The sequence below is a fragment of the Zea mays genome, chromosome 5 (assembly GCF_902167145.1).
Source record: "Zea mays cultivar B73 chromosome 5, Zm-B73-REFERENCE-NAM-5.0, whole genome shotgun sequence".
NCBI lineage: Eukaryota > Viridiplantae > Streptophyta > Magnoliopsida > Poales > Poaceae > Zea > Zea mays.
In genome coordinates this window covers 49,507,899-49,579,422 of record NC_050100.1, presented here as the reverse complement: position 1 = coordinate 49,579,422, position 71,524 = coordinate 49,507,899, and the positions used below count along the sequence as shown (strand labels likewise).

Here is a 71,524-nt window from a genome sequence, read left to right as displayed (position 1 = left end):
GTGCATTAATCGAAGTCTTTTATTTAAAAGACACTCCGCGCAAAAGTCGCCTAAGGGTGCAGCCGGAATAGCACAACAAGTGCATTAATCGAAGTCTTTTATTTAAAAGACACTCCGCGCAAAAGTCGCCTAAGGGTGCAGCCGGAATAGCACAACAAGTGCATTTATCAAAGTCTTTCATTTAAAAGACACTCCACGCAAAAGTCGCCTAAGGGTGCAGCCAGAACAACACAACAAGTGTGTTAATCGAAGTCTCTCATTAAAAAGACACTCCGCACAAAAGTCGCCTAAGGGTGTAGCCGGAATAGCACACCAAATGCGTTAAGCGAAGTCTCTCATTAAAAAGACACTTCGCGCAAAATCGCCCGCGGGCGCAGCCGGAACCAACACAGGAGTGCGAATACGGCCAACATGCCACATTACCATACAAATTACAGTTACATACACACGGCGAAGGCACCACATATTACATCGGCTCAATCTTCGGGATGATACCCATCTCCCTGTAATTGAACAACATTATCCTCAATTCCTCACCCTCAAAAAGCTTCCGAAGATCCCCCTCGCCTATGCTCGCCCTATCGGCGAGGACAACAATTCCCGTTTACCAACCCAGTCTACTCAGAGACGGCCACGCTCCATCCCCATACGACGACGCCTACCACTTCGCGAGAATTCACCCACACTATGCTTTCCCACCACCCTTCGACGCCTATACCCAGTACTCGCACTAGGAAGATCCCCTGCACCCTCCAAACGCGGCGAAGTCTCCGCCGCAGCCACATCCAACGCAACAAAATAATCCAAGCCTTCATCCGAGAACTCCTTCGTCCAAGGAAACGAACTCCCAGATTCACCATCAGACTCAAAACACTCAGACACAGAACCAAACAAACTATCATCGGCAGGCACTATGGTTCAGGCCGCCACAAAATCAGTATTGTCAGCAGCGGTTGCTTGCGCAGGCCCAAACGTCGGAACCTGCGCAGCAACCGAGGTTCAGTATCACAGAAACAAAAGTTTACACTTAAATCCCTAACCCCTATTCCGCCACCTGCGAAGGCCCGGTCGCCGCCGCTGGGTCTTCGGTAGGTGGCTCACCCAACGCCTTCGAGGCATCCTCGCCCATCAGCACAGTGGCTGGCGCGGGGTCTTCGCCAGCTACAGTCGGCGCGGGGGTCACCGAAGGGCCCTCGTCGGCATCGGATGGCGGCGCCAGCCCCACCCCCGATGCCTCGGGCAGCATGCTGTCGGGCAGCGTGCTGTCTAGATCACCAAGGTCCTCAACCTCTTCAGCATGCGCCATCTACAGCAATAGCACACTCATTCAGCAAAACCACACATACCCACGCATACCCACACATATAACCACACAAATGAGCCTTTATCTGATCCATTGCCCGGTCGGACCTCTCCCGGACCATCTCTCGGATGTGAGGGCCCCACATCCTGTCAAAGAGCGCCCCCGCCGACCGCTTCAGCACTGGGTCCTCGACCCAGAATATTTCGCGTTTGAAGCCTTCGTCCGATTGGTCGAAGACCTCGAAATGCCTGCAGCCCTCATGGGACAAAGCATTCACGGCCCCCTCGCAAGTGACGAGGGAGGCAAACGACATGAGGCCCATCACGATTGTCGGGAGCACCCCCAGATCCTCCTTCAACCACTCAAAGAAGCGGAGGCCCACCTCTTGGTCGGGCGCTTCGAAGGCGGCAGTCCGCGCACCCAGCTCCCGGTACGCGTCCACGAACTACGCATGCGTCCGCTCGACCTCCGCGCGCGTCGAGACCTCGGCTTTGTCCACGCGGTTGCGCAGGCTGTTGAGCCTCGCCTCTAGCTCCTCGGCGCGTTGGCGGGTGAGACTGGCCTCTGCCCGTGCAAGTTTGGCCTCGGCTTGTGCAGCCTACGCATCAGCAATGACTCTGTTCGCATCCCTCCTCTCCTCCACCAACTGGCGCCGGAGATTCCCCTTCTCGGCCTCCACAACGGCCAACCTCTCCGCCAGCCTGCGACTTTTGTTTTCCGCAGCCGACTTCTCCCAAACAGCCTCTGTATGCTGCGCTCGGAGACGCTCGACTTCGGCAGCAAACTCCGCAGTCAGAGCACCCGACGCGACATGGTCGGCGAAGTCGTCCGCCTGCCACAAACACCCATGAGACTCGCAACCACATAAAAACAATGAACCATCGAAGTCCAACACAACTTACATGCTTCAGCTGCTGCGACGCATGCCTCAGCTGCTAGGACACGGAGCCCGCCACATCTTTAGCGACGACGGCCGATGAAATCTCGCCGCTCGCGTAGAAGGTGGACCACGGGTCCTGCGAAGCACCCTTCGCCCCAACCACCGTCGTTGGCGAAGTGGCCACCGCCAGAGTCGGGACAACAGCCAGCTGCCCCGCATCCAACCCTGCACCATGATGTTGGTTAAGACCTAGTCATCGTTTAAAAAAAACTTACCAACGAGATAACCCCCCACGCAGATGTCCGTGTCAAAGTCGGCAACACGCGCCGCCGCCTCGTCAGTACGCGCCGGCGAGGGCAGCCTTCGCCCCTTCGTGGGCTCGCCCAAGGGCGGCTTGCCCGTGCCAGAAGCAGCAGCCTTCGCACCCACCGAAGGCTTGCTGGGCCCAGGGGCGGGCGGCTTCACAGCCGGTGGTGGTTTGCTACTGCCAGGGGCGGCAGACTTTGCACCTCCCCGTGCCTTCTTTGCCTCGCGGAAAGGGTCCCCGACCCTAACGACCGCCCGACGCTTCCGCGCCGCATCTTGATGATCCTTCTCCATCACTGTCGATACAACAATAGCAATATTCTGTCCATAAGGAAAAATCTTCAACTCACGAGCCATACGAGACGTAAATATGTCTTCGCCGGCCGCGCGGGGGATCGGAACATTCCTTGGCCATCGACCCCCGGTAACCTTTAGTATTCGCGCCGAAGACTCCCGGAGCTCGGGCGAAGACATCCTTCCCCTGAGGGCCGCGCAAGTCCCCATCAACTCCACAGCAAAACGATCAGAGACCCCCAACCCCCACTGCAGTACCTATTTTTCTCTTCTTAGTGGCTGGGGCAGCCTCCCGCAAAGGGCCTTCCTCAGTCATGACCACTAGTTTTTTCCCGTGGCGGTCAGCAGCTGCAACAACGTCATCTCCAGGATAACCACCATATGGCTAACGGTTTAATTCGAAGACCCGATTCAAGCGAACATTGGACCCTCGGATATCCCAACTCCGCACACCCTCCGTCCTCGGCGCATACCTCCCCACGATCCTCACCACCCCATCCTCCACTTCGCGAACGAACACGGCCGGGTCTCGGCCGCGCAGATCCAAAGAGAAGGCCGGACTTCACACCAGCTGCTGGCCCAAAGTAGGCATCTGGCGAGGGCATACTTCGCCCAGCACCCAGCCATGCGCCAAGGGCCACACCCCATAGCCAATGAACTCTTCAGCCAAATCACGCCCACTGCTCATGCGGGCAGCGCACTGGAGGGCCCCTTCGTCCTCATCATCCTCCGCCACCTCATATTGTGGGAATGCCACATAACAATGGGAGCACATCACGGCCGCGGGGAGCCCTGGGAGGTCTTCGACTTCGCCCCTCGAAACATAAAACCAATAATCCCACCAGTTGCCCCACTTATTGCGAGCATGAGGGACTAACTCCATGACCTCCACCGAAGTCTTTCCGGTATTCGGCGTGAACGTGCACGATCCAAACTGTGCAATCTTACTTCCAATTTTTCTTTTTTGTCAATGCAGACAGTAATTCTTGGCGAAGACCTCTACGGAAGGCTGACCGTCGTACGAAGTCGCCGCCTAGACATACTTCGCCAAGGCCACCACGACGTTAGGTGTCAACTGGTGGACCTGGACCTCAAATCTCTGCAGGACTTCCGCCACAAAACGATGTGCAGGTAGGCGAAGGCCGGCAGTGAAGAACGCCTCAAACACGACCAATTCGCCCTCAGGCTCGGGAACCTCTTCCGCCCCCGGGACATGCCCAATGCCGTTCCCAAAATACCCTAACTGATGCATATCCTGCATGCGAACCGACGAAATCCTCGAAACGCCGAACTCCACCGTATGGCCCGACTGTAACTCCGTCGCCGCCAAATCACTCAGGGTATCTCCGGATGATGAACCGGTCAGTGGCGTGCTTGCAGCAGATGAGGAAGAAGACAACATCGTTACGTACCGTCGACGGCGGCGTGCAGTTTGCTTGACGCGGGCCAGATCTCTGATGTAGAAGGAGGGCAAGCGAGCGAGCGAGCGGTTTCAAAAATTAGGGTTTTTCGGCAAAAGCAAGGGTGAGAGCTAGCCCGCGTCGCGCCGCCCCTTTTTATACACACGGCGCGACGCTTTGGGAAACCCACAGTCCAACAGTGCCACATCCCATCAACGGTCGCCTCAAAAAACCCCGCGGGACCACTTCGAGCGAGGGCAGCGTGTGACGGAACCTCCCAAGTAACTAGGCCCACCTACAGTTGTCTTTGTCCAACAGACATCAGACAACCCTGTAGATGTTCCTGGATTACTCGACAAGTTCGGTATCTTCTTCTTACCTTACCAAGAACGTTTCACCCGTCTTGCAGACATTACAGAACATCGGAGATATAGATATGTGGAAGCGATTACATAAACTTACATTTATAAAAAATTAAGATCAAGTTGTTTATTACAGACCAGAACTATATAACGAGTGCAGAATAATATTATTACACATACCAAGGGAGGCAAAAACTCCTCCCGACAGTTATCACACAAAAAGTCCTAATGGAGGATCCTTTCCTCCCGCACTTCACTCTTGCTTATCTTCATTAGGAACCACCTTGGAGCAAAAGCAACAAAGGTTTGTCGCTTCCTCACCTAAAAACAACGGAGGGATAAACCCTGAGTATGGAATTACTCAGCAAGTCTTACCCGAGTAAGGAAAAGACTCTCAAGGGTATGCTGGATAAATAGGAATCAAGGAGAGGCTTTAGCAAAAATCAACTTAGATACTTTTGCAGAAATAGCTTACTAAAGTGAGTCCTTACTTTCAACATTTTAACGCCGAATTAAGTATTAATAGACTCTGTTTGCCTCTAGTCTAATTTCATCATCTCATCAATACAACATCATTTTTATCCATAATGTTCACATCCTGACTTAGGTTGTAGGGAAGTGACCAAGTCTTCATAACCGCGAAGGTACGGCGATCCGAATCGATTATACTCAGCTGAGGATCTCCAATCACACGACATATGTAGCACTTAACCCTTGCATATGTCAACCCGCCACCGGGGTTCTTAAGACCAGATCAGGTTCACGCAAACCGAGAGCACAGATACACCACCGTCCAGCCTCTTGCCACGGTGGGTACACGCTACTCTCGCCACCGCTCCACACCCATTTCGTGTTATCTTATTCTGGCCTTAGTCTGCCCGAGGCAAGGCTTACCCATGACGAGGCATGTGACCAGTTAAAGGGTCCTCGATCAGCACGCCTACATACGCATTCAATCCTTAATCAACCTGGGTAGAACATCACCTGTTCCTAACCCAAGTCTCGATTTAAGTACTTCCATCCTTAGGATTGTTTCTGTTCCTTAGGATGAAAAGAGCATCATAGGGAACTTTGCAGTAAGATCCCACCATTGCTCCAAAAGAAAATATCCTTGCGGGTAGAAGTCATCCTTTCTCGAGCTAGGCTAAAGACAACCTCTATCCACAAGATCTAAGCAGGGCTAAGCATTTTTGTAAATCATATTTTGATACTTCATCAGAAGTATCTATAAAGGTATGGATATCAAGGAAGGCAATGCATCAAAGGGTTTCAAGCAACTCCAATAACCTAATGCACATTTCACTAGACTTAAGTGTGCGAAAAGTATTTAAAAACACAAGGAAGGGGTTGCATGCACCGGGGCTTGCCTTCGTTCACAGGTGAGTCTGGCTCGGATCCACAAATATCAAGGTAGAAGCAGTTGCCTGCCTGAGAATCCGAGGGTGGTGGTGTCTTCTCTTCAGTGACTTCCACTTCTTCTTCGTGTTCAAACATAACCATATATATACATATATAAGAATGAATGCCATGTAATGCTCATGAGAGTGTGAAGACAATAAAGATTTATTATCTAAGTCTTGAATACAACTTTCCTTCACGGAACTCCGAGAACTTAGGGTTTCCGGAGTCAGTAAAGGAGTTCAAATGGCAGGGGGGTTTTGGGGGTTCTAGTTATCAAACATGGTCCAAATCAATTCAAACTCTACCCAAGGCTTCTAAATAATGTGGGGAGTTCATATAAAAATTTTGAACATTTTTGGGATTACCATTTATCTTTTAAAAATCCAGAACTACTTCTTTAAGCTATTTTAAATGCCCTAAAACTTCCTGTTTAAACTAAAAATCATGAAACTATTTTTATTAAATACTAGGGAAAATAAGGAGTCTAGGAAAATTGGTTTCACAATTTTACCATTTTTCTACCATTTTCTATAATTGTTTTGGTTCTAGAATAAAAGAAAAAGAAAAACCAGTGAATAGTTCTGGGTTGGTTTCGGCCCAAGCGGCCCAGTCAGAGGGGAAAAGCGCGCGCGCCCGCGCCCGTGGGGCAGGTTTGCGCAGAGGTCCCCTAGAGTTTTGAATAACCCAAGAAAGTCCGAACACTATTCAAAACAGTCGCTAACACTTTACACAGGGGTCCCCCAACTTCTGTTTCCTCGCACTGGGAGGTCCCCGACGGCGTTCAAGCACGGCTGAGCTCCGGCGAGCACTTACGCCGGCCGATTGGGGCTATTACTGGCGCTCTCCGACGACTAACACCTAATTCATACCTTAATCGATGTTTCCCCTAACTTAATTTCACCAATCGCGCACTAAAACTCTCTGGCCACGGTGACCGAGAACATGGCGGCTGGATCGTCGCGTTCCCAACAATTGGTGGCGGTCCAATTCAATTGGGTGGGTAGGTGAGCATCACAGGCGCATAAGAATGCTTAGACAAGGGAGCAGAGGGGAAGAGCTGACCTGAGTTGGGCTGACCGCGGCGGGGTTGAGTTCTACGGTGGCGGAAACCGTGATTGGGGGAAATGAGCAATTCTCAGTCACTGGTGGATAATCCGGTGCAAGGTTTGGTGCAACTGATGCGTAATTATCATACGGAGTGGCGGGGACACTCAATTTATAGCGAGGGGAAGCGGTGGCCAGTGAATTCGGGGAGAACGCGTGGCGGCCGAAAATGGAGAAGAAGGCGGGCGCAGTGAATTCGTGTCCCGCGGCGTGGCAGGCTCCCCGGCGACGATGGGACAGCCTTAAGGTGTCACGGCGGTGCTGTAGAACGGCTAGGCCACGCGGCGCACGGTCGGGAGGCGGCGGTTATCGGCGAGCTTATCGGTTTCAGCCGCAAAGCAGAAGGGGAGCCACGGTGAGTCACCGGAGTGACCTCCAGCTCACCGTCGGCGAGGATCCTTACCCCGCGATGTTATCAATCCACCCCGCACGCGAATCTTGATGCCGGCGACACGAATCACGGCGAGGGAGATCACCGGCGGTGGGATTCTTCTGCTGCGCTTGTTCTGATCCGTTGAGGGCACTGTACCATCAGAGATTCAGTTTTTGATGCCTGACAGAGCAAGTTGGAGCAGGATTTACTCTCAATTTCCAATGGCAACTCCACTCAAGCTCTGTAGCAAAATTGTAGAACTATAAACCAGCAACAATTCGGCTATAGGACTTGAACCCATTCGAGCACTAAATCAAGGTGGAATTCATACTCAAAGTTGGCTCTACTACTCTGAATGTCTGAATTTCAGACTGAATCAGCCTGACCACCAATCTTTAGGCTTAATTATCTCTGGATTCTTCTCAACAAGTGAACTTACAACCTTAAGCAAAGTTGTTCTTCTATAATTAGACTACAACTTTGATGTGGTGACCTAGGGCAAAATCTCTTTTGTTTATAAGTTACAAGGTCACAAAGAGGAGCACAATACACTGAAATTCAAACTTATTCAAAAGAGTTCAAATGTGGCTCTTTTGCAAATAAGTCCAAAACTCAGGGTTTGGCTTACAAATTCACATATAAGTGACCCAAATAACTTAAGACACTTATTTGACTTGGTTTTTTGCACTTTAGTCCAAAAGTGGACTAATTTTGCACATAGGTCCCTAGGGTTTGGTTTTAAGGTTTTCCAGGGTTCCAATTAGGGTTTCTGGTATCCCAAGGGTACGAATGTGATTTAACTCTGTTTTTGGGGATATTTTATAACTCTTCCCCAAAGCCTTTGGGTTTTCTCATCTTGGGTTAAGTTTTACCCCCTTTGAGCCTTATTTAGGGTTAGGTTCCCTATCCAGGGTTCTATTTGCAAAACACCCAAAAACAATACACTGATTTGAAATTTTTACCTAGTGACTGCACTCTAGGTGTATCAAACATATGCAATGTCAATGCTTATGATGCCATGCTCAAATTTTAGTTATAGTAACACCAGGGGTGTTACATCCTTTCCCCCATAAAAGAATCTCGTCCCGAGATTTAAAGTCCTAGGGTGAGTAATGGAAAAGGAAATGTGTCACATTTTTATTCCCTTATTTCTGGTACAAGGCAGGGGTGGTGTGGGGGTTCACTTCTTTATTGCAATAACTATATACACTTTACAAATTACATGAGGCCAGAAAGCCTGGGAAATTCTTATTCAAAAAGTCTTGAGTTTCCCATGTAGCCTCTTCCTCAGAATGTTGGTTCCATTGTATCTTGTAGAACTTGAGAGTTTTTCTCCGGGTAACCCTGTCCTTTTGATCCAAAACTCGAATAGGATGTTCCGAGTATGTTAAATCTGGTTCCAGGACCACATCTGTCACTTCAATGGTTCGATCGGGAACCCGAAGACACTTCTTTAATTGTGACACATGGAACACATTATGAATAGCAGACAATATTTCGGGTAACTGGAGTCGGTATGCTACTGGTCCACATTGCTCAAGTATAGGGAATGGACCAATGTACCGGGGTGCCAGCTTCCCTTTTATCCCGAGACGCGATACACCCTTAATTGGTGAGACTTTTAAGTAGACATAATCTCCTACGAGAAAAGATAAGGGTTGTCGTCGTCGGTCTGCATAACTATTTTGTCGAGCTTGAGCTTTCTTCAAATTATGTATTATTTTCTGAACTTTATCTTCAGTTTCTTTTACCAGGTCAGGCCTGAAGAAGTACCTTTCACCTGGTTCAGACCAATTTAGTGGAGTACGACATCGTCGTCCATATAGTGCTTCGAAAGGTGCCATCTTGATACTTTCTTGATAGCTATTATTATATGAAAACTCCGCTAAGGGCAAACATTCATCCCATTTCTGTGAGAAGTCCAGAACACATGCCCGCAACATATCTTCAAGTATTTGATTCACCCTCTCAGTTTGTCCACTTGTTTGTGGATGATAAGCCGAACTGTGGAGCAATTTGGTACCCAAAGATTTATGAAGTTTTTCCCAGAATTTGGATACAAATTGGGGTCCACGATCCGATACTATAGTCTTCGGAATACCATGCAAACTGAGAATACGGGCAATGTATAATGCTACATAAGTGGCCACTGTATACTTTGTCCTAACAGGGAAGAAGTGGGCAATCTTTGTAAGTCGATCAACAATCACCCAGATAGAGTCATATCCTTTTGCAGTCCTGGGCAATCCCACAATAAAGTCCATACTTATGTCTTCCCATTTCCATGTCGGTATTGGTAGAGACTGTAATGGACCGGCAGCTTTCAAGTGTATGGCCTTGACACGTCTGCAGGTGTCACATCTAGCCACATAACGTGCAATTTCGATCTTCATCTTTGTCCACCAATAATGTTGCTTCAAGTCTTGGTACATCTTAGTGCTTCCGGGATGAATAGAATAGCGACTAAGATGTGCTTCATCAAGAATTTGTTGGCGGATCTCTTCATTCTTCGGCACCACTATGCGGTTATTAAACCATACAACACCTTGATCATCTTCTTTGAAACATTTGGCCTTTCCAGCCCTTAACTTTTCACGAATGTGTTTCATACCCTCATTATCCTTTTGAGCATCAATTATCCTTTGCAAGAGGACGGATTCCAGCTTTAGCTGATTCAAAGTTCCTTGTTGGACCATTCCCAGGTTTAGCTTTTCCATCTCTTGACATAAAGTATTGTCAGAGGTCTTCGCCATAAGACAGTGGCAGGAAACCTTATGGCTCAGTGCATCTGCCACAACATTGGCTTTGCCTGGGTGATAGTGAATTTCCAGTTCATAGTCCTTAATAAGCTCAAGCCATCGTCTTTGCCTCATATTTAATTCTGACTGGGTGAAGATATACTTCAAGCTTTTGTGATCTGTATAAATATGACAGATATTTCCCAGCAGATAGTGACGCCAAATTTTTAGGGCATGAACCACAGCAGCTAGCTCTAGATCATGAGTTGGGTAGTGCTCCTCATGTCGGCGCAACTGCCTTGAAGCATATGCAATTACTCGGCCCTCTTGCATTAATACACAGCCGAGTCCACTGCCTGATGCATCACAGTATACATCAAAAGGCTTAGTGATGTCCGGTTGAGCCAATACCGGAGCAGTGGTTAATAATGTCTTCAATTGTTCAAAGGCTTCATTACACTTAGAAGACCAATTGAATTTAGTGTCATTCTTCAATAAACTTGTGATTGGCTTCACAAGCTTAGAAAAATCTGGTATGAATCTGCGATAATATCCAGCTAGTCCAAGAAAACTCCGGACTTGATGAACAGTGGTTGGGGGTTTCCACTCCAGAATATCTTTGACTTTGCTAGGATCTACCGCAATCCCCTTGGCAGATAACACGTGCCCCAAAAATTGAATTTCCTCCAGCCAGAACGCGCACTTGCTGAACTTGGCATACAGCTGATGTTCCCTCAAGCGCGTTAATACAATCCGTAGATGTTGAGCATGCTCCTCTTCATTTTTAGAGTATATCAAGATATCGTCGATGAAGACTACCACAAACTTGTCCAACTCGGGCATGAACACCGAGTTCATCAAGTAAGTGAAATGAGCAGGAGCATTGGTTAACCCAAAAGACATTACCAGATATTCAAACAATCCGTACCGCGTAGTAAACGCGGTCTTTGGTATATCCTCGGGCCGAATACGGATTTGGTGATAGCCCGACCTGAGATCAATTTTGGAAAATACCCTCGCCCCAGTCAATTGATCAAATAAGATGTCGATCCTTCGAAGAGGGTACTTGTTCTTGATGGTGACCTCATTTAGGGGTCGATAATCCACGCACATACGTAAGGTTTGATCCTTCTTTTTAACAAAAATGGCGGGGCAACCCCATGGAGACGAGCTTGGCCGGATGAACCCTTTATTCAGTAGATCTTGTAATTGAATCTTCAATTCTGCCAACTCATTAGGGGGCATACGGTACAATCTTCGAGAAATGGGAGCCGTACCGGGCTTTAACTCAATTACAAATTCTACATCTCTCTCAGGTGGTAGTCCAGGCAAATCTTCCAGAAATACATCTGGAAACTCACATACTACCGGAATATCCTTGATCTCCGGTACCATGGCTTCATAAATTCTACCAGAAGCTTTGGCTGGATTGGTTACGGGGATGGACAAAAGAATCTCTTCTTGATTATAGCTCAACCTGACGGTTCTCAGTTCAGTGTTGAGAATTGCCTTATGTTGAGTTAACCAATTCATACCCAAAATTACATCTATATCCTGGCCTCTCAGAACAATCATGTTAGCAGGAAAGTTCCGTCCGGCCATTGTTACTGGCACTTCATAGGCCACTTCTCTAGTAAAAATGTGTCCCCCAGGTGAATGAATTTTAAATCCCTCTTTTGATTCATGACATGCAATGTGATGTTGCTCCACAAATTTCTTGCTAATGAACGTATGCGAAGCACCAGAATCAAAAAGAATAATTGCAGGGTGACTGGCCACGAGAAACGTACCCATCATCACCGGTTCACCTTCCGGTGTAGTGGCCACTTGAGTATAGTATACCCGCCCCGTCTTCTTTGTATTCTTCCCCATAGTATTTCCCTTTGACTGAGCTGATTTCCCAGACCCTTGCTGAGCATTTGATTGATTCTGCTTGGGATATGGGCAATCCTTGATGAAATGTCCCGACTTGCCACAATTGAAACACCCGGTTGAAGAGCTGGGCAAAGCAGGGAATCGAGTGCCCGGGGCACCCGGCTGATTTGGGGTAGTGGGGGTATTGTTGGGACGGATAACGATTGACTGCTTGAAAGGGAATGAGGGTGGACGAGAAAAAGTGTGATTTTGGCTAGAAGGCCGGATCACAAACCGTTGCCTCTTCGCCTGGCCCTGATTAGGCTTCTCACCACCGAATCCCTTGTTCTTCCCGGAACCTGCGTATTTTGCTTCAACAGATAAGGATGTGCTGACAGCCTTTCCATACGTGAGATCTATGCATGTGGCCATTTTTCTCTGCAATCGGTCATTTAGACCCCTCATAAAGCAGTTCTTCTTCTTTAAATCAGTATTCACCTGGTCGATGGCATACTGCGACAGGTGATTAAACTTGTTGAGATACTGATTGACGGTATCTCCTCCTTGTTTCAGCTTCATGAACTCTTCCTGCTTCATATGCAGAACACCTTCGGGTATGTAGTGCTCGCGGAAGGCCACTTTAAACTCTTCCCAGGTGACTTGATGGTAGGCAGGTTGAATAGCCACAAAATTCCCCCACCAGGTACTGGCAGGGCCACGTAGTTGTTGTGCTGCGAATAACGGCTTCTGCGTCTCTGAACAGCGGAGAAGACCAAACTTTTGTTCAATAACCCGTATCCACTCATCAGCTTCCAACGGGTCCTCAGCCTTGACGAATAGTGGTGGACGGGTTTCAGAGAAATCCAGATAGGTGGTTTCACGGGGGCCTTGCTGATAACCCCTTCCACCCTGCTGCTGGAATTGTTGACCCGCCATTTCTCTAAGAAAGCGGGTATTGTCCGCAGTCGCGTTTACCAAGGCGGCAATCGCCTCGGCCAATGTGGGAGGAACCGGAGGTGGATTTGGGGTGACATCCCTTCCCCCAGAAGTTCCTGCTGCATCCTGTCCTCGAGTCCTGGTAGGCATCTGAGGCAAAGAACATTTGAAATAAATATAAAATGCCAAAGAAACCTTCCATTTTACATTACTATCAAAAGTAATGATACAGACTCGATGTTACATAACAGGACACATTACCCATTACACAATAGTTCAACCTATTATACAACATACTACTTCTATTTCTACAATTACACTATTACTCCTGCTTCTGATGGCTCTTGGCAGCTTCATCGTCAGGTGTGGGAGACCATACGTCGACCAACCTCATAGAAGGAGGGGGCCTAAAAGGTCTAACTCGCCACCAAGCGCTTCTCCCGCATTATGCGAGGGTCCGGCTTCTGACCTGACGGGATCCGCAGGGACATGTGGGTGTAATTGCGAATACAATACATGGACTTCCTCATGTAGGGTATTGCAATACGCCTGCAGGTTATCAATAGCAGAACTAAGTTCCTCGACTCGGGCTCGAGCCTTTGCTGCCTTAGCCCAAGCCACTGAACGAGACTGTACCGCCCAGTCGAGCGCTAAATCCCGATCAGCAAGCTAATCCTGCAGACGGCGGATATAACTCCTTAATTCGTTTATCCTATCGCCATCCGCGACCCACATACTGGTCCTGCGTTGCAGTTCCGTTTGAAGTTGATTCACGCGGGCTTCGAGATCTCCAATTGGGTCGTTACTCCCGCTACTGCTGTCTTCCTCCCGTGGGGCAAGTTGGTGTCGGGGTACACCAATAGGCCCAGTATGCTTTCGCGCCGTTTTCCTTGTACGCGGCGACATTTTCTAAGGGGAAAATTTATTAGTATAATTCTTAGCATGATGCATGAATAATTACAGAATCAACCTTAGTTGATTCAACCTTCTATACATCGCACTCTTCCTATCTGGTCTTTGAAATACACTCTTCAGAGATGCTTAGGTAAGAAGAGAAGAAATCTTCTAGATAAGTCTTTTTTGAAGATGCTACATAATATCTGTCAAGAAGGGCTACACTCCGATACCAGCTGTGACGGAACCTCCTAAGTAACTAGGCCCACCTACAGTTGTCTTTGTCCAACAGACATCAGACAACCCTGTAGATGTTCCTGGATTACTCGACAAGTTCGGTATCTTCTTCTTACCTTACCAGGAACGTTTCACCCGTCTTGCAAACATTACAGAACATCGGAGATATAGATATGCGGAAGCGATTACATAAACTTACATTTATTAAAAAGTAAGATCAAGTTGTTTATTACAGACCAGAACTATATAACGAGTGCAGAATAATATTATTACACATACCAAGGGAGGCAAAAACTCCTCCCGACAGTTATCACACAAAAAGTCCTAATGGAGGATCCTTTCCTCCCGCACTTCACTCTTGCTTATCTTCATTAGGAACCACCTTGGAGCAAAAGCAACAAAGGTTTGTCGCTTCCTCACCTAAAAACAACGGAGGGATAAACCCTGAGTATGGAATTACTCAGCAAGTCTTACCCGACTAAGGAAAAGACTCTCAAGCAGGGGCGGGCCCCACTAAATTCAAAGGTATTCAAGTGAATACCCATTATTTTTTACAATTTTTTTTAATATATACATGTATATGTAGTATATATACATAGGAAATAGAAAATGAGCAAAATAGTGAAGGAATTATGTTACTTTGGGCTAAAAATATGTCCTTCCTGCCTTCTCCAGCGTCCAGCCGGCCCATTACCATATCTTGGCCCATTATTCGCATTTCTCACGCACGGTCACTTGGCTTTGGCTGGGGTTTTGCCGGCTGGTCGCCAGCCGCCAGGAGACGGACGCCTGCCGCCACCGCTCACCGGCCATCGCGCGCAGTCGACCAATCGCCCAGCCGCCACCGCCCATCGCGCGTAGTCGACCAGCGCCGCCGCCCAGAGCCCCAGACGCCACCGCCCAGCGCGCCCAGCCGCCCAGCCGCTGCCTCGCCGCGCGCAGCGCGCTGCCAGGCGCCCGCAGTGCCTGTCCGGCTGTCCGGCGTGGCGCGGTGGCGGCGTCCGCCTCAGGCCTCAGCCTGTCAGGCTGTCAAGCAGCCGCTTGGCGCTCGCTACGCACGCCGCCAGCCCGCCAGCGTAAGGAATCTGCTGGCTACAATACCGTCTGAACATTGCAGGATTAATAGTTGTATGCAAATACGCAGGTTGTGTTTAATAGTAATTAACTTTGCATTGCAGGATTAAATCATGAAGAGGAAGAATAGTGGTACTAATGATTTGAGGGCTTTTTTAGCTAGAGCTGCAGCAAAGAAACAATCTGAACAAACGAGTGTTGCTCCATCTTGCAATGAAAGTCATATGCAACTGGTGATATTCCAAGAACGGAGTAATGGTGGAACAAGCACAATACCGTCTCAACAAGTGAGAGTTGAAGTTGAGCCCCCAACAATAGAACATGGTGAAGGTAGTAGTGACTCTGAGTCTGCTCATCTAAACCAGTTTGATTCTAGTGATGAAGGAGATCATGATGGTATTTATGGCATTGAGCATGATCCTAGTTTGAGGCTCCCTATCTCAAGTTATGATGTGAATGACCAAGATACAGTTAGAAGAGCATATGTTGCATTGGGACCATGTCGACCAAAGATGAACAAGGATGTTTTCCCTCAACATGAATGTGGAGGTATGCGTCGCTTTCAACCAAAGTGGTTTTCTGAGTTCAATTGGCTTGAATATAGTGTGGATAAAGATGCTGCATATTGCTTTGTTTGTTATTTATTCAAAGATAACAATAAATTTCCTGGTGGAGATAGTTTTGTCAGTGGTGGGTTTAGAAACTGGAATATGAAAGTTAGATTTTTAAGGCATGCTGGTGGTTTAAATAGTGCACATTGTGAAGCCGAGGAGAAATATAATTTGTTCATCAAACCTAAGTCATCTATTCGTGAGTCTATTGCATCAAACAGTGTTGAGTACAAGGCTCAATACCTAGCTCGTTTGACATGGTCACTTCAGTGCATAAGATATTTGTTGCGTCAGGGATTGGCATTTCGTGGTCACGCAGAGGGAAAGGATTCAAATAACAAAGGGAATTTTCGAGAACTTTTGCAATGGCTTGCAGGGAACTTTGAAGAAGTTAATAAGGTGGTTTTAGGTAACGCTCCTAACAATTGTCAGTTGATAGATCACAAGATTCAAAAACAACTCATTTGTTGTTGTGCCAATGAAACTACCAAAATAATAATGGATGAACTTGGTGATGAGTGTTTTGCTATTCTTGCTGATGAATCTAGTGATGCATATCAGCAGGAACAATTGGCTCTTTGCTTACGGTATGTCAATAAAATAGGAGAGCCAGTTGAGAGATTTCTTGGTCTTGTAAAAGTTGCAAATACTACATCATTGACACTAAAAGAAGCAATTCAGTCATTGCTTCTTGAATGGCAATTGCCCTTATCTAAGATACGTGGACAAGGGTGATGTTAATGGTTTGAAGAAATTAATGATGGAAGAGTCACCTTCTGCTCATTATGTTCACTGCTTTGCCCATCAACTTCAACTAACCCTTGTTGCTGTTGCAAAGGAGAATATTGATTGTGCTTGGTTCTTTGGACAACTTGCATATTTATTGAATGTTCTTGGTATGTCTTGTAAAAAGATCTCTATGCTTCGAGTAGCTCAATCTGAATATATGATTGAAGCATTAAGGTTGGGTGAAATAGAAACTGGTCAAGGTTTGAATCAAGAGATGGGCTTAGCAAGACCAGGTGATACACGTTGGGGATCTCACTACAGAACTGTAATGCATGTTATGGCCTTGTATCCATCAATTAAGAAAGTTCTCTCCAAGATTGGTAAGGAATATAAAGGAGGTGAGTCTTTGGGAGCTCAAACTATGCTGCAAGTATTTCAATCATTTGAGTTTGTTTTTATGCTGCACTTGATGAATGAAATATTTGGGTACACCCATGACTTATGCAATGCTTTGCAAAGGAGGGACCAAGATATTGTAAATGCAATGGACCTTCTTGATTTCACTAAGGTAGAATTGGATGTTTTAAGAAACGATTCTGGTTGGGAAGAATTTCTTAAGAATGTCAATTCCTTTTGTGAGAAGCACAAAGTTAAAATTGTTGATATGGATGGAAAGTATAAGCCTATACAAAGAGACAAGAAGTTCTATAAAAATGCTATCAATTATCACCGGTTTCATGCTGATATGTTTTTGGGTGTTATTGATAGGCAACTTGTTGAGCTTAATAACAGGTTTGATGAGGTCAACACTGAGTTACTTAGATGCATGGCATCATTTAGTCCAGCCAAGAATTTTTCTGCCTTTGATGTTGAGAAATTGGTTAAACTTGCTGGACATTATCCTCATGATTTTGAATTTGAAGAGAAGGCACAACTTCCTTTTCAACTTAATCGCTATATTGAAGATGTGAGGCATGATGAAAACTTTAAAAACTTGAAAGGCCTAGCTGAGTTGTCTATGATGCTTGTTAAAACAGATAAGATTCTGAGGTATGACATTGTCTACAAACTTCTTAAGTTGGTGCTAGTTCTCCCTGTTGCAACTGCCGGTGTTGAGAGGATTTTTTCTTCAATGAACTACATAAAAAACAAGCTAAGAAGCAAGATGGGTCAAAAATTCTTGAATGGATGTTTGGTTACTTTCATTGAAAGGGAATTCTTCTTGGAAGTCAAAAATGAGGACATCATTGCTCAATTTCAAAGCATGAAGGATCGGAAAGTTAGATTGTGATTTGTAAGCTTTCTTCTCATTTTATCATATCAAACAATTATTTGTCTTTACTCTTTGTATTATGGTATGTTCTATAATTTTGAATTATGATAACTAGTTATTGAATCAGTTATGCCTATATTGTTTATGCTTAATTATATGTTATATATACAAATAATTACCTATGCGTACTAGTAGAAAAACTTCAGTCTTTAAAAATAATCATCTTAGAAAATTTTCGAATACCCACACTCTAAATCCTGGGCCCGCCACTGCTCTCAAGGGTATGCTGGATAAATAGGAATCAAGGAGAGGCTTTAGCAAAAATCAACTTAGATACTTTTGCAGAAATAGCTTACTAAAGTGAGTCCTTACTTTCAACATTTTAACGTCGAATTAAGTATTAATAGACTCTGTTTGCCTCTAGTCTAATTTCATCATCTCATCAATACAACATCATTTTTATCCATAATGTTCACATCCTGACTTAGGTTGTAGGGAAGTGACCAAGTCTTCATAACCGCGAAGGTACGGCGATCCGAATCAATTATACTCAGCTGAGGATCTCCAATCACACGACATATGTAGCACTTAACCCTTGCATATGTCAACCCGCCACCGGGGTTCTTAAGACCAGATCAGGTTCACGCAAACCGAGAGCACAGATACACCACCGTCCAGCCTCTTGCCACGGTGGGTACACGCTACTCTCGCCACCGCTCCACGCCCATTTCGTGTTATCTTATTCTGGCCTTAGTCTGCCCGAGGCAAGGCTTACCCATGACGAGGCATGTGACCAGTTAAAGGGTCCTCGATCAGCACGCCTACATACGCATTCAATCCTTAATCAACCTAGGTAGAACATCACCTGTTCCTAACCCAAGTCTCGATTTAAGTACTTTCATCCTTAGGATTGTTTCTGTTCCTTAGGATGAAAAGAGCATCACAGGGAACTTTGCAGTAAGATCCCACCATTGCTCCAAAAGAAAATATTCTTGCAGGTAGAAGTCATCCTTTCTCGAGCTAGGCTAAGGACAACCTCTATCCACAAGATCTAAGCAGGGCTAAGCATTTTTGTAAATCATATTTTTGATACTTCATCATAAGTATCTATAAAGGTATGGATATCAAGGAAGGCAATGCATCAAAGGGTTTCAAGCAACTCCGATAACCTAATGCACATTTCACTAGACTTAAGTGTGCGAAAAGTATTTAAAAACACAAGGAAGGGGTTGCATGCACCGGGGCTTGCCTTCGTTCACAGGTGAGTCTGGCTCGGATCCACAAATATCAAGGTAGAAGCAGTTGCCTGCCTGAGAATCCGAGGGTGGTGGTGTCTTCTCTTCAGTGACTTCCACTTCTTCGTGTTCTAACATAACCATATATATACATATATAAGAATGAATGCCATGTAATGCTCATGAGAGTGCGAAGACAATAAAGTTTTATTATCTAAGTCTTGAATACAACTTTCCTTCACGGAACTCCGAGAACTTAGGGTTTCCGGAGTCAGTAAAGGAGTTCAAAGGGCAGGGGGGTTTTGGGGTTCTAGTTATCAAACATGGCCCAAATCAATTCAAACTCTACCCAAGGCTTCTAAATAATGTGGGGAGTTCATATAAAAATTTTGAACATTTTTGGGATTACCATTTATCTTTTAAAAATTCAGAACTACTTCTTTAAGCTATTTTAAATGCCCTAAAACTTCATGTTTAAACTAAAAATCATGAAACTATTTTTATTAAATACTAGGGAAAATAAGGAGTCCAGGAAAATTGGTTTCACAATTTTACCATTTTTCTACCATTTTCTATAATTGTTTTGGTTCTGGAATAAAAGAAAAAGAAAAACCAGTGAATAGTTGTGGGTTGGTTTCGGCCCAAGCGGCCTAGTCAGAGGGGAAAAGCGCGCACGCCCGCGCCCGCGGGGCAGGTTTGCGCAGAGGTCCCCCAGAGTTTTGAATAACCCGAGAAAGTCCGAACACTATTCAAAACAGTCGCTGACACTTTACACAGGGGTCCCCCAACTTCTGTTTCCTCGCACTGGGAGGTCCCCGACGGCGTTCAAGCACGGCTGAGCTCCGGCGAGCACTTACGCCGGCCGATTGGGGCTATTACTGGCGCTCTCCGACGACTAACACCTAATTCATACCTTAATCGATGTTTCCCCTAACTTAATTTCACCAATCGCGCACTAAAACTCTCTGGTCACGGTGACCGAGAACATGGCGGCTGGATCGTCGCGTTCTCGACGATTGGTGGCGGTCCAATTCAATTGGGTGGGTCGGTGAGCATCACAGGCGCATAAGAATGCTTAGACAAGGGAGCAGAGGGGAAGAGCTGACCTGAGTTGGGCTGACCGCGGCGGGGTTGAGTTCTACGGTGGCGGAAACCGTGATTGGGGGAAATGAGCAATTCCCAGTCACTGGTGGATAATCCGGTGCAAGGTTTGGTGCAACTGATGCGTAATTATCCTACGGAGTGGCGGGGACACTCAATTTATAGCGAGGGGAAGCGGTGGCCAGTGAATTCGGGGAGGACGCGCGGCGGCCGGAAATGGAGAAGAAGGCGGGCGCGGTGAATTCGTGTCCCGCGGCGTGGCAGGCTCCCCGGCGACGATGGGACAGCCTTAAGGTGTCACGGCGGTGCTGTAGAACGGCTAGGCCACGCGGCGCACGGCCGGGAGGCGGCGGTTACCGGCGAGCTTATCGGTTTCAGCCGCAAAGCAGAAGGGGAGCCACGGTGAGTCACCGGAGTGACCTCCAGCTCACCGTCGGCGAGGATCCTTACCCCGCGATGTTATCAATCCACCCCGCACGCGAATCTTGATGCCGGCGACACGAATCACGGCGAGGGAGATCACCGGCGGTGGGATTCTTCTGTTGCGCTTGTTCTGATCCGTTGAGGGCACTGTACCATCAGAGATTCAGTTTTTGATGCCTGACAGAGCAAGTTGGAGCAGGATTTACTCTCAATTTCCAATGGCAACTCCACTCAAGCTCTGTAGCAAAATTGTAGAACTATAAACCAGCAACAATTCGGCTATAGGACTTGAACCCATTCGAGCACTAAATCAAGGTGGAATTCATACTCAAAGTTGGCTCTACTACTCTGAATGTCTGAATTTCAGACTGAATCAGCCTGACCACCAATCTTTAGGCTTAATTATCTCTGGATTCTTCTCAACAAGTGAACTTACAACCTTAAGCAAAGTTGTTCTTCTATAATTAGACTACAACTTTGATGTGGTGACCTAGGGCAAAATCTCTTTTGTTTATAAGTTACAAGGTCACAAAGAGGAGCACAATACACTGAAATTCAAACTTATTCAAAAGAGTTCAAATGTGGCTCTTTTGCAAATAAGTCCAAAACTCAGGGTTTGGCTTACAAATTCACATATAAGTGACCCAAATAACTTAAGACACTTATTTGACTTGGTTTTTTGCACTTTAGTCCAAAAGTGGACTAATTTTGCACATAGGTCCCTAGGGTTTGGTTTTAGGGTTTTCCAGGGTTCCAATTAGGGTTTCTGGTATCCCAAGGGTATGAATGTGATTTAACTCTGTTTTTGGGGATATTTTATAACTCTTCCCCAAAGCCTTTGGGTTTTCTCATCTTGGGTTAAGTTTTACCCCCTTTGAGCCTTATTTAGGGTTAGGTTCCCTGTCCAGGGTCCTATTTGCAAAACACCCAAAAACAATACACTGGTTTGAAATTTTTACCTAGTGAATGCACTCTAGGTGTATCAAACATATGCAATGTCAATGCTTATGATGCCATGCTCAAATTTTAGTTATAGTAACACCAGGGGTGTTACACAGCGTCTCCACCATCTAGCGACGTCTTCGGCACCAGATGACTCAGTCGAACTGGTCCATCGGAGGGCAAATGTTGGAGCGAAGGCGAAGACGCTACCCTTCGCGCGAAGCCTTCGTCGCATCACTACATCAACGAACGTGTGACGGCTGGTGCGGTTGCCCTTCGTCCTCTCCATCGCAGGACGAAGGCCAGACCTCGACGAAGTCAGCTGATCTCGCGCCCCTCATCTCGACCGGAGGCCCACATGGAATTCGGCCCACTGTAACGGGCCCCGCGTGGATAGGCAGGTTACGGGCCTCGTTTGTAATAGCTTTTCTATAATGACAGTCTGTAACCCTGATTTATGGGAATATTCTAGGGATAATCTGGGTACCCAAGGACACAAACGTCCTTGTCTTGGGATGCTCGGCACTCGGGTACCTATAAATACCCCCGTATAGTGCCCTTGAGAGGCCAGATTAACAGAGCTATTGCCTTTCATCATTAAACCTTGCATACACTCTCACCACTCTCTCATTGGATCTACTTGCCCAGAGGAGCAAGTTCCAACAAATGACATGAGTACATGACACATGAAAGTTCAGGTAATTCAGGTATTTCGGGTACCCGGTTATGATACCCGAATTACCCGGGTTTTGCAAGTTGCTACCCGAAATTTCCGAACAAAATTCGGGTTTCGGGTATTTCGGGTTCGGGTTTGGGTATTTCGGGTTCGGTTCGGGTTTCGGGTTTTTTGCCCAGCCCTAGGCTCGGGGTGGGTTAAGACACTGACAAATGGGGCCCACAAGTCAGCGGTATGCCGAGGGCGTGGGGCACGTTGGCCACTGGATCGCAGATCGACGGCTTTGGTTCCACGAACCGCGCGAACCGTTATCTGCGCATCCGGGCTGTCAGATCAAGATTGGGCGATTAGGATTGGGCGCTAGGGATTTTATCTTCTTCGGCCAGCCAGGGCGGCGCTCTCCGCAGACACGACAGCGCAGTCGCCAGAGGTGAGGCAGACCAAGGCTTCTAGGGCGATGGGGGTGGTCTGGGTAGCCGGAGAGGATGGGGAGGACTCAATAAGCACTATGGCAAGGTCTGGGTGGCGAGAACGGGACTGAGACGGACAGACGGCGGAGGGGAACCCTCGGGCGAACCCAAGGTTACTCCGGCGAGCAATACCCGTCGCGGTGGGGGTTAATCCGACGCTCTATGGCTGGCATAGGCTCCAGGGAGAGGGTGGGGTTGCTCTAGGTCTAAGTTCGGGCTCGGGGAGGCGTTGCAGTGGCCGGACGCCATGAAGACACGGTGGCCCAACAAGGGCGACTCCGATGAGCCAAAATCCCCCACGGTAAAGCGGAATTGGCACAAAAGAGGGAAGAGGAAAGGTCACTTACCCAAAGACGACGCTTGGGGCAACTTGGCACGACGCGAGGAGGCTCTGGTTGGCTAGACGTCAAAGAATCACGGTGGTGACAAGCTCTGACCTGCACAGGGGAGAGGTTGAGCGCGGCCCGGGCAGAGGAGTTGAGAAAAGGGGAAACCACCGTGGGTTCCCGTCGTGCCAAGCTCAAGTGAAGCTCACCGTGGCCAAAGCGCTGGCAGGACGGCGAAATAACAACGGGGGGTGGGGGTGGGGGGGGGTGGCGACGCTGCGACTGGGTGAGTGCGAGGGCAGGGAGAGAGCAAATGTGAGGCATGGATAAGCTGAGGGAGTGCATGGGATCTTCACCTAGCGCTCGGGCGACATGGGCAGGCCGTGGGTGCGGTTTGACCGCGCGGGCGCACGCAATGGGCACGACGGTTGCGGGGGAGGGGAGGGGTCTGACAAGAGGGGACCGCGAGTCAGCGAGAGAACGCACGGGCGAGCGGGGCGCGATGCTGACAGGGCGGTTCCACTGGGCAGAGAGGGAGAGGGTGAGTGAGCGAGCGAGGCGCGACACCGATAGGTGGGGCCCGCCTGTTAGCGGAGGCAGGCACGCGCGCGAGCGGTTAACTGGCCCGGATGGGCCAAAAGGCCGAGGAGGGAGGAGGGTTCGGGCTGCTTTCCTTTTTCCTTTTTTCCTGAATTTCTAATCCTTTTTCTTTTCTTTTCTCTATGGATTTCAAATCAAACTCAAACCAAATTTCAAATTCAAACCAATTCAAACATGTGCATCAAACAAAAGAATAATTTAGGCTCAGCATGATGCAATATTTCATGACTCACATAAGTTTTGACAAAAATAAATAGTTAATCCATCACCTAATTAACTTAACTCTAAATAAAAGGAAGAGAGAGGAAGTCTAGAGAGAGACAAGAGGTAACACCTGAACTTGGTGGGTATTTAGAGAAGAAATTTTATACCCCCAAATTCAGGGTGTTACAATGGGTCATGTAGCAGGGACACCGGTCCATAGTGCATCGAGGCTTTGCGCGTGGCACTAGCACATCGGCGAGAAATCGCCACCCCTGGCCGACCAAACCCGCCCAAAGAGACCACGCACACCGTCTTCATGCTCTAGTGATCATCTTGCGCCTAACTCCGGCCATGAGGCGCCCACATAGCCCTAATTCTGACGTGGTGGCTTCCTGGGTCCTCACGACGACGACGATGGTGCTCGACCTCTCTCCAAGTCCTCTAGCCGATGGTGGCTTATGGCGCTCTTGGATGAATTGGCGAGAGGGGGTCACGGTGCACGCATATATAGTCATGGGGAGGTGAAGGCGGGTGGATCGACGGAGCAGTTGGGATGGGTCGAGGCTTGGCGCGGATTCATGTCTATCACAATGGAGAAGAAGTACCCGATGAACTAGACCCACAGTCAGTGACGAGGCACATTGGGCCCGCGTGGCAGCGGCGGTAGGGCGCAGGTGCGAGCGGGGTTGCATGCAGAGGCGAGGGCAGCTAACGAGTGGGCCAACTGGGTCAGGATCGGCACGATGTGGGGTTGACGTGAGGGGCTCGCCTATCGGCGCTCACGCCTACTAGGCTTGGGAACGGGCCAGCGGCGCAGGTAAGTTGGCCCGACAGAGCGTAGGTAATCTTCTCTTTTTTTCTTTCATTTTTCTATTTTATTTTCTGATTCAAATTTAAAATTCCAATTGGATTCAGAGTTTAAATTCAAAATGCACAACCAATTATGAAATGCATATTTAATTTTATTAATTATCTTATTTTATCCTGTAATTGTATGCTTTTCGATATGAAAATCAAAATATTATTCTAGAAAACCATTCTCAGTACATCATATTAGTATTTTAGTGAATAGTTATAAATACTAAATCATCTTAAATACATTAGTTTGTATAAGGATCTTTTATTTAGTCTCTACTAAGTGAAGGTTCCTAAACAATAAAAAATCTATTTAAGATTAGTTCACCAATGAAACATGTGAGAATCTTTCTTATGTTATCCTATGTTTTCTCAAATTCTAGTTTCCAAGTTTAAATCTATCAGAGTTTAAATATCACTACTTTATAAAGAAAGGAATTATATTATTTTACTTTAACTCAATTCTTTTAGAAAAACTTTTATAAATCGAAAAATATGATTTTGGGTGTTACAATTTTTTATCTCTAGCATGCCAAGTATTTTTTGTTATTGCATGCAAAGTATTGGAAGGGCAAGCATCCGACATAAATCTGGTTATGCCTAATTACAATTTTTTTTATCTCTAGCACATCAAGTAACATAAATAGAACATTAATAGTTTTCTTAGTTTAGCTACTTATTCTGAGGACCACCTATTTTGATGCGTACAAATGATAATGACAAAATTGTAAATGTCCCGACATAAAGAAATATCTACTATACTTAAAACACCAGTTTCAACGGTCGTACTGCGTCATATTTTTATAAATAACCCCTCACATCTATCTCAAATTAACCAACACAACCTCCACGCCCATGCCCGTTAGCCAGTTGGGTGGTTAAATTAGCGTAAAATATTAAAAAAAATGGTGAAGGAGGTGGGGTTCGAACCTAAAGCCCGGAGGAAGAAGGGCGAGAGGCACCGAGTGAAGTCGTCTAACTAGTAAAACATCATGATCAATTGTTTTTATTATTGAATATAAATTGTACAGATATATATACGAGTTTTATAAAATAAAAAATATAATCGTGCCGGGTCGGATCAGCACTACGGACCGAGGCTACGGCCCAAACACGACACGACGATCGTGTCGGGCTCGCCCAAACACTATTAAATGGATTGTGCCCCGGACCAGCCCGCCAGACACGACCCATTTGGTCATCTATACCTTCGCACGATAATGATGGTCCTCGCCTCAGTTGCCGCCATCTCGTTCGTCACCCTGTTTCTTTTCTCTCTCCCCTCATGTCTCCACCTCTGTGCCACCCATTCTCGGCAGATGGCGTGGGAGTAGGCACCTCCTTCCCTTATTCGTCCGACACCAGCTCCGATACCGACCCGCGTAGTGGCTATTGCACGTCAACGAGGGTGTTTCACAGCATGCACGCACCATCATTTTCGCCGTCGTCGGACGTCTCGTTCGTCTTCCTAGCTTTCGCCCTGTTCTTCCTCCCCAACCTGCTGCCCCTGCCCACGGTCGCAGCCGCGAGCCGACCGACGCTCGTCGATGCGGGTACGGGCGAGGCGGTCTTGCTCCTGACTTTTCTTCGTGCGTGCCGCCGGGGAGGACATGATGACGCCTGTCACTCTTAGGTTATCTTGGCGATGACGAGTGCAGATCTGAGATATTGGACAACCAAGGCCTGTAGAGTGGCAGCAGTCGGCATATGCTACGGAGTTGGTGGTGTTGTTGTGTCGTTTCGGCGGGTCCAGGGCTAGAAGGCACTCGCATTCTCTCGCCCTTTTCGGACTGACGCCTGGTGCGGGTGCCTTTCGGTTTGGAGCTGCTCTGGCTGGACTTCTTTTTTCGCTTGCTTGCTCTCTCCCTATATGTATCTAGCGGTATACTAGCTATGTCCTTCTCCGGCAATGAACATGTATGACTGCCTCTTTCTTCCTGCTCTATGAAACCTTGGAGATGGGAGAGGTGAGGGATGTGGTCCCTAATTTGCTGTCTATGGTACCCCTTCAGTGGCTCAGCATCGCCTGTCTATATAGCCTTTCCTTTACCACGATGTTGACTCGGTTAGTTAGATCAAAAAAAGTATGCGAAGAGCAGAGACAATCAATAAAAGATCTTGAGATCATTTTGATGAATAGATTAGGTGGGTATTGTTGTGAGTCGTCACAACACACGGGGACTAGTCTCTACTATACTTAAAGCACCAGTTTCAACGGTCGTCCTGCGTCATCTTTTTACAAAAAAGTCCCTACATTTCTTTTTATTCAACCCGCCATCCAAGCGACGTGACAAACTCTATAGGCTCGTACACTCTGAATCTGGTGGCCTCGCTCTCCTAGCTCCCGCCACCACCGGTGGCCCTCCACACTCATCTCCCTGCCAACCCTAATCTCCAGGAAAACCCTAAACCTCGCTACCTGGCCTCCCAGGTGACCCCGCTCTCCTCCTGCCGCCACCGGATGGCCCTCCACACTCATCTCCCCTGCCAACCCTAATCCCCACGAAAACCCTAAACCCTTGCTACATGGAGGCGGCGGCTACAAGCTCCTCGTCAGCTCAGCACCATGAGGCCACCGGCTAGAGGTAGCTAACCATGACACTATCCTTGTTTTCCATCCATTTTCACAAGCGACAGAGACTTATTGCTTCGATAAATCCTGTAGGAGGACACAGAGGGAGGGGAGGCAGGTTTGATGCGACGGTCGTGGGGGCGACGGTGGCCGCAAATGTTGGAAACAGGTGACGCCTAAGAGGGGGGTGAATTAGGACTTCTAAAACTTTTACTAAACTAGGCCACAATTAAATCCCTAGAGCAAAACCTATACAAATAATCAAAACTAGAATGTGCAAACTAGGTTTTGTCTAAGTGTTGCTATCTCTACCGCAAAAGGCTAAGTTTCAATCTACACTAAATAAGTATGACTACACGATTGAAACTTAAATGCTTAATATAAATGCGGAATGTAAAGAGCAAAGTAGAGAAGCAAACTCTTGTGGATGACGCCGGTATTTTTACCGAGGTATCCGGAACCACACAAGGTCCCGACTAATCCTCGTTGGTGCCCCTACGCAAAGGGAAGCCCACGCGATGGCCAAGCACCACGGTCGAGTAACTCCGTAGAGAGCCGCGGGCCTTCTCCACGCGCAAGTGGTGCTCCGCTTCCGGCTCCTCTCGGACGCTCCCCGCCGTCTCCACTATCGAGCTTCCGGCCGAAACGCCGCGGGCCTCGTTCCCTCCGGTACACGGTGGCGGCCGTGACACAAACGCGGTTGTCACGGTCTCGCAAGACTCTCGCCCCACTCGATACAATTACAACGACTCACGCAAGAGCCGAGGGGTTTTGTGGTTTTACAAAACTCACTCAACTAACTAGGATTCACCTAGAGCAAGCGCTAAAGCGGTCTAACTAACCTAAACACTTCGCAAAGCACCTACGCTAATCACCGAGTGATTCTATTAAGCACTTGGGTGTTTGAGCACTTGGAAATATGCACTATGTGTCTTGGTATGTTGCTTGGGCTCTCACACTTGAGAATGGCCGGTTGGGGTGGTATTTATAGCCTCCACACCCCAAACTAGCCGTTGGACAGAAAGCAGCAGCTTTCTGTCGTCGGGTGCACCGGACAGTCCGGTGCACCACCGGACATCTACTGTGCAGTGTCCGGTGCACGCCACGTCAGCCGACCGTTGGCGCCTGTAGCAGTCGACCGTTGGATCCGACCGTTGCCGTCTGCCCAGTGCACACCGGACAGTCCGGTGCCGACCCACCGGACAGACCGGTGCTACAGCCAGAGAGCGCCTGTCTGTGGCCTCTCTGCGCAGACTGTCCGGTGCCACACCGGACAGTCCGGTGCACACCGGACATCAATGTCCGGTGCACCACCAGGCGCTGGCTGACAGCCCTCATCTTGGATTTCTTCGCTGATTTCTTCGGGTTTCTTTTGTTCTTGAGTATTGGACTCCTATGCATCTTTTTATGTCTTCTTTTGAGGTGTTGCATCCTCATTGCCTTGGTCCAATTCTCTTTGCATCCTGTGAACTATAATTATAAACACTAGCAAACATATTAGTCCACAGGTTGTGTTAATCATCAAACACCAAAACTCAATTAGCCAAATGGCCCGGGGTCCATTTTCCTTACAATCTCCCCCTTTTTGGTGATTGATGACAACACAACCAAAGCAAGCAAATAATACAAGTTTTTGAATTAGAATATGCAATCTACTTGCTAAGATGCATGATTGTCCCCACAATGTGATATTATGGACTTAAGCCTCCCCCTAACTCCATAATTCACTTACTTCCTATTTTTGGACCAAATAACCAAAACCACTTGAAAAGCCATTTGTAGATATAAAATTTTAAATTGGTGGTGTTTGGTGTTTGATATAGTTTTCATTGCTTTGGTCCCTAAACTTCTACCCCTATGGCATCAACCACCGAAAAGGAAGACATTAAAAGCATGTAGGAAGTAAATAACAGCTTGCCCTCAACAAGAATTGTATCAAATGATATCACTAGAAGGATATTAAAATAAACCATATGAATGATACCAGTTGAAAGGAACTCCCCCTAAATGAGTGTTCTTTTTAGAAAGAAGTTTCTCCCCCTTTTTAGAGATGAAGAAATACTCCCCCTGACAGAGATCTTAGGAAAAAGCATGTGAAAATTAGAGGTGCAAGACATGATTTGAAAAGACTAACTTCCCTTATGCATAGGTAATAGAATATGAGTTAACCACTTATGCATTTAGCAACATGGAAGTATATGATATGAAATATAGTCTAATCAAATATTGGAGAAGACATGTAAATGATACTAGATGCAGTCTCAAAAGATACCGATTGAAATTCAATGGCGAGCTTGAGAGACATGAGAGTTCTTGGAGATTTTGCAGTGGAAGATTGTTGTCTTTCTCTGGGGACCTTATTTTCCTTACAATGAGACTATCACATAAAATAGACTTGAAAAGGTGTTAGTCTCAAAGTGTTAGATTATAGAGTAATCTCCCCCTAAAGGTGTGCATACAAGTTTTGAATACTTGTAGGAGACATGCACTTTGATTTGATATCAAGAGGGGCAAATTATCTACAATCCTAACTTTGGCACATATAAGTTAAATGATACAACTTGTAAAAATCAAAATTTTCAATTGATGCATCATTTACTATGGAGTGATATAAAAGCTATGTGCCGTGCTTAAATAAACATTTTAAGCCATGTAGGTTTGCTTAAGTGTATGTGTTAAAAGCAAACAATCCTACCATATGATTTACCTAGTATGCATGATTTTAAACAAAAGTACATAACAAATGTAATACTAGGCAAGAAGGGTAAACTAGATAAAAGGTAAATAGATACGCATATCTAAAAACAAAAAATACAATAAAACTAGTTACCTTAGTCATGGGTGGGAAATTTGGGTCCAAAATTTTCACTAACCCACTTGGCAATAAACTTGATCCAACATGATGTATCCCATGATATACATCCCAAATTTGCCAAGTCTCCAAATTTCCCGATTACCTTTGGTCCACTCACTTTCCTTTCGGGATCCAAACCTTCTTGGTGCTTTTCATGGTTGAAATTATTTCCTTTGGCACCCAGATGCGTTTGGCCCCCTTTCCTTTGTTGGCTTGCTTGTTGGCCTTGATTGCTATCACCTTTCCATTCTTCTTCTTTTTTATTAAGTATGGTGTAGCAGTCTTTTTATCCACCTTTTTGATGTAGGTGTTGGAGATTTTGCTTGATGGCTTTTGCTTGAGCTTTTGCCTTTGTTTATCCCCGGTCATCTCCTTGCATTAGAAAGACTTGTGGCCTTCCATGTGGCATAGCCTACAAATCACAGTTTCTCCCTCTACAGGCTTGTTCACTCCCGCAGTGGTGTTATCCTGTGGGGGTCGGATTTGTTTGGCTTTGCCTTTCTTGTCATACAAAGCCTTGCCAAGGCGAGCCACTTCTTGCTTTAATTGTTCATTTTCCTTTGCAACCTCATCCGAACATGTCTCTACATCAATATTCTCAACAATGCCTTGGTTGCAGGGGTTAGAATCATCAATTAAATCAAAGCAGGAAGTAGAAGCATCTTTCTTAATTATTTCAGGTATTTCTACTAAAGATGCTGCTGGGGTGCTACCAATGTTTTCTAGCTTAGTAGTTAGCTCATTATTGTGTATGCTAAGAATTTCCATTTTCTCTAGCAAATTTTCAATAGTTTCTTGGGAACTAGCTAACTTAGCCTTAAGTTTTTCATTCTTTTTAATAAGGCTATCATCGGTAGCAGTGGATGGAGCACTAGATTCTAATAGCTCAATTTTAGTTGATAGCTCACAGTTTAAGTTTGCAAAAGTTTCAAATTTTTCTAGCAAACCTTTGTAATCATTTTGAGAGCTAACCAACTTATTTTTCAAAGTTTTAAGTTGAGCTTTTTGCTTAGTGCAGACATCCTGGAAAAATTCTACGGCTTTCGCAAGCTCATCTACAGAGGGCTTTCCCTCACCTTCATCATCACTACTACTTTCATCACTAGAAGATGGAATGCTTTTGTTACCTCTTGCCATAAGGCATTTGTGTGATGACCATGATGAGAGTGATGAGGACCGGTGGCTGCGCGTCCTTGGAGGTTCATCTTCACTTGAAGAATCATCCCAAGTTCTAACACTTGTTAGCGCCTTGCCTTTGCTCCTCTCCTTTTTGGGTTTGGCCATATTTGGACAGTTGTCCCTGAAGTGGCCCTTCTCCCCACATGCGAAGCATCCTCTCTTCCTTTGCTTTTTCATGTCAATGTTAAAGAGAAGAACCTCGACCTGCAGGGGCACACCCATTAGATTAATCTTGCGAATCATCCTCATTACCTTTCCGACGCGTCAGATTGTTTCTTCGTCCTCGGAGGATGATGTGCATGGTTGATTATCTTCATCATCATCACTTTCTTCTTCTTTCTCTTCTTCACTTGAGGAACTTGGAGTGGGAGCCTTCTTTTTGCCCTTCCTTTCATCACATGCAAAAGCATATGGTCTTGAGGAAGTTGGCTCCTCTCCCCGACTCATTTTTCGCGACATCTCAAAGGCCGCGATTTTCCCAATTACAATGGTCGGGGTCATGTTGCTCAAGTCCTCCATGTTGTGAAGGATGGTGATGATGCTCCCATATCTTTGTTGTGGCAGCAGGGAGATAATCTTCCTCACAATGTCCGCATCACCTAGCTTATTAATGCCAATAGAATTGAGCTCATTGATAATTAGATTCAATCGAGAATACATGTCTCTAACAAGCTCATCATCTTTCATGGCAAAAGAATTATACTCATTTAAGACTAGGCAATGTTTTTGCTCACGGACATTGGATGTGCCGTCATGGAGCTCATGCAATTTTAGTCAAATCTCATTAGCAGTTTTCAAGGTAAATACTTGATTAAAAATATCCATGCTAAGAGATTCATACAAGCAATTTTTGGCTCTAGCATTTAAATGGATTTCTTTTTCCTCACTCGTGGTGGGTTTCTCGGGATTTTTGAGGGGTTTCATCCCGTCACGAGTGACTCTCCAAACACCTAGATCAACGGCCTCTAGGTAACAAGCCATTCTAGCACTATAATATGGGAAGTTAGTGCCGTCGAAGTGTGGTGGCCTATGGGTATCCATCCCTTCCTCTAAAAAGCATCGGCTCTTTTAGCGGTGAAGCTAAAGCGTTTCAAATGAGCCAAACCGGGCTCCGATACCACTTGTAGGAAACGGGTGACGCCTAAGAGGGGGGGTGAATTAGGACTTCTAAAACTTTTACTAAACTAGGCCACAATTAAATCCCTAGAGCAAAACCTATGCAAATAATCAAAACTAGAATGTGCAAACTAGGTTTTGTCTAAGTGTTGCTATCTCTACCGCAAAAGGCTAAGTTTCAATCTACACTAAATAAGTATGACTACACGATTGAAACTTAAATGCTTAATATAAATGCGGAATGTAAAGAGCAAAGTAGAGAAGCAAACTCTTGTGGATGACGCCGGTATTTTTACCGAGGTATCCGGAACCACGCAAGGTCCCGACTAATCCTCGTTGGTGCCCCTACGCAAAGGGAAGCCCACGCGAGGGCCAAGCACCACGGTCGAGTAACTCCGTAGAGAGCCGCGGGCCTTCTCCACGCGCAAGTGGTGCTCCGCTTCCGGCTCCTCTCGGACGCTCCCCGCCGTCTCCACTATCGAGCTTCCGGCCGAAACGTCGCGGGCCTCGTTCCCTCCGGTACACGGTGGCGGCCGTGACACAAACGCGGTTGTCACGGTCTCGCAAGACTCTCGCCCCACTCGGTACAATTACAACGACTCACGCAAGAGCCGAGGGGTTGTGTGGTTTTACAAAACTCACTCAACTAACTAGGATTCACCTAGAGCAAGCGCTAAAGCGGTCTAACTAACCTAAGCACTTCGCAAAGCACCTACGCTAATCACCGAGTGATTCTATTAAGCACTTGGGTGTTTGAGCACTTGGAAATATGCACTATGTGTCTTGGTATGTTGCTTGGGCTCTCACACTTGAGAATGGCCGGTTGGGGTGGTATTTATAGCCTCCACACCCCAAACTAGCCGTTGGACAGAAAGCAACAGCTTTCTGTCGTCGGGTGCACCGGACAGTTCGGTGCACCACCGGACATCTACTGTGCAGTGTCCGGTGCACGCCACGTCAGCCGACCGTTGGCGCCTGTAGCAGTCGACCGTTGGATCCGACCGTTGCCGTCTGCCCAGTGCACACCGGACAGTCCGGTGCCGACCCACCGGACAGACCGGTGCTACAGCCAGAGAGCGCCTGTCTGTGGCCTCTCTGCGCAGACTGTCCGGTGCCACACCGGACAGTCCGGTGCACACCGGACATCAATGTCCGGTGCACCACCAGGCGCTGGCTGACAGCCCTCATCTTGGATTTCTTCGCTGATTTCTTCGGGCTTCTTTTGTTCTTGAGTATTGGACTCCTATGCATCTTTTTATGTCTTCTTTTGAGGTGTTGCATCCTCATTGTCTTGGTCCAATTCTCTTTGCATCATGTGAACTATAATTATAAACACTAGCAAACATATTAGTCCACAGGTTGTGTTAATCATCAAACACCAAAACTCAATTAGCCAAATGGCCCGGGGTCCATTTTCCTTACAACAAATTTGGTAGTGGTAGAGGTGAGAGAGGGGAAGGGAGGGAGAGGTGGTAGGACGCCTAGGGGCGGCCGTGGTGGTGGCATGAATGGCGGGAGCAAGGCTGTTGTGGTGGTGCACAAGCACGCTGGTGTCTTCATCTCCAAGTCCAAGGAGGATGCGCTCTGCACCAAGAACATGGTCTCGAGAGAGTCTGTGTACGGAGAGAAGCATGCTTCCGTTCAGGTTCGTGATTGCTTATTCTTGTCCCATTTTATCTTCTTGTTTTATTATTAGACATGAATTGCTTATGTTGTGTGTACTGCGAGTGAGTTGACCTGTTTTAGGTAGTCGATTTTGCGTTCAGTAAATCTGTACGTTGTCAAGGTTCGGATATTGTTCCTTTTTCGTGTTATCTGTTTATCCAAGTACGTTATATGTATCTTTATTTAGAATCTAAAATGTAATTTGGTTGAAATTCAGTCCATAAGAATATATGCTTTGTAAACTTGCTACAACATTCTGGGCTTTTAGCTCTGGAAATGATGATCTTACTCAGATTCTCCTTCAAGAGATCTAGATGGGTGATGCAAATAAGAGTTTCTAATGCGCTCATGCCCAATGAAATGTAAATTAGTTAATTATTTTCCTTTCCATTTTTATGATAAGGAATCGCTCTAAATAATTGTAATGACATAGGTTTTAAACTCGTCCATTGGGATTTTGGTTGTAGAACTGGTTTATTTCTACTATTTGATTATTTGGGCATTGTAGAATGATGATTGAACAAAGGTTGAATACAGGGTGTGGAACCCCTTCCATTCGAAGCTGGCTACTATTGTGCTTGGTGGTGTTGACAACATCTGGATTGTAAGTAGACTTTGTTAACTCAATCTGCTTGAGTTCTATATGTTTTTTGCAAGTAGAAACTATGGTGCTGTTATAGCTGACAATTTGTTAATATATATGTAGGCTCCTGGTACTCGTGTGTTGTATCTTGGTGCTGCTTCTGGCACAATTGTGTCTCATATGTCTGATATTCAGAATCCCTTCCCTTTCGTAGTGCGCATGTGTAATGGTAGAAAGAAAAGGTGAACTAGAGATTGTTGTCTTTCACTGTTTATATTCTTTCATTTTTACACTTATCCAGTGTGTTTGATTGCCAAACCATTGCATTTTTAATTGTTCTATAAGTTGCAAATTTGGTTATGTGTGCAGCACTCGAACCCCTTAAAAAGTTGGCTGAAATTACTTCAAAACTCCGGTAGGGTCTTTGTTGCCACTTGATGTTTTTTATTTGTGTACTAAGGCCGCGTCGGATCTAAGTTGTTGCATTTTGGCGCTCTGCGCAAATGTCATCGACGGAGGCGAAGGCCGTGGCGGTCTTAGAGTCTGTGCTGTGCTTGGAGAAGTGGGCGGCATACAAGAAGGCCCTTGCAGACAGGAAGAAGGCGCTTGAGAGCCATAAGATCATATTCACTCGCTCCAAACAGTATGCCTAGGAGTACGACACAGAGGTGAGCACGATTTGTGCCACCTTCTCGTCATCGCAGTTTATTGCGCTACCCCTGCTCTGCTTAGCTACGATAAATTTCTAGGACATTGTTGCGCCTACATCCGATCTGGCGATCTGATTTTGTTTCGTATAGGATCGCTGATTTTGTTTCATATAAGATTGCTGATTTTGTTTCTTATAGAATCATTTTTGTTTGAAATTGGTGTGCTCATAGCAGTGTTAGTTGAAATTGTGAATGTTGATTGTTATATCAGCCACCATGTCAGTCGTGTTTATTGATTTCGTGCAAGGGAAAAATTAGTTTGTCGTGACTCTAGGAGTCCACTGTCCATGTGGGCAGAATAGCTTTTTCCCTGATGACTAACAAGACTATGATTGAATGTTGCAATATTGGTTGAGTTGGGAAATATGATAGCATTTACCATTAGTATTTCATCCCTCTTTATTAAGGTAGGACCTAAGCAAATCTATTATTATACATTTACGCTTTGGTAGGAGAAGGAGCTTGTGCAGCTCAACCATGAGGATCGGTTGAAGGGTGGGTTCTATGTGAGCCCAGAGGCCAAACTTGCTATATAATTGAAACTGGTACTTCTCTGGATTGGTGCAAGTGGTTTTGAATTCACCTGGGACTACATAGTTCAAGGACTTGAACCGAATGCTAATCTTGTATGCACTCAATACCATGTGAAAATATAATACTAGATTCCTTGGTTTGAAGAAAGCAACTTCCTAAACTCATGGTGTTTATTTAACATATTTGTCAAAAAGAAGAATGTTGATTTATGTTTCTCTACAGATGATGACCCTCTCCCTTGCTGCATTAGGATCCTTGATGTGGCTTAGGAAGAACAAGCCTAGGACTTTGGTTCCAATAATTTATGCATATGCTCTACTCTTGGCAATAATGCCATCTATCACCAGGTAAACAACGCTCCACTTTGTTTATTTGTTCTTATTTACCCTGTTTTCTAAATAGAAAGTGCTTTATTACAAGAAATAATAATTTCTAGATTTGTATGTCATCTCTTTTTGTCGCTAAGCCATGTGTATAGATTATTCTAGCATGATTTGTATGGAATCAAGACTAAAAGGCTTTATTATTGTTGCTTGTGTTGTCAATTAGTTTGAACTCAGGAAGATTATCTAAGTTCTTAACTGCTTCAACAATCAACAACCTTTGTTGCCTGCTGCAACCTGGCGAGGCGCCACCCCTCGCGACGGTGGAACTCCTCATCGAGGCGCGCGCGTTGGGATTCGCGGCGTGCGGCGGCGCATCCACCAGCGACCCGAGTTGGCCTTCTAGGAGCTCCGGACCATCGAGCCCGTGTGGGCCGAGCTCGACGCGATAGGCATCCCGTACACTATTCTTTTGATGTCTTTCTCTTGTTGCAGTTTTTTGCCAGTTAATCTTCTAAATGTGTTGTCAAGATGCTACCAAATTAATGGCAAATAAAAAAATTAGTGCGGGTAAAATTGTTCTCTTTCTGGTTCAAGTTTTTGTTTGGAAGCCAACTCAATTTCTAAATCATATAGCATCTTCATGACATCTTCTTTCTCTTGTCGTAGTTTTTTTTGCCAATTAAGTAAATAACATCAAACAATGTTGGAAAACATAACGAGGACCTACCTCTTCTTTTGCCGCTTCAAGCTTTTCTCTGTTAGTACTATTTATGCCATCTTTTCGAGTTCTTCATGTCTCCTGTCAATTTCTTTCTTTTTGGTTTTCCGTTCTTTATGCACCATCCTATCAGTTTTGATACATGTAGTCTTTCTTATTGTGTGGGTGCTTTCTAGGCTCAAATAGCCAATTAATGATAATGAATTACCCTAGGCTGATACTTTCTATTCTAGCACAAGTAGCTAGCTTTGATGTTTTAACTTCTCTGCAATATGAACATGCAAATTTTAACCACCTCATTTGTTTTTTAATAAGTTGAAACAAATTGTTGGTTATTATTCCCCTTGTCTGGTCGCTCTCATTTAAGATGTGGCTTAGATATTCCTACTCAGAGGGCTGGTACATGTTTTTTTATGCTTACCTCTTTTCATTTATCAACCATGTTGGTTATTCTTCTTTTGTTACGAGCGCTTTATCTATTACTTGCTATGCATGCCTTCACTGCATTCTTCTTTTGTTACGAGCGCTTAATCTATTATTGAACTGAATGGTGTCACAAGGCGAGAGCTTACACCCGCAATTATCCAAACTTGTTCTCAGATTTGCAACCATTCGCACACTTAACAAGGTTGATCTGATGCACTACTTATTTCTTTACACTAGCTGTTCTCGGTATTATGTTCTTCTCATTAAAGTAGAACTTTTGATTGTGTATTAGTTTCCAATTTCTTCAAGTGGTATTTGGTGTGAAATAATTTAATCTTTCTCTTCAACACATTTTATTTACTGCCTTCAGGAATTAGGATTCAATCTCCCCACTAACTGTATATTTTTTCTTCCGTCTTTACTATTATTTCTACACACTAGCTATTTTTGGTATTATGATCTTCTCGTTTAAGTAGAACTTTTGATTGTGTATTAGTTTTCAATTTCTTCAAGTGGTATTTGGTAAGAAATATATTAATGTTTCTCTTTAGTACATTTTTATTACCGCCTTTAGGATCCAGTCTCCCCTGTAGCAGTACAATTTTTTCTGCCTTTACTATTGCTTAATGGATTTGACATTGCCATTTTCTTGTTGTTTGCTAGAATGCCAATTATTTTTGAGATATTTAAATAAACCCCTTATGCATACTTTAGCAAGTCTTGATGGTTTGAGGAAAACTCTGTAGAGTCACTGAACATGCCAAGAAGTCTTCAAGATTAACATCGAAATTGGTGTCTTCCCTGAAAAACTTCAACAATAACAAAGCGAAGATGATCCTTATCAGACACTTGATACCATATATGTTGCTCATGTTTCATTAAGTTGGGAGGCTCTGCATTGCACCTATGTGCACCTGATCCTTTTCGTTGTACCACAACATGATAATCCTACAACCTACAGCTCTGCTGCTCAAGCATTCTAGCAATTGCTTCAGGTCCCAACTTTTTAAGGAAATATTATTTGAGTTATGTTGTTGTCTTCTATTATCACAATTGTAGCCTAAACCATCAAAATGTGTTCCTATGGGCTGTAAAATGTTCACTGAACTTTAGTGTTGGTTATGGTTTTATAGACTTATGTTCTGTAGGAAACTTGAGGTGATCCTATGGAGATTTTGTTGGTGCCGATAACATTATTGAGTCTATTGATGTTTTCATTGACCATGATAAGGTCACGGCTCACTTGAATGTATATTCTTCTTTGTCCTGACATTTTTAAGGGCTGTTTGGTTTGTGGCTAAACGTGTCACACTTTGCCTAAGGTTAGTCGTTCGAATTGAAGAACTAACCTTAGGCAGAAAAGTGTGGCAAAGTGGGGCAAGTTAGTCATCAAACCAAACATGCCCTTAATTTGTTATTCCAAGGTACACATATATTACTTCTTTCAGAGTGTCCAAAGAATATATTTGGTGGGTTTTTAATTTTTATGTGTTTTGCTGAAGTATAACACATGATTGGAGTCTGAACTAATATACAGTTTTATCGAATAATTTGTGCATCGTCGTAGGGTACGGGCACCTACCTAGTATCAATTAACCACCTGTTTTGAAGAGCGACATAATTTAACAAATTCCTCTCCCGTCCCCTTTCCCTTCGGGGATGGTATTCGTCGTCTTGGCTTCATCCTCTCGCCCGCCGTCTCGACTGTAGCAAGCGGGGCTGCTGTCCGCCGCATTCAGGAGCCATGCGTGAGGGGATGAGGGAGAGGGACAGAGGCGGGAGCCCGGATGCGTCAGGTCCTCCGCCCTTCCGCGGCCCGGCGTACAAGACGAAGCTGTGCGCGCTTTGGAGGGGCAGGGGCGGCTGCCCCCGCCCCAACTGCGGTTTCGCCCACGGCGAGGCTGAGCTCCGAAGGCCGCCCCCTCGCGCCTCCTTCCAGCCTCGCCCACGACCTGGTATGCACCACGCGCACCTCCTTCCGTCCCTCCCTCCCGCTCTCATTATGGATCCGCGCTTAGTTTGTCGTTTTAGGGCTTTGCATCACCTTATCATCTTCTTCTGGGTTTTACCGTACCCAAAATGTTGTCGATTCCATGCCAATTTGTCGGATTAGGTTATTTGGATGGTTTCCCGAGCAAGAGACACCAGTGCGCTCTTCTTCAAAGAGATGCATATTCGGCCTGTTTATTCATCGAGTTATTGGGATGATTGGTTGATGACTGGAGACACAGCCCAATGTTTGAATGCTAGTGGTGCAGCAAACACTGACAGATAGCAATGTGATCTGAATCATATGATCTCAGGAGGAGAGTTAGCGAACAGGGAAGATAGTTGCAACTGCAAGAATTATATAATGTTAACAATTTGCAAGTGCATCCTTTGAGGATGTACAAATGGGGTTGCAGATGTTAATGGCTGACAATTCTGGGAGGTTTTATAGTTTCTACCCGTTGCTGAGAAGACTCTACCCTTCAATTGCATAACAGTATGATGGTTTGGCACCTGAATCTTTTCTCAGTTTGTGTTATATCTTCTCATCTTATGGTGCATATACACCATGATTCCTGTGTAGTGGTACTTGAACTGAGTGCTTGCTGCCGCAGAACACAAAAATCATCAACAAGCCTGATTTCATTGCAGATAATCTTGGCATTGCTGGTTATTATTTTGATTTTACAATAGATATCTCATGGACAGATTTGTTGAGATTGACTGCTTCCAGAGGATGGCACATCTTATTTCCATCCTGGCCTTTGTTTCAGTTGGCAATCGGTCATTTATGATACTTGAATGCTTAACCTGCCTCAGAAGAACTGAACATGGAAGATATTATACATTTTATCTTCTCGATGGGATTCATGCTATGGTCAGTGAGCTTTAACAATGCTATTAGAAGCTTTTGCAACTAATTGAAACATGCCGTTTGAATACACTGCATCAAGCTATATCTGTGGCTTTATTGTTACCTGCACTTCAAGTATCATCTTGGAACAAGATTTTTGGCAGTCATATGGATAACATCTGATCAAATGAAATTAAATTTATTTGGTGCTATTCGAGTTTTGGAAGATTTTACGTCATGGTGATTGGAACATGACATCTAATTAATTTTGGTGATTCCATCCAAATTTACTTCAGGTGATTCGTATTAGAAGTACTGGATCAATTCTAAGTGGTTAATCATGATAATCATGTATTGGCATCTACTCTTTCATTAGTTGTATTGGCTCGTCTGTGTTTGTGGTCTATGGTGTATTGGTGTTATTGTGGGCCCTCTAATTTTTGAGCTAATTGAATAACCATATGGCTCAAGGTTGTGGTAAGGTTAATGGGTTTCTGTGTTGCCTTGTATCTATGCAGCCCCATCTAACTCTTGTTCTTTGATGGCATAATGTTTTTTTGGGTAAATCTTCCACCTTCCTGATTTGTAGGGAGAAGGGATTACAGAGATCATGAGTTTAGACTCAGGCCTGATAGAAGACACTCACCCCATGGGAGGTATTCCCCTGAAAGAGATATCAGGCGTCGTTCATTTCATGATAAGAGACCAAGTTCTGAAGATAGGGGTAATCACTTTTTCTGTGCACATTTGTGCCAATAAAAATATTTGCCACTGTCCATTGTATCTTCTAACTACTCCCTGAGATTTGATTTGCAGGATCTAGTCATTCAAGATCACCTATTAGGAAGAGGTATGTAGGAACGAATAACAATTATTAGGGATTCAAGATCTAGTCATTAGAAGTACTTAAATTTGTTTATTACATCGGGCTAGTTTATCTTCATGTACCATCATGACTTAATCCCTGCTAATTTATTGGTTTCCTAATTTTTTATATGTGCGAGCTGCAATGTTAAGTTTGTGGTTTATGAGACCTTTTATTCTATTGTTCAACCATGATCTACCATGGAGTCTCATTACCATCCATTTATAACTTTGGGGTGGGGTTGTAGCCGTGTAGGGTCATGAATGTTGGTATCACCAAGGAGGGTTTTGATCTTATGTTAGGCATGTGATCTGTATACATGCTTTTTTTGCAAGTTTATGGCTTGCTTGTGAAATTGCCTATCTTTATGTTTATGTTCTATGGCTGCTCAGTGAGAGAAAACATAGTAAAAGTCCTGATGGTGGAGAAACCGATTCATCCGTAAGTGTTCGAAGTCCTGATAACGAAGACAGAGGAAAAGATGAAAGGTACTTAAGCAGTGATGAGAAAAATGGTCATGAAGATCAAGTAAGTTTGAACTATGCGATCCATCTCATTGTCATGATAACATGCAACTGATTCTATCCCCATATTCCTAGACCTTCTTATATATTTACATGTGCTCTGCAGCTGAAACAAATGCATCTGGACATGGAAGCATTGCGTGAAGACAAATCAAAGCTGGAGGTCAGTTTGTTTTTCAGAACATGTCTTACATAATGATTACTTATCACCTTGAGTTGTTAATATATTCAGAGGAATAGGAATGATAATGCATGGATTCCATCATTTTATTTTATTCGTCCGGTGGTTATGGTTTTGACTTTTTTAGTTACTCTATGATTTGAATTGTTCCCTTTTTTTTGTTAATTTTCTGCCTTAACTGTAATGGTAGTGATGAAACTTTATTGTTGTGGGATTTCTCATCTATGTCACAAGACATTTCAATTAACCCATTTTGACCAAGTAGAACTTCTGGGGATGAAGACTAAGCAACAGTCCTGATCATCAAATTAGCATAATCAACCTTGGTTGTATATATAGATATTTTAATTTTTTACTGGTTCAATATATCACAGATGATATTAGAGAAGAAGACTGATGAAGAGCACAAACTTTGTAGCAGAGTAGAAGATCTTGAATTGCAATTGAACAAAGAGAAAGAAGATTGCCAAAGGTTGTATATTTCTACAAAATACTCTCTCCGTTCTTTTTTATTTGTCGCGTTTTAGTTCAAAAATGAACTAGCGGACGACAAATATTCGAGAACGGAGGTAGTACTTCTTTTCATATCAGTTGGTGGGTTCTTCAGCATTAGAGAAGATCACCGAGTGTTTGTCCCCACTTCCCCTGCCCTAACGCCTCCTTTTCAATTTAGGATGTCCTCCAAAACCAAAAAGCTAATCAAAGCACATGGGCGTTATATAAAAGCACAGGAGGATTTAAAGAGGCAGGCTTCTTTTCCCCATATATTAAATGTACCTTTACTTGTGTATGGTCTGAAATAAAATATAATAGCACTCCTAGTCCTAATCCTTACATGATTACTGCATGTTCACCATTTTGAGGTCTGCAGGTCTCAGGCTCGCTTTGAGAGGCTAGCAGATTTGCTTGCTTCAGATATTTTGAAGCCTTGTACCAAGGAGCAGGGTTCCATAGGGATTACTGCCAATGAAGATCCATATAATGCTAATGAAATGAGCCCAAGTGACCAAAGACAAAACCATGTTTCAGCATCGAGAAAAAGACTTATTTCCCTCCCAACAAGTGAAGAAGCAAAAACTGGTAAACCTACATGAAATCTTTGTAGACATAAATTTGATCCTGGAATGTTATTGTTTATCCATATTGATCAAGTCTGTCAAGATAGTTATCACCTATTCTTCACTTTCCCCTCTTACTAGTTGATGCTTGACATATCTCCTATTCTCACAGTGCATCATAATCTTGAATATGTGCACATTTATCACATTTTTTTCATGTGCAAACTGTTCTTTTTCAGGAAAGAGACAGAGAGAGAATGGTGATGATATGATCCCAACATCAGAGAACTATAGACCTGAAGATGCCCTAGAACATCTCCAAGATAGCAAGGGAACTGATCTACCAGAATCATTTACAGTGAAGAAGTTAAGGGAGGGTGACAACGATGATGTAGGAAACATTGTCTCTTCAAGCAATATTTTTGCGGATAGGGTGAGACGTCTTTCTTGCATTAACTCATTAGCATAATTGTTTATAATCATTTACTAAGTATGTCATGATCTCAGTGTTTTAAAGGCGTCACCAAGGTGTCTAGGCGCCTTGCTCGCCTACCTTGCCTAGGCGCCGCCTAGGCGTCCAGGCGGTGGTCTAGTGTCTTGCCTCACCATACCGCCTTAAGAACCATGCATGATCTGTTGCCCCCATTATATTATGAGACGTTCTCTGAATCTCTGTAATGCCCTTTGTTACCCTACAGCTATTGTAGTTCTGTAAATTCCATGGAAATTTATGTATGTTTTTTGTTAGGTTGGTATCATAGAAATTAGGGGAGGTTTCAGAATATGGGTCTCGATACACATGCATCACTAAGATATAATACTCAATTCTCGCGACTTTCGAAATTTGATATTGGGGATACCCGAACTTTATTTCAGGTGTTTTTATCCCATTTTCTGTTTCCCTTCTTTTTCTTTGCCATTTTATTTCTGAACACATGTTAGTGGACCATTACGCAGTTGCCACTTATCCCTTCACACAGAATACATCTGGAGGCTGACCACTGTCCACAGTCACTTGCTCTCTCTGGTCTAGTGAATCATTCCCGTAGCAACCACTTTCTTCTTCTCTTCGTCACCTCACACACATGGATCACAATGTCCTCTTCAGTCACTGCAAGGTATGATCTGACCAGGTTGGAGTTGATGCACCACACAGATACCATGTGGGCAGCCAATTTCTGTGTCATGAACAGCCAAGTAATTGTGTGAGCTCCTTGCATGCCTTCCCAAGTTCCCATACAACCGCACCTGGACTCTTCCAGCACTGCAAGAGCACTAAACTTCGGTCTGCTCCTCCCCTGTGCTGCGGTGGGCGCCCATATGTGACAATGCTCGCCAAGTGCCTGATATCATGCAGCCACCCTCCATGGTTTCCTCTAGGGCTTGGACGTGGGGGTGGATGAGGATGTGGCAGTTGTCAACAGTTTCATTAGCTCGCGCATGATTGATAAGCGGCCAATACCGAGCTCAAACTCCTTGAAGGAGCTGTCAAACTCCTTGAAGGAGCTGCCGCCTGCTGGCCAGTACGCACCTCCCATACTATCTCACAGACCTTCCCAACTTTGATTCGCTGCTGTTGCTTCCTGTTCTGCATTTTCCCCCACTCCCCACCGCTGGAACTGGCTGCTGCAGTGCAACTCCGAAACAGCAGCTGGCATCCTTAGGCGGCGCTTCAGGACGAGTGATATTCAACCGTGGGCCGACAGTGGCACAATTCCGGAGCACACTCAGGGGGGCGGTCCTGAGGAGGGTGCGGTGCAAAGGAGGAACTGACGGTGGAGGTCGAACCAGCAGGAATGGCAGCACACGAGATGAGACAAACAGGAGAGCCACACATCTTTGTGTTGGACCACTCACCCTCGAGAGGTGTTTGGTTGCCTGGGCAAGCCTCTAGGCTATGCTATCCATTGATCAATCTTACTGAACTATTGAATAACTGTGGAGGAACATATGTCTATTTTTGTACAAATAGAGTGGACTAAATCTTCATGTAGCTATATAGATGGCACCAGTAATGGTTACAGTGATTGACATTTGAATTGTTCAGCAATAATAACTTATCTATATGTAGCCCCATGTTACCAAGCAGTATCCAGCAACTGAGTTATGGTACCATTAACTTTCTTTGTTATTATCTATTATGTAGAACATGAAATAGCCTTATTTTAGCATGTCCTTGGTCAACCAACTCATTGAATATGCATCTTATTATTTAGAAAAAATATGTAATGAAGCAAATCTTAGTCATTTACAAGCTGTAACAATATTTTTCACCTTGATCATTTTCAAGAAGTTAGCGGTGTTTTCTAGGGTCTGATGGATTCTTGTGGCATTTTGAGTCATCTTTGTATCTCTTCTAGCCTATAATTTATCTTTTAAAACATTTTACTGTACCATGGAATATTAAGTTGTACTTTGCCTGACTTAAATGTATTTTGATTTTTCTCCATTGCTCTAAGATTTTGTTGGTGCCACTTTCTGTTTCGGATACTTATAGCTCATTTATCATTTATGTAAGAGATTTGAATATGTTCTGAAAAATAGCTTTTGTATGCAGTTTTTGAAACAAACTCTTGATACTATGTCTTATGTTTTTCATTTAGTACACGGGCGATGATGAGGAAGTTGATGTTGATTAGTGAGCGGATGCTGTCGGTGGTTGATAATGATTTGAGCTGTAGGAAGCTATCTCAACAGACGACATGGATGCCAGCTTCTAAAACTACTTTTATGCCTTTTGCATTGGGTAATAGGGGCTGGTATATCTGGTAGAGCTATTTATGTGCTTAGACTTGAGTTGTGATGCTGTCAAACATATCTATACTTCTTTTTCTTTTGTGTCTCCTGGGGCTCGAAGAGGATACTAATCTGTGCTCGCCTCATGTATTATTCTTAGCCAGTATGAGTATTATTTGAGACTTTTGGATTGGTTGTGTTATTCCGCCTCAGCCTCAGGTTACAAACCATGCATCCATATCCATCTACCTATCAGGAAATGCATGCGTGATCCTTAAACTTACCGAAGGTCTTCTAAGTCTGTATTCTGATACTAGAGGTTCATAGAGTTTGTGGACTTATGTTCAAAGTGCACAAAAAATGTTTACAAGTTTGACTTGTCAACATGGAATCTCAACATTGCCATGCTATGTACTTCATGTTAGCGACCTTAGGGCGTTCTGAGTATTTTATACTTGAATGACATTTAAATGCTAACTATGATAGGCTTGTCTTAGGAAATCAATAGTATGTATAATCATGGTTTTAATGCGTTCGTCAGGTGTCCAGATGCAGAGAGAGGGCATCTTCAACCATGGATACTAAACAATAGTTTGTTTGACCTCGTTTAAAGTGTTTAGGTCTAACTTTTTTTAACTCCAACAACATGTCCAAGAATTGGATTGAGTCTTTGAGGATGCAACACCTCAAAAGAAGACTTAAAAAATACTTAGAAGATCAATAAATATCAAGCACAAGTCCAAAAATCAAGACCAAAAGAAGCCCAAGAAAATAGTGAAGAAATCTAAGAAGTGGACAGTCAACCAGCGCTTTGGTGGTGCGCCGGACTGTTTAGTGTGAGGCCACTGGATTGTCTGGTGTGCACTGGACAGTTTACGCAGAGAGCTCCGCAAATGGACTCTCGGGAGCAAGAGCACCAGACTATTCGTTGTGCGATAGACAGTCTCACCAACGATCGGCAGCAACCTTCCCAACGGTCGGCAGCAGCAGCTCTCAACGGTCGGCTGAAGTGGCCAGGGCACCGGACATGTCCGGTGTGCATCCGACCGTCTGGTGCGCCCGACGACAGAGCAGTCAACTTTCTGTCCAACGACTATAATAGGCGGGGAGGCTATTTATACCCCTCCAACGACCATTTAAAAGTGTGGAAATTTCCAATACATGTGCTTATGCCCAAGTGCTTAATAGAATCACTCGATGATTAACGTAGGTGTTTTGCAAAGTGCTTAGGTTAGTTAGATTGCTTGCTCTAGGTGATTCCTAGTTAGTTGAGTGAGTTTAGAAAAACCCACGAAATCCCTCGACTCTTGTGTTGTGGCAGAACCACTCAGATTATTCCAGTTTAAGTGCTCAAGCATCACCTTAAAGGCAATCATACACTTAAATCGGAATAAACTGTCAGTCCGTCGAATCTAGTCCGATGAAACCACTAACAAGGAACGAGTACCATTTTCTCCCACGAAGGCGAGAGAGAGAAATACAATAAAACATGAAACCACAGATTAAAGAAGTACTTGAGTTATTGCATGAATCAGAGTTTAACATGAAGGAACATTGTTTTTGAATGCAGCGGATAACAACTAATGACATTAAATGGGGAGTAGGGCGAAGCCTGGCTGAAAGTCGCCTAGAAGGGAGGGGGTGAATAGGCGAAATCTGAAATTTACAAACTTAAACACACACTAAAGGCCAGGGTTAGCGTTAGAATTAAATTCAAGTCCGTAAGATTGTTTCTCTTGCTAGGAGTTGCTCAAAGAGTGCAGATGACGTATGGGAGCAAACTCAAATTAATACTAGCAAGAAAATGTTAGAGAGAGAAAAGAGGGCAAACAAATCAAGCGAGAATCAAAGCGATTAGACACGGTGATTTGTTTTACCGAGGTTCGGTTCCAAAGAACCTAGTCCCCGTTGAGGAGGCCACAAAGGCCGGGTCTATTTCAACCCTTTCCCTCTCTCTCAAACGGTCACTTATATCGAGTGAGCCTTTTCCTTAATCTCACGGGTCACTTAGACCCCGCAATGACCACCACACACTTAGGTGTCTCTTGCTTCGATTACAAGTTTCTTGAGAATAAGAGGGGAAAAAGAAAAGGCGAAACCAAGCGACAAGAGCAACAAAAGAACACAATTGATCCTCTCACAAGCCCTAATGCACTAGAGTTGATTTTGGGGACTTTGAGTGGATTGATTGCTTTGATTGTACCTTGGAGTGATGGGTTTTTGCTCTTGCAATGAATGAAGATTTCAGAAGGCTTGGATGGGAGTGAATGAGGTGGTTGAGGGGTATTTATAGCCTCCCAACCACTTCTAGCCGTTGGCTGATTTCTGCTGTCGATGGGCGCACCGGACAGTCCGTCCGGTGCGCCACCGGACAGTCCGGTGCACCACTGGACAATCATTGTGCACTGTCCGGTGCGTGCCACGTCAGCGTAACCGTTAGGGTTCGGAGCAGTTGACCGTTGGAGCGCCTTGTCGTCTTGCTGCACCGGACAGTCCGGTGCCACACCGGACAGTCCGGTGACATCTGACTTTGATGCTTTGACTCCTGTGCGGCACTGTTCATCACTGTACACTCTGCGCAGTCGACCGTTGGCGCGCAGGGAGCCGTTGCTCCGCTGGCTCACCGGACAGTCCGGTAAATTATAGCGGAGCGCGCCTGGCAGAAACCCGAGAGTTGCTGGTTTGGAGGGCGCCTGGCTGGCGCAACTGACAGTGTCCGGTGCACCATTTTCCAGCACACTCTTAGTCTTGCTCCATTTTTAATTTTGTTCCTAACTTGATTTATTTCTTGGTTTGTGTTGAACCTTATGCACCTGTAATAGATGAATTCTAGACAAACTAGTTAGTCCTTGTGTTTGTGTTGGTCGTCAACCACCAAAATTAATTATAGGAAATGGTTAACCCTATTTCCCTTTGAATCTCCCCCTTTTTGGTGATTGATGCCAACACAGACCAAAGCAAATGAAGAGTGTAGAAATGTAACTAGTTTGTAATTGATATGATTGTGCATAGGTTATTTAGAATTAAACCAATGAAAGATTTTAAACATATGAATAAGAGTAAATGGATTGCCTTTCTTTTATTTAATATTTTGGACCATATTTGCACCACTAGTTTTGTTTTTTTGCAAATCTTTTGGAAATCTATTCAAAAACTTTTGCAAATAGTCAAAGGTATAGGAATAAGATTGCAAGAAGCATTTTGAGATTTGAAATTTCTCCCTTGTTTCAAATGCTTTTCCTTTGACTAAATAAAAGCTCCCCTTGAAGAAATTCTCCCCTTAGCTTTCAAGAGGGTTTTGAAATAGATATGAAGTGAAATTATATCAATTGAAATTCTTTCATACTAAATGTGAAGTTTTGAAGATGCCAATTTGAAAAACAGTTTTGAAATATCAAATGAGATACCAATTGAGAAATTTACTTCACATACCAATTGAAGATTTATTTTGATCAAATACCAATTGTGAAAGTCGCCTAGAGGGGGGGTGAATAGGGCGAATCTGAAATTTATAAACTTAAGCACAACTACAAGCCGGGTTAGCGTTAGAAATATGAACAAGTCCGAGAGAGAGGGTGAAAACAAATCGCAAGCAAACAAAGAGTGAGACACAAGGATTTGTTTTACCGAGGTTCGGTTCTTGCAAACCTACTCCCCGTTGAGGTGGTCACAAAGACCGGGTCTCTTTCAACAATTTCCCTCTCCCAAACGGTCACTTAGACCGAGTGAGCTTCTCTTCTCAATCAAACGGGACACAAAGTCCCCGCAAGGACCACCACACAATTGCTGTCTCTTGCCTCGGTTACAATTGAGTTGATCACAAGAAAGAATGAGAAAAAGAAGCAATCCAAGCGCAAGAGCTCAAATGAACACAAGTCACTCTCTCACAAGTCACGATTTGATTTGGAATGAACTAAGGACTTGGGAGAGGATTTGATCTCTTTGGTGTGTCTTGTATTGAATGCTATAGCTCTTGTAAGGTGTGGGAAGTTGGAAAACTTGGATGCTATGAATGGAGGGTGGTTGGGGGTATTTATAACCCCAACCACCAAAAGTGGCCGTTGGGAGGCTGTCTGTCGCATGGCGCACCGGAGACTGTCCGGTGCGCCAGCCACGTCAGCCGGCCGTTGGGTTCTGACCGTTGGAGCTCTGACTGGTGGGGCCTCTGGGATGTCCAGTGGTGCACCGCACAAGTCCTGTAGACTGTTCGGTGCCCCTTCTGCGCGTGCTCTGACTCTGGCGCGCACTATAGCACATTTAATGCGGTTGCAGTCGACCGTTGGCGTGAAGTAGCCGTTGCTCCGCTGGCACACTGGAGAGTCCGGTGTGACACCGGACACTGTCCGGTGCTTCACCGGACAGTCCGGTGAATTATAGCGGAGCGGCCTCCCATTTTCCCGAAGGTAGCGAGTTCAGCGTCAAGTTCCCTGGTGCACCGGACAGTCCGGTGCGCCAGACCAGGGTGCCTTTGGGATGTCTTTAGCTCTCTTTACTTGAACCCATCTTTGGTCTTTTTATTGGCTTGTTGTGAACCTTTGGCACCTGTAAAACTTATAGACTAGAGCAAACTAGTTAGTCCAACTATTTGTGTTGGGCATTTCAACCACCAAAATCAATTTGGGAAAAGGTGTAAGCCTATTTCCCTTTCAATCTCTCCCTTTTTGGTGATTGATGCCAACACAAACCAAAACAAATATAGAAGTGCATAATTGAACTAGTTTGCAGAATGTAAGTGCAAAGGTTGCTTGGAATGAAACCAATATATTCTCATAAGATGCATATGGATTGATTTCTTTTTCATTTTTAACATTTTGGACCACGCTTGCACCACATGTTTTGTTTTTGCAAATTCTTTTGTAAATTCTTTTCAAAGTTCTTTTGCAAATAGTCAAAGAATAAATGAGTAAGATTTTGAGAAGCATTTTTCAAGATTTGAAATTTTCTCCCCCTGTTTCAAATGCTTTTTCCTTTGACTAAACAAAACTCCCCCTCAATCAAATTCTCCTCTTAGTGTTCAAGAGGGTTTTGGATATTAGTTTTGAAAGGGGTTGTACCAATTTGAAATTTTAATAAGATACTGATTGAAAAATCATCATGAAAATCACAAATTGAGAAATCTTTTCTTAACTCAATTTTTTGAAAATTGGTGGTGGTGGTGCGGTCCTTTTGCTTTGGGCTAATACTTTCTCCCCCTTTGGCATGAATCGCCAAAAACGGATACTTGAGTGAAATATAAGCCCTTTTTACTTTCTCCCCCTATGGTAAATAACATATGAGTGAAGATTATACCAAAGTTGGAGAGTTGCTCGGAGTAACGACGAAGGATGAGTAATTGATGGAGTGGAGTGGAAGCCTTTGTCTTCGCCGAAGACTCCTTTTCCCTTTCAATCTATGACTTGGTTTGAAATACACTTGAAAACACATTAGTCATAGCACATGAAAGAGATATGATCAAAGATATATTTATGGGCTATGTGTGCAAAATATCAAAAGAAATTCCGAGAATCAAGAATATTTAGCTCATGCCTAAGTTATTTAAATGTTTGTTCATCTAGTGGCTTGGTAAAGATATCAACTAATTGTTCTTTGGTGTTAATATATGCAATCTCGATATTCCCCTTTTGTTGGTGATCCCTTAAGAAATGATACCGAATGGCTATGTGTTTAGTGCGGCTATGTTCAACGGGATTATCCGCCATGCGGATTGCACTCTCATTATCACATAGAAGAGGAATTTTGGTTAATTTGTAACCATAGTCCCCAAGGGTTTGCCTCATCCAAAGCAATTGCGCGCAACAATGGCCTGCGGCAATATACTCGGCTTCGGCAGTAGAAAGAGCTACAGAATTGTCGGCGTTTCGAGACCGGGGGGTCCCTAAGCCGACGAGTGAGTGTGCTGCGTGCCCCAGCCCAGATGGGTCGAGCGCGTGGGCGAGCGCGAAGGGGGAGAGGCGAGGTGGCCGGAGACGGGCGTGAGAGAGGTGGAAGTCCCGCGGCCTTCGTGTTCGTCCCGCGCCCAGGTCGGGTGCGCTTGCAGTAGGGGGGTTACAAGCGTCCACGCGGGTGAGGGAAGCGAGCGGCCCCAAGAGAGCGCCTGTCCCGTCCTCGGTCCCGCGCGGCCAACCCTCTCTGAGAAGGCCCTGGTCCTTCCTTTTATAGGTGTAAGGAGATGATCCAGGTGTACAATGGGGGTGTAGCAGGGTGCTACGTGTCTAGCGGGGAGAGAGCTAGCGCCCTAAGTACATGCCAATGTGGCAGCCGGAGAGATCTTGGCACCCTGCTGGTGTGATGTCGTGGCTGTCGGAGGAGCAACGGAGCTGGGCGGAAGGACAGCTGTTGGAGCGGTCGAGTCCTTGCTGACGTCCACCTGCTTCCGTAAGAGAGCTGAGAGCCGCCGCCGTCATAGAGCTTGGGAGGCGCCATCATTGCCTATCTGGCGGAGCTGGTCAGATGGGACACCAGTCTTGTTCTCTGCGGCCCGAGTCGGCTCGGGGTAGAGTGATGATGGCGCTCCCTGTTGACGTGGCGGGCCCGCGCCCGAGGCCGGGCGACGTGGGGGCTCCTCCGAAGCTGGGGTCGAATCTGTCTTCCGTTGCCGAGGCCGAGCCCCTGGGTCGGGCGAGGCGGAAGTCGTTCGGCAGAGGCCAGGGCGGAGTCCAAGCCCTGGGGTCAGGCGAGGCGGAGTTCGTCGTCTTCCGGGGCCGAGCCTGAGTCCGAGCCCTGGGGTCGGGCGGAGCGGAGTTCGCCGTCTTCCGGGTCTTAGCCCGAGTCCGAGCCCTGGGGTCGGGCGGAGCGGAGTTCGCCGTCTTCCGGGTCTTAGCCTGAGTCCGAGCCCTGGGGTCGGGCGGAGCGGAGTTCGTCGTCTTCCGGGTCTTAGCCCGAGTCCGAGCCCTGGGGTCGGGCGGAGCGGAGTTCGCCGTCTTCCGGGTCTTAGCCCGAGTCCGAGCCCTGGGGTCGGGCGGAGCGGAGTTCGCCGTCTTCCGGGTCTTAACCCGAGTCCGAGCCCTGGGGTCGGGCGGAGCGGAGTTCCCTATGGCGCCCTTGGCGAGGCCTGACTGCCTGTCAGACTCACTCTGTCGAGTGGCACTGTAGTCGGAGTGGCGCAGGCGGCACTGTCCTTCTGTCAGACCGGTCAGTGGAGCGGCGGAGTGATGGCGGTCACTTCGGCTCTGCCGGGGGGCGCGCGTCAGGATAGAGGTGTCAGGCCACCTTTGCGTTAAATGCTCCTGCAACTTGGTCAGTCGGTGCGGCGATTTAGTCAGGGTTGCTTCTTAGCGAAGCCAAGGCCTCGGGCAAGCCGGAGATGTGTCCGCCGTTAAAAGGGGGGCCTCGGGCGAGACGGAAGTCCCTCGAGGTCGGCTGCCCGAGTCCGAGGCTAGGCTCGGGTGAAGCGTGATCGAGTCACTCGTATGGACTGATCCCTGACTTAATCGCACCCATCAGGCCTCTGCAGCTTTATGCTGATGGGGGTTACCAGCTGAGAATTAGGCGTCTTGAGGGTACCCCTAATTATGGTCCCCGACAGTAGCCCCCGAGCCTCAAAGGGAGTGTTAGCACTCGCTTGGAGGCTTTCGTCGCACTTTTTTGCAAGGGGACCAGCCTTTCTCGGTTGCCTTTTGTTCCGGTGGGTGCGCGCGAGCGCACCCGCCGGGTGTAGCCCCCGAGGCCTCGGAGGAGTGGTTTCACTCCTTCGAGGTCTTAATGCCTTGCGTAACGCTTCGGCTGGTCTGGTTGTTCCCTCATGCGAACTGGCCGTAGCCCGGGTGCACGGTCGGGGCCCAAGCTCTCGGGCTGGTATGTTGACGCTGTCAACGGTTCGGCCGGAGCCGGGTTTGCGAGAGCAGCCCCCGAGCCTCCGCACAGGGCGAGAGGACGATCAAGGACAGACTCGACTTTTTACATACGCCCCTACGTCGCCTTTCCGCAAGGAGGAGGGGGGGAGTGCGCCATGTTACCCTCGATGGGCACCGAACATGGTGTCTCCGGTGAGCTGCAAGCGGGTAATCCGAGTGGACGTCCGTGCCCCGTTCGTTGGGGGTCGGCTAGGGGCCCAGAGGCACGCCCAAAAGTACCTGCGGGTGATCTGCCGGACCCGGTCCCCTGGCGACGGGGTCCGAGGGCTCGATGCCTCCCTCCGATGGGATTCCGTTACAAGATCGCTCCCGCTGGTCTCGGAAATGTCCTAGGGTACCTCGGGAGCGCAGCCCGAGCCTCGGTTATGTATCGAACGTACCCCTGGTCATCCCTCGCTCGGTGTCTGAGGCGACTGTGAACCCTTCGGGGGCCAGCCTTCGAACCTCTGATGAGTAATGGGCGCGGAGCCCGAGTAGCCTGAGGCGGCCATAGAGCCCTTCGGGGGGCTGGCCTTCGAACCCCTGACCAGTAGTGGGTGTCGGGCCCACACGATCTGAGGCGACTGTTGAACCCTTCGGAGGGCCAGTCTTCGAACCTCTGATCAGTAGGGGGGGCTCGGAGCCTGGTTCCTTCACAGGGAAGGATCCTTTTCGGGGTATCCCTCTTTCCCGGTCCCTGTTGCAAGAGATAGAGAAAGAGGAAAAAAGGAAAAGGATACGAAATCGAACGACGTGGCGTACCTTTTTTGGCGCAGTTATTACGGCGAAGGCGAAGCGTCGTCCGCTTCTCCTGCCGGAAGCGCCACCTGTCCCGCCGCGGAGTTAATGCGACGGGGCGAGTGGTTGGCGGGGCGGCCGTTGCGCGTGCGCGAGCCGTTCGAAGGACGACTATTTCGCTTCGCACTTTTTGAATCCCGCGTCCGGTCCGGGCAGAGCGCTGGAAACGGTTTCGCCCTGGTCTTTATATACTCGGGAGAGAACCCGGTGACGGCTCTTCGCTCCGCTTTCTGTCTCTTTCTTTAGGTTTTCGCAACCCGAGAGGCTTTGACCAGAGGAGAGGAAAACCGCCCTTCCTGCCCCTTGCGCCACCATCCCTTCCGCCTTGCTGATGGCTGACCGGGTGACCATCATCTCCCCGCGCGATCCGTGGCCATTTTCCACGGTGACGGTGAGCGATCTGGAGGAGCTGGTTGACGAAGGTTTGCTTCGCCCCCTCACCGACGGGCAGCGACCTGAGTGGATTCCTCCCTCGGGCGGAGTCGCTCCATCCCCACCGCCGGGGTATGTCGTGAGCTTCATCTCCTTCCACGAGCGGGGATTCGGCGTGCCGACTGGCCGCTTCATGCGGGCGATCCTGTTCCACTATGGGGTGGAGTTGCACAACCTCTCCCCCAATTCCATCTCGCAGGCCGCTATCTTCGTAGCGGTGTGCGAAGGGTATTTGGGGATAGTGAAAGGGAAATGTGCCCTTGGGCCATTTCTAAGTATTTTGGTGATTGAGTGTCAACACAAGTGTTTAAATGTGAATCAACGCCCATGGATGAACAAAGTGCAAATCTAGAGAAAAGGTATGTTTCTAAGTCTTAGTACATTGGTTTTGTGTACTAATATATTTGTCTAAGTGTTAGAAATAGATAGAAGAAGAGAAGAGAAGACTTGGCTGTGTACAGCCAAGGGGCTGCTTCGGTCTGGGGCACCGGACTGTCCGGTGGTGCACCGGACAGTGTCCGGTGCGCCAGACTGCCTCGGCCGAAGAGGCCGCTCTCGGGTTTTTCTCCGGCGACTTCGGCTATAATTCACCGGACTGTCCGGTGTGCACCGGACTGTCCGGTGAGCCAACGGTCGGCCGGGCCAACGGTCGGCCGCGCGATCGGCGCGCGACACGTGGCCGAGCCAACGGTCGGAAGGAAGCACCGGACTGTCCGGTGTGCACCGGACATGTCCGGTGCGCCAACGGTGCGCAGATCTGACTCTGACAGCAACGGTCGGATGCGCTGTTTAAGGAAACAAATCGGGCACCGGACAGTGTCCGGTGTGCACCGGACTGTCCGGTGCGCCCGACGACAGAAGGCAAGGATAGCCTTCCAGATGTGTTCTCAACGGCTCCTAGCTGCCTTGGGGCTATAAAAGGGACCCCTAGGCGCATGGAGGAGTACACCAAGCATTCCTACAACTCTTCTAAGCACCAAGACACCAATCTCACGCATTCGTTTCATTGTGATAGCATATAGAGCTCTTGTGGAGTTGTGAACTCTTTGTGTTGCGTTGCGAGCTCTTGTTGCGACTTGTGTGCGTGTTGTTGCTCTGATTTTCGAGTCTTGTGTGCGTTGCTCATTCCCACCTTACTCCGCATTTCTTTGTGAACTCAATTGTAAGGGCGAGAGACTCCAAGTTGTGGAGATTCCTCGCAAACGGGAAAAGATCAAAGGAAAGAAAAACACCGTGGTATTCAAGTTGATCATTGGATCACTTGAGAGGAGTTGAGTGCAACTCTCGTCCGTTGGGACGCCACAACGTGGAGTAGGCAAGTTTTGTACTTGGCCGAACCACGGGATAACCACCGTGTCAACTCTGTGATTGCTTTCTTGTGGTTATCGTGTTTTGAGTCCTCTCTAGCCACTTGGCCATACTTGTGCTAACCCTTAACAAGTTTTTGTGGCTTAAGTTTTGAACTTTTACAGGATCACCTATTCACCCCCCCTCTAGGTGCTCTCAATTGGTATCAGAGCCGTTCTCTTCAAGAAAGGGACTAACCGCCCGAAGAGATGGATCCTAAGGGGAAGGGAATTGTGATCAACGACAAGGAGAAGGAGTCCTTCGTCAACGAGCCAAGGGATGACAAGTCCAATGACTCGGGCTCGGGCCACAAGCGAAGAGATGGGAAGAAGAAGAAGACAAGACGCATCAAGGAGATCGTCTACTACGACAGCGATGAGTCCTCTTCTTCCCAAAAGGACGACGACCACGACAAACAAAGGAAACCGGTTAATTCTAACTTTTCTTTTGACTACTCTCGTATTCCGCAAAGTTCAAATTCACATTTGCTTTCTATTCCACTCGGCAAGCCCCCACACTTTGATGGAGAGGACTACGGATTTTGGAGCCACAAAATGCGTAGTCACCTATTCTCTCTCCATCCTAGCATATGGGAGATTGTAGATAGTGGAATGCACTTTAATAGTTCGGATAGTCCTATATTCATTAATGAGCAAATCCATAAGAATGCACAAGCTACTACTGTTCTTCTAGCCTCATTGTGCAGGGATGAATATAATAAAGTGAGTGGCTTGGATAACGCCAAGCAAATCTGGGATACCCTCAAGATCTCTCATGAGGGAAATGACGCTACCTTGCTCACCAAAATGGAGTTGGTGGAGGGCGAGCTTGGACGGTTCGCGATGATAAGGGGCGAGGAGCCAACTCAAACATACAACCAGCTCAAGACCCTTGTCAACAAGATAAGGAGCTATGGAAGCACGCGATGGACGGACCACGACGTCGTCCGCCTAATGCTAAGGTCCTTTACTGTTCTTGATCCTCATTTGGTAAATAATATTCGTGAGAATCCCAGGTACACCAAAATGTCGCCCGAAGAAATTCTTGGAAAATTCGTAAGCGGGCGGATGATGATCAAGGAGGCAAGGTACGTCGATGACGTGTTGAACGGTCCAATCCACGAGCCTCAACCCATTGCTCTCAAGGCATCGAGGAGCAAGGAGGCACTACCAAGCAAGGTGGCGCAAATTGAGGCGGCCGGGCTTAATGATGAAGAAATGGCTCTCATCATTAAGCGCTTCAAGACGGTGCTAAAGGGTCACAATGGACAGCCGAGCAAGACTAAGACCAAGGGGAAGCGATCATGCTTCAAATGCGGTAAGCTTGGTCATTTTATTGCTAACTGTCCTGATAATGAAAGTGACCAGGAAAAGGGAAACAAGAGGGAAAAGAAGAAGCATTATAAGAAGGCAAAGGGCGAGGCGCATCTAGGCAAGGAGTGGGACTCGGATTGCTCCTCGTCCGACTCCGACAATGAAGGACTCGCCGCCACCGCCTTCAACAAATCAACCCTCTTCCCCAACGAGCGTCACACATGCCTTATGGCAAGGGAGAAGAAGGTATGTACTCGCAACTCTACCTATGCTTCTTCAAGTGAGGACGAATCTAGTGATGAGGATGAAGTAGATTATTCATGTTTGTTCAAGGGCTTAGATAGATCTAAGATAGACAAAATTAATGAATTAATTGATGCCTTGAATGAAAAGAATATACTTTTAGAAAAGCAAGAGGATTTGTTGTATGAAGAACATGATAAGTTTGTAGAGGCTCAAAAATCTCTTGCATTAGAAATTAAGAGGAATGAAATGCTTGCTTGTGAAGTGTCAACATGCCATGATTCTATTTCTAACTTAAAGAGCATAAACGATGATTTAAATGCTAAACTAGTAGAAGCAAATAAATCCAACTCTTGTGTTGAACATGTTGAAATTTGCACTAGGTGTAAGGATGTTGATATTAATGCCTGTAGTGAACACTTAGTTTCCATTTCAAAATTGAGTGATGAAGTGGCTAGTCTTAATGCCCAACTTAAGACTAGCAAAAGTGATTTTGAAAAACTAAAATTTGCTAGGGATGCCTACACGGTTGGTAGACACCCCTCAATTAAGGATGGACTTGGCTTCAAGAGGGAAGCCAAGAACTTAACAAGCCATAAGGCTCCCATTCCCGCCAAGGAAAAAGGGAAGGCCCCTATGGCTACTAGTGCTAAAAGGAACCATGCCTTTTTGTATCATGATAAACGACAAACTAGAAATAGAAGTTATGATGCTTTTGATTCATATGTTTATGATTCTCATGCCATGTTTGCTCCTAGTTCCTCTTATGTGTATGATAGAAATGTTACTAGGAGAAATGTTGTTCCTAAAAGAAATGCTATTCATCATGTGCCTAGAAGGAATGTTATTCATGCTCCTAGGAAAATAGCAAATGAACCTTCTACAATTTATTGTGCTTTGAATGCTTCATTTGCAATTTATAGAAAGGATAGAAAAGTAATTGCTAGGAAGTTAGGGGCAAAATGCAAAGGTGATAAAACTTGCATTTGGGTCCCTAAGGAAATTGTGACTAACCTTGTAGGACCCAACAAGAGTTGGGTACCTAAGTCCCAAGCCTAAATTTGCCTTGCAGGTTTATGCATCCGGGGGATCAAGCTGGATTATCGACAGCGGATGCACAAACCATATGACGGGGGAGAAGAAGATGTTCACTTCCTACGTCAAGAATAAGGATTCCCAGGATTCAATTATATTCGGTGATGGGAATCAAGGCAAGGTAAAAGGGTTAGGTAAAATTGCAATTTCTAATGAGCATTCTATCTCTAATGTATTTTTAGTAGAGAGTCTTGGATATAATTTACTATCTGTTAGTCAATTATGTCATATGGGGTATAACTGTCTATTTACAAATGTAGATGTGTCTGTCTTTAGAAGAAGTGATGGTTCACTAGCTTTTAAGGGTGTATTAGACGGCAAACTTTATTTAGTTGATTTTGCAAAAGAAGAGGCCGGTCTAGATGCATGCTTAATAGCTAAGACTAGCATGGGCTGGCTGTGGCATCGCCGCTTAGCACATGTGGGGATGAAGAACCTTCACAAGCTTCTAAAGGGAGAACACGTGATAGGATTGACTAACGTGCATTTCGAAAAAGATAGACCTTGTGCAGCTTGTCAAGCAGGTAAACAAGTGGGAGGAGCACATCACAGCAAGAACGTGATGACCACTTCAAGACCCCTGGAGCTGCTGCATATGGACCTCTTCGGACCTGTCGCCTATCTGAGCATAGGAGGAAGTAAGTATGGTTTAGTTATTGTTGATGACTTTTCTCGCTTCACTTGGGTGTTCTTTTTGCAGGAAAAATCCGAAACCCAAGGGACTCTCAAACGCTTCCTCAGGAGAGCTCAAAATGAGTTTGAGCTCAAAGTGAAAAAGATAAGGAGCGACAACGGGTCCGAGTTCAAGAACCTTCAAGTGGAGGAGTTCCTTGAAGAGGAGGGGATCAAGCACGAGTTCTCCGCTCCCTACACACCGCAGCAAAATGGTGTGGTAGAGAGGAAGAACAGGACGCTCATCGACATGGCGAGGACGATGCTAGGAGAGTTCAAGACCCCCGAATGCTTTTGGACGGAAGCCGTGAACACGGCTTGCCACGCCATCAACAGGGTCTACCTTCATCGCCTCCTCAAGAAGACGTCGTATGAGCTACTAACCGGTAACAAACCCAATGTATCGTACTTTCGTGTATTTGGGAGTAAATGCTACATTCTAGTGAAGAAGGGTAGAAATTCTAAGTTTGCTCCCAAAGCTGTAGAAGGGTTTTTATTAGGTTATGACTCAAATACAAAGGCGTATAGAGTCTTCAACAAATCATCGGGTTTGGTTGAAGTCTCTAGCGACGTTGTATTTGATGAGACTAATGGCTCTCCAAGAGAGCAAATTGTTGATTGTGATGATGTAGATGAAGAAGATGTTCCGACAGCCGCTATACGAACCATGGCGATTGGAGAAGTGCGGCCACAGGAACAAGATGAGCAAGATCAACCTTCTTCCTCAATTATGGTGCATCCCCCGACTCAAGACGGTGAACAGGTTCATCAAAAGGAGGCATGTGATCAAGGGGGAGCACAAGATAATCATGTGATGGAGGAAGAAGCGCAACCGGCACCTCCAACCCAAGTTCGAGCGATGATTCAAAGGGATCATCCCGTCGACCAAATTCTGGGTGACATTAGCAAGGGAGTAACTACTCGATCTCGATTAGTTAATTTTTGTGAGCATTACTCCTTTGTCTCTTCTATTGAGCCTTTCAGGGTAGAAGAGGCCTTGCTAGATCCGGACTGGGTGTTGGCCATGCAAGAGGAGTTAAACAACTTCAAGCGCAATGAAGTTTGGACACTGGTGCCCCGTCCGAAGCAAAATGTTGTGGGAACCAAGTGGGTGTTCCGCAACAAACAGGACGAGCACGGGGTGGTGACGAGGAACAAGGCTCGACTTGTGGCAAAAGGTTATGCCCAAGTCGCAGGTTTGGATTTCGAGGAGACCTTTGCTCCTGTGGCTAGGCTAGAGTCAATTCGAATCTTGCTAGCATATGCCGCTCACCATTCTTTCAGGTTGTACCAAATGGATGTGAAGAGCGCTTTCCTCAACGGGCCAATCAAGGAGGAGGTGTACGTGGAGCAACCCCCTAGCTTTGAGGATGAACGGTACCCCGACCATGTGTGTAAGCTCTCTAAGGCGCTCTATGGACTTAAGCAAGCCCCAAGAGCATGGTATGAATGCCTTAGAGATTTCTTAATTGTTAATGCTTTCAAGGTTGGGAAAGCCGATCCAACTCTTTTTACAAAGACATGCGATGGTGATTTGTTTGTGTGCCAAATTTATGTCGATGACATAATATTTGGTTCTACTAACCAAAAGTCTTGTGAAGAGTTTAGCAGGGTGATGACGCAGAAATTCGAGATGTCGATGATGGGCGAGTTGAACTACTTCCTTGGGTTCCAAGTGAAGCAACTCAAGGACGGCACCTTCATCTCCCAAACGAAGTACACGCAAGATCTGCTAAAGCGGTTTGGGATGAAGGACGCCAAGCCCGCCAAGACTCCGATGGGGACTGACGGACACACCGACCTCAACAAAGGAGGTAAGTCCGTTGATCAAAAAGCATACCGGTCAATGATAGGTTCTTTGCTTTACTTATGTGCTAGTAGACCGGACATTATGCTTAGTGTATGCATGTGTGCTAGATTTCAATCCGATCCCAAGGAGTGTCACTTAGTGGCGGTGAAGCGAATTCTTAGATATTTGGTTGCTACGCCTTGCTTCGGGCTCTGGTATCCAAAGGGGTCTACCTTTGACTTAGTTGGATACTCAGACTCCGACTATGCTGGATGTAAGGTAGATAGGAAGAGTACATCGGGGACGTGCCAATTCTTAGGAAGGTCCCTGGTGTCATGGAACTCTAAGAAACAAACCTCCGTTGCCCTATCCACCGCTGAGGCCGAGTATGTTGCCGCAGGACAGTGTTGCGCGCAACTACTTTGGATGAGGCAAACCCTCAGGGACTTTGGCTACAATCTGAGCAAAGTCCCACTCCTATGTGATAATGAGAGTGCTATCCGCATGGCGGAAAATCCTGTTGAACACAGCCGCACAAAGCACATAGACATCCGGCATCACTTTTTGAGAGACCACCAGCAAAAGGGAGATATCGAAGTGTTTCATGTTAGCACCGAGAACCAGCTAGCCGATATCTTTACTAAGCCTCTAGATGAGAAGACCTTTTGCAGGTTGCGTAGTGAGCTAAATGTCTTAGATTCGCGGAACCTGGATTGAATTGTAGCATACATGTAGTTATGCTTTTGATCATGTTCCTTTTTGCATTTTGTTGCTTATTGTGGTGCTCAAGTTGTACAAACACTCCCTGGACCTCACAAGTCCGTTGCAAAGTAATGCACATGTTTAGGGGGAGATGTGTTACAACTTGACCCTTTGAGACTCACCATGTGCTTGAGTTTTGTAATTTAGTCTTGAAGGAGGATTGAAAGGGAAAAGGTGGACTTGGACCATGAAAGACTTCCACTGCACTCCGATGAGAGGGTAACTAATTCCAAGTTCATCTCATGAAATCTTATTGCCATTTGCTCTTAATTGAAGACTTTGGTGAGGCAATGGGGTTAAAGGGCCAAGATTGATCCCGTTTTGGTGCTTGATGCCAAAGGGGGAGAAAATAAAGGGGCCAAAGTGATAAATGGATCAGCTACCACTTGAGAGATTTTGAAAATAGTAGAATAGAGTTTTTGTTTTGTCAAAAGCTTTTATTGTCTCTTATTGTCTCTATTGTCAGAAGTTGGCTTCTTGTGGGGAGAAGTGTTGATTATGGGAAATAGGGGGAGTTTTTGAAATCTTTGATCAATCTCTTTTGGAATGACTCTCTTTATACTTCATCATGTGTGTTTGACTTAGAGATAGAGATTTGAGTTTGATTTGCAAAAACAAACCAAGTGGTGGCAAAGGATGATCCATATATGACAAAATTGAATAAAACTCAAAGTTAGTTTTTATTTGAAGTGATTTTGCACTTGTTCTAGTTGCTTTATGTTGTGTTGGCATAAATCACCAAAAAGGGGGAGATTGAAAGGGAAATGTGCCCTTGGGCCATTTCTAAGTATTTTGGTGATTGAGTGTCAACACAAGTGTTTAAATGTGAATCAACGCCCATGGATGAACAAAGTGCAAATCTAGAGAAAAGGTATGTTTCTAAGTCTTAGTACATTGGTTTTGTGTACTAATATATTTGTCTAAGTGTTAGAAACAGATAGAAGAAGAGAAGAGAAGACTTGGCTGTGTACAGCCAAGGGGCTGCTTCGGTCTGGGGCACCGGACTGTCCGGTGGTGCACCGGACAGTGTCCGGTGGTGCACCGGACAGTGTCCGGTGCGCCAGACTGCCTCGGCCGAAGAGGCCGCTCTCGGGTTTTTCTCCGGCGACTTCGGCTATAATTCACCGGACTGTCCGGTGTGCACCGGACTGTCCGGTGAGCCAACGGTCGGCCGGGCCAACGGTCGGCCGCGCGATCGGCGCGCGACACGTGGCCGAGCCAACGGTCGGAAGGAAGCACCGGACTGTCCGGTGTGCACCGGACATGTCCGGTGCGCCAACGGTGCGCAGATCTGACTCTGACAGCAACGGTCGGATGCGCTGTTTAAGGAAACAAATCGGGCACCGGACAGTGTCCGGTGTGCACCGGACTGTCCGGTGCGCCCGACGACAGAAGGCAAGGATAGCCTTCCAGATGTGTTCTCAACGGCTCCTAGCTGCCTTGGGGCTATAAAAGGGACCCCTAGGCGCATGGAGGAGTACACCAAGCATTCCTACAACTCTTCTAAGCACCAAGACACCAATCTCACGCATTCGTTTCATTGTGATAGCATATAGAGCTCTTGTGGAGTTGTGAACTCTTTGTGTTGCGTTGCGAGCTCTTGTTGCGACTTGTGTGCGTGTTGTTGCTCTGATTTTCGAGTCTTGTGTGCGTTGCTCATTCCCACCTTACTCCGTATTTCTTTGTGAACTCAATTGTAAGGGCGAGAGACTCCAAGTTGTGGAGATTCCTCGCAAACGGGAAAAGATCAAAGGAAAGAAAAACACCGTGGTATTCAAGTTGATCATTGGATCACTTGAGAGGAGTTGAGTGCAACTCTCGTCCGTTGGGACGCCACAACGTGGAGTAGGCAAGTTTTGTACTTGGCCGAACCACGGGATAACCACCGTGTCAACTCTGTGATTGCTTTCTTGTGGTTATCGTGTTTTGAGTCCTCTCTAGCCACTTGGCCATACTTGTGCTAACCCTTAACAAGTTTTTGTGGCTTAAGTTTTGAACTTTTACAGGATCACCTATTCACCCCCCCTCTAGGTGCTCTCAGATAGCTCCCCATTGGGATTTGTGGACCCATCTCTTCCTCGCCGAGCCTTTCGCCTTGCCGACGGGGGGAGAGGATGGTCCATGCGGCGGTGCGGGCCGGCGGCTGCACTCTCTTGCTGAGGCAGTCGTGGGCGTCGTAGTACATTCCTGCCATCCTTGTGTCCTCGAACAAGGGGTGGCAGCGCCGGTGGTTCTACCTCCGGAACAACGGCGAGTTGCTCCCACCGTTCTCCCGGCGAGTAGTCACCGCCGCCACCGACGCCTGGCGTCACGGGACCCCGCACGAGAGACAGAAGAATCTCGAACCCCTCCTTGAGGCCCTGAAGGCGTTGCGGGAGGGGGGACTCACCGCTGCAGGAGTGATTGCCGCTATCCACCGTCGGAGGGTGCTTCCCTTGGCGGAGCGGCGGCTGCCGCTTTGGGAGATGACCCCGGAGGCAGACTGGGAGGGCTCGCGAATGTCCCCTGATCCTCTTTCTTTCGACGCCCTTCAATGGCGGGTGTCGGCTGCGATGGGGAAGCCGGACTCCCACGCCTACTCCTAGCTTTGAATGCGCCCCGACCAGGGGTGCGTAAATCTGGTGAGTGTTCACCCCCTCCTCCTTCATAATCGGGTCGCTCCGGGTTCTTACGGTTGGGTTTCTTTCTCCCTTTTTTTAGGAGGTGGGGTGGCACAAACCCTCCCTGCCACGGGTCCCGGAGGACGCGGTGGACCGAGCAGCACGGCGGGTTGCCGCGGAGGAGAAGAAGAAGAAGAAGGACGCGGAGAAGGCCCGGGCCCGCGAGTGGAGGCGGGCTCGGGATGCCTTGGAGAAGCGCCGTCGCCAGCAGGAGAGGGACGGACTCCCGAGGGAGCCGTCGCCGGAGACGCCCGACGACGACGATGACGATGAGGAGGATGACATGGCCGCCCGTCTCGGCCTCAGCCCCGGCTTGGGGTGTGGCCAGGAGCCGTCGAGCCAGCCCCCGAGCGGGCCGACTCCTTCAGCCCCCGAAGTTGGGGCGTCGGGGTCCCGGCCCGAGGCACGGGGGCGATCCGAGAGGTCACCTGACCCCTCAGCCGGAGGAGCTGAGGTGGCTCCGGAGGGCCAGGTCAGGGCGTCTGTTCCCCAGGGGCCGCCGCTCGTGCCGGCGGCGCATGGGGGTGACCCTCAAGTCATCGCGGCCGTGCCCGGGCAATCTGCTTCCCGGGCGCCCAAAACAAGGGTGGCGACGAAGTTGCCGGCGAAGCGGACCTCGGCGGCTGTTTCGGGAGCCGGGATCCAAGAAGGCTCCCCCAGGCGCGGTGGATCATGGCCCGAAGTGGGTGAGTATCTCGGACTGTCTTCGTCTTGACTTCCCATTCATATGTTTCGGCTGTGATTTTCCCTTCCTCTTCTCTTTTTTTATCCAGCAAGCGAAGCCATGGCCAGACTGACCTGGCACCCCGGAAGGTCCTTAAGACGGCGCCGGACTGCGCGGCCAGCGCTGCCCCAGGTCTCGTTGTTCAGCCGACCCTTTCGCAGGGCGTTCCACCACAGGGGGTTCGGGCGTCGCCTGCCTCCGGGGAGCGGGCTCCCGAGGCTGGCTCTTCTGCCGAGGCGGCCATCGTGATTGGGGAGGCGGCTGGCGCCGACGTGGCCCCGAGCCCGCCTGTCGTGTTGGCCACGCCGGCGCCCGCCGCTACCGAAGTCGCCGCCGTCCCGGTCGGAGAGCGACCGGTTGTTGCCAGTGCCGGGGTGGCTGACATGTCGGCGCCCAGTGTCTCGGAAGAGGCGGGCGCGGACGCGGGATCCGTCCAGCCGGGGGGCAGCCTCATCGCTGTGCGGCGGAGCCCCGAGGCCCGGCGTCAGCTGCTCCGATTCCGGACCCGCGAGGCCTCGGATCCTGTCTTCGTTCTCGACGATGAACAGGAGGACCAGTCCTAGGATGAGCTCCGCGAGTGCACTGAAGCGACGGTGGGGTCGCTCCGGTCGTCGTTGGAGGTTCTCTGCAGGGATGTCCCCAAAATCCTCCAGGTGACAGTTTCAAACATACCTTTTTCTTTCTGTGAGCGAGGCGTTCGTCGTGACGCCCTGTCTCCTTCCCCTAGGACCTGACGGATCAGAGTGCCGCCAAGTCGTCATTCATCCACCGCGAGGTCGGTGTCTGGGGCTCACTGCGATCCCTGAGGACCTCGCTAGCCGGGGCTACTGCGCGCCTTTCTCAGCAGGGTGCCAAGGTAGCGGACCTCCAGTTGCTCTGCGCTGACCTGAGAGCCGAGGCGGCAGCAGCGCGCACGGAGGCGCAACGGCAGCGGTCGGAGTTCGCCCAGGTCGTCGAGGAGCGGGACCAATCTCGGGGCCGAGCTGCCGAGGCCGAAACCCGGGCTGAGACCCTCGCAGCCGACCTAGCGGTAGCCCAGGTCGCGGCCTCGGAGCAACGTACCCGAGCTGAAGGTATGCCATGACCGTCCCTGATTCTTGTTCTTGTCGGTTTCCTCTGCTTGTGCTTGAGGTCTTTTCTCCTGGTCGTTCGCAGAGCTTGAGTCCGCCCTTGACGAGTCCGCCAAGGCGCTTGCCGAGGCGCTTGCCGGAGCTGCCGAGCAGAGGGAAGCTGACCTTGCGGCCATGTCCGAGGCCGTCTCAGACGTTTATCGTAACCTCGGCTCCGGCGACGTCCCTTCAGGAAGCTCCCCTCAAAGCCGCCTTCAAGCCTTGGGTGATCACGCGCGCGGCAGAGTCCGCGAGGCGCTACACCACGGCGTCAGGCGGGCCTTCGCCGTGCTCGCTTCCCACTACGTTGTGGACCTGGAGCGGGTTAGTGAGGGGTACTGTCTTCCTGACGAAGACGAAGCTGCCCTGGCAGAAGTCCAGCGGCTTGACGCGGTCGCCGCGGGTCCGAGCGCGGCGCTGGCGACCACCTTTGAGGCGGAGATTCTTCCCCCTGCGCCGTCACCGGAGGCCGAGATGGACCTTACCGACGGCGGGGACGGTGCTGAGGGCGCGACTCCTTCCCAAGGCGGCGCCTAATTCTTGTTGGAACAGTTTCTTGTTGGATGTGCGTCTCACCGCGGCCGCTGAGGCCTGAACACTTTGTCTTTCTTGCATGAAGTCGTACTCTCCTTTCTTCCCATTTGCGTGTCCGTCCTAGCTTGTCAATAATAGGGTGGCTTCCCGAGTTGGGTCATTCTTCGTGGCAGGTGATGAGTGAGGTATCCCTAACCCGGAGGCGCAGGAGTTCCTCGGCTCAGTCGGCCTCGCCATTTACATGTACCCACGTTCGCTCCCCGAGACCCTGCTTCTGACATAGCCGGGAGAACGCAAGAGGCCCCTTTTTGATTGAAAATTTTTGACGCGGAGAAGTACGCCCAATCTCGACGCAGAGGGGTTCCCCCTTTTTAGCCCCCGAGGGAGGGTCGGGCTCTGCCGAGGCGAGGCCGACCCTTCCTTGATGACCGAGGCGCAGAGGCTGCTTGACGGGTCGGACTCAGGCCCGAATATCCAGCGAGTGCTCGGCGGCGTCCCTCGGTATGCCGGGCATGTCCGAGGGATTCCACGCAAAGACATCGGCGTTTGCGCGGAGAAAGTCGGTGAGCACTGCTTTCTATCTGGGGTCGAGCCCGGAACCGATCCGGATCTGTCTGGAGGTGTCGCCACTGGGGTCGAGTGGGACGGCCTTAACCGTCTCCGCTGGCTCGAAGTTGCCGGCATGACGCTTCACATCTGGCACCTCTTTGGAGAGGTTCTCCAGGTCGGCGATGAGGGCCTCGGACTCGGCGAGGGCCTCGGCGTACTCCACGCACTCCACGTCGCATTCGAACGCGTGTTTGTACGTGGGGCCGATGGTGATGACCCCGTTGGGGCCCGACATCTTCAGCTTCAGGTAGGTGTAGTTGGGGACGACCATGAACTTCGCGTAGCATGGCCTTCCCAGTACCGCGTGGTAGGTTCCTCGGAACCCGACCACCTCGAACGTCAAGGTCTCCCTTCGGAAGTTGGAGGGCGTTCCGAAGCAGATGGGGAGGTCGAGTCGTCCGAGGGGCTGGACGCGCTTCCCAGGGATGATCCCGTGGAAGGGCGCAGCGCCTGCTCGGACGGAGGACAGATCGACGCGCAAGAGCTTGAGGGTCTCGGCGTAGATGATGTTGAGGCAGCTGCCCCCATCCATCAGGACCTTGGTGAGCCTGACGTCGCCGATGACGGGGTCGACGACGAGCGGGTATTTCCCCGGGCTCGGCACGTGGTCGGGGTGGTCAGCCTGGTCGAAGGTGATGGGCTTGTCGGACCAGTCTAGGTAGACTGGCGCCGCCACCTTCACCGAGCAGACCTCCCGGCGCTCTTGCTTGCGATGCCGAGCCGAGGCATTCGCCGCATGCCCACCGTAGATCATGAAGCAGTCGCGGACCTCGGGGTATTCTCCTGCTTGGTGATCTTCTTTCTTGTCGTCGTCGTGGGCCCTACCACCCTCCGCGGGTGGCCCGACCCTATGGAAGTGGCGCCGAAGCATGGCGCACTCTTCGAGAGTGTGCTTGACGGGCCCTTAATGATAGGGGCACGGCTCCTTGAGCATCTTGTCAAAAAGGTTAGCACCTCCGGGGGGCTTCCGAGGGTTCTTGTACTCGGCGGCGGCGACAAGGTCCGCGTCGGCGGCGTCGCGTTTCGATTGCGACTTCTTCTTGCCCTTCTTCTTGGCGCCGCACGGAGTAGACGCCTCGGGAGCCTCTTCCGATGGGCGGCCCTGGGGCTGCTTGTCCTTTCGGAAGATAGCCTCGACCACCTCCTGGCCAGAGGCGAACTTGGTGGCGATGTCCATCAGCTCACTCGCCCTGGTGGGGGTTTTGCGACCCAACTTGCTCACCAGGTCACGGCAAGTAGTGCCGGCAAGGAATGCGCCGATGACATCCGAGTCGGTGATGTTGGGCAGCTCGGTGCGCTGCTTCGAGAATCGCCGAATGTAGTCCCGGAGCGACTCTCCCGGCTGTTGCCGGCAGCTTTGAAGGTCCCAGGAATTCCCGGGGCACACGTATGTGCCCTGGAAATTGCCGGCGAAGGCTTGGACCAAGTCGTCCTAGCTGGAGATCTGCCCCGGAGGCAGGTGCTCCAACCAGGCGCGAGCAGTGTCGGAGAGGAACAGGGGGAGGTTTCAGATGATGAGGTTGTCGTCGTCCGTTCCACCCAGTTGGCAGGCCAGGCGGTAGTCCGCGAGCCACAGTTCCGGTCTTGTTTCCCCCGAGTACTTCGTGATAGTAGTCGGGGGTCGGAACCGGGTCGGGAATGGCGCCCGTCGGATGGCCCGACTGAAGGCCTGCGGACTGGGTGGTTCGGGCGAGGGACTCCGATCCTCCCCGCTGTCGTAGCGCCCCCCACGCCTGGGGTGGTAGCCTCGGCGCACCCTTTCGTCGAGGTGGGCCCGACGGTCGCGTCGATGGTGCTCGTTGCCGAGGTGGCCCGGGGCCGCAGGCGTGGTGTTGCGCGTGCGCCCGGTGTAGACCGAGGCTTCCCGCATGAATCGGGAAGTCGCGGCATGAGGTTCTGAGGGGTATCCCTGCCTTCGGGAGGCAGTGCTCTCGGCCCGTCGGGCCGCGGCGCCTTCCAGGAGATTCTTGAGCTCCCCCTGGATTCGCCGACCCTCGGTAGTTGATGGTTCCGGCATCGCGCGGAGGAGCATCGCTGCGGCTGCTAGGTTCTGACCAACCCCGCTGGATGCGGGCGGCGGCCTGGCCCTGACATCGTTGGCGACGCGGTGCTGGAGACCTTGGGGCAGATGACGTATTTCTCCGGCCGGGGGTTGGCTCGCCCATACCCGTCCGACGTCCCGACGGATCGGCTCAAGCGCTCCTGTTCCCTCGTTGAGCCTGGCCTGCGCCTAGCGGACTTGCTCGAGTTGTGGGTCGTGACCCCCCGCCGGAACGGGGACCACAGCTAGCTCCCGCGTGATGTCGGCGCGAGGCGCCGGCCTAGGAAGATCACCGTCCTCCGGCATGCCGAGATGGTTGCCTTCGGAGAGATCCCCTAGCTCGATGTGGAAACATTCGCGGCTTGGGCCGCAACCCTCGTCGTCAAGGCTGCGGCTTCCGTCGGAATAGTCAGAGAGGCAGTAGTTACATGCGGTCATGAAGTCCCGCATGGCGCTGGGGTTGCCAAGTCCAGAGAAATCCCAACAGATGCTGGGATCGTCATCTTCCTCGGACCCAGAGGGCCCGTAGGTTGAGACGTCCGTCAACCGGTCCCAAGGCGACCGCATACGAAACCCCAGTGGGGTTGCACTCGCCTCAATGAGAGCGCCCGTCAAAGCAAGGTTGCTAGGCGGGTTGAGGCCGAGTCGAAATGACGTAAGATGGGAGTTAGTCAGTACCTTTTGGTCGACGAGGAGCGACGTAGTCACATCGGGGACTGGTTGCACCGTCGTCCTAGGTACGAGGGCAACGTCCTGCAAGCTCTCCGCGAGCGCGCTGGCGTCGTCTTCTTGCTCGGGATCAGCGTGTCGCGGGGGGACGGCGCTTGCCTTCGTCTCGAACGCGAGGTCGACGCCCGGCGTGCCTTCCGTCGGGGCGTCGGGGGCGTCGATTCGCTCGACGGCCGACGAAGCGCGGCCTCCCGCTTGGCCTTGGTTGCCCCGCCTCCTCCTCCGTCGGCAGGGGAGAGGACGGAGCGAGCTCGAATGTTGTTCTTCCACAACGCGGGGAAGATGTCGTCGATTCCGCCGCCGGCGGGCAGGTTGTCGGCCGCCATTGTCGTTGTCGCGCGGCGGTGGAAGGAGTATCATGTCGTAGCTGCCGTCGAAGGACATGAACTCAAGATTCCCGAAACGGAGCACCGTCCCGGGCCGGAGAGGTTGCTGGAGACTGCCCATCTGGAGCTTGACGGGAAGCTATTCGTCAGCACGCAGCAGGCCCCTACCTGGCGCGCCAACTGTCGGCGTTTCGAGACCGGGGGGTCCCTAAGCCGACGAGTGAGTGTGCTGCGTGCCCCAGCCCAGATGGGTCGAGCGCGTGGGCGAGCGCGAAGGGGGGAGAGGCGAGGTGGCCGGAGACGGGCGTGAGAGAGGTGGAAGTCCCGCGGCCTTCGTGTTCGTCCCGCGCCCAGGTTGGGTGCGCTTGCAGTAGGGGGGTTACAAGCGTCCACGCGGGTGAGGGAAGCGAGCGGCCCCAAGAGAGCGCCTGTCCCGTCCTCGGTCCCGCGCGGCCAACCCTCTCTGAGAAGGCCCTGGTCCTTCCTTTTATAGGTGTAAGGAGAGGATCCAGGTGTACAATGGGGGTGTAGCAGGGTGCTACGTGTCTAGCGGGGAGAGAGCTAGCGCCCTAAGTACATGCCAATGTGGCAGCCGGAGAGATCTTGGCACCCTGCTGGTGTGATGTCGTGGCTGTCGGAGGAGCAACGGAGCTGGGCGGAAGGACAGCTGTTGGAGCGGTCGAGTCCTTGCTGACGTCCACCTGCTTCCGTAAGAGAGCTGAGAGCCGCCGCCGTCATAGAGCTTGGGAGGCGCCATCATTGCCTATCTGGCGGAGCTGGTCAGATGGGACACCGGTCTTGTTCTCTGCGGCCCGAGTCGGCTCGGGGTAGAGTGATGATGGCGCTCCCTGTTGACGTGGCGGGCCCGCGCCCGAGGCCGGGCGACGTGGGGGCTCCTCCGAAGCTGGGGTCGAATCTGTCTTCCGTTGCCGAGGCCGAGCCCGAGCCCCTGGGTCGGGCGAGGCGGAAGTCGTTCGGCAGAGGCCAGGGCGGAGTCCGAGCCCTGGGGTCAGGCGAGG

At 48.1% G+C, this 71,524-nt stretch overlaps 1 protein-coding gene, 1 non-coding gene and 1 pseudogene across 12 annotated transcripts; all 3 read left to right on the top strand.

Moving 5' to 3' along the window:
* The first annotated feature begins 27,167 nt into the window (after positions 1-27,167).
* Positions 27,168-35,816, top strand: LOC103628183 (rRNA 2'-O-methyltransferase fibrillarin 1-like; annotated as a pseudogene).
* LOC111589437 (small nucleolar RNA snoR60) lies at positions 34,258-34,332 on the top strand. The gene has a single exon (XR_004849858.1). It is a non-coding gene; the product is annotated as a small nucleolar RNA snoR60 (small nucleolar RNA).
* A 3,087-nt stretch (positions 35,817-38,903) lies between the features above and the next one.
* LOC100273733 (uncharacterized) lies at positions 38,904-45,695 on the top strand. Of its 11 annotated transcripts, none has more exons than XM_035967812.1 (11): positions 38,904-39,239; positions 39,316-40,422; positions 40,716-40,850; positions 40,943-40,976; positions 41,384-41,519; positions 41,622-41,678; positions 42,071-42,168; positions 42,370-42,441; positions 42,568-42,776; positions 42,994-43,187; positions 45,358-45,695. In XM_035967812.1, exons 6-11 carry the CDS (start codon positions 41,631-41,633, stop codon positions 45,391-45,393), a joined length of 657 nt encoding a protein of 218 aa, XP_035823705.1. In that variant the 5' UTR covers positions 38,904-39,239; positions 39,316-40,422; positions 40,716-40,850; positions 40,943-40,976; positions 41,384-41,519; positions 41,622-41,630; the 3' UTR covers positions 45,394-45,695. The 11 variants fall into 11 exon arrangements, with proteins under 11 accessions (XP_035823705.1, XP_020408754.1, XP_035823710.1 ...); XM_020553165.2 differs by having other exon boundaries at positions 39,316-40,603; positions 45,358-45,692; XM_035967814.1 differs by having other exon boundaries at positions 38,924-39,239; positions 40,047-40,150.
* Positions 45,696-71,524: the final 25,829 nt, after the last annotated feature.

Bases quoted from the DNA above. Each gene is read 5' to 3' on its own strand.
- LOC100273733 (NM_001148142.2), top strand. From the start codon at position 39,029: ATGCGTGAGGGGATGAGGGAGAGGGACAGAGGCGGGAGCCCGGATGCG. The intron at 42,442-42,567 runs GCAGGCTTCTTT...TGAGGTCTGCAG, and splicing joins GCACAGGAGGATTTAAAGAG to GTCTCAGGCTCGCTTTGAGA. The intron at 43,188-45,357 runs GTGAGACGTCTT...TTTTTCATTTAG, and splicing joins GCAATATTTTTGCGGATAGG to TACACGGGCGATGATGAGGA.